Genomic DNA, 72,089 nt, shown 5'->3' on the forward strand with positions numbered 1-72,089 from the left:
GGTGCTGTAAGTGATTTTTGCCGTTTTACTTCCACGAGTTTGAGCCACAGGATTAGTCACGCCCCCTATTTCCAAAACTTTATTGAGACCGACATCATTCAGAAATGGCTGTTAAAAACAACAGCAGCACAATAGCCCCCTCAACTGACAAATGTTAAGAACAACGTGGCTTAAAAATGGCAGTAAGTCACAATAATTCGCTGCAACTACAATACTTGAGAACGTGCAAAATGATTGACAGGTCAAAGCGCCATTGTCCCCGACCCACGTAAAAAAAATGTTTTTCTGTTTACAGAGTCTAGAGCTTTAACTGGTGAGATATCTTACAACACTTATTTAAGTAATATATCTCAGGGAGTAGGAAAATGTTTTGCATACCTTTCTTCAATACTCCTCTAGCCTGTCAGGGCCAAACATCTTTACATTCACTTTGTGTTCACAATGCACGTTATTAGTGAATCGAACCACAGGCTGAGAATGGACAGAACTCAGACCACCTCCCAAGATGGTCTTGGTTCAGTTCACTTAAAAGGGGTCTGAGATCATTTGAAGTGTTTACATATGGGACAGAAATTGATTTATACCACCCATGAGAAATCTCAAAGTCTTATTAGAAAAATTGACAGTTACACTGTCATTTTCTCTCCAGGGTTTAGGAACAGATGAGGACCTACTTATCGAGATTTTGGCTTCCAGGACTAATAAAGAGATCAGGGATATGAAAGAGGCTTACAAACAAGGTAACATCAGTGCTCATTTTCTGCCACTTATCCTTTAGGTGCATTAGTATGTAAGTTTAGTTTAACTATGATATGAAAAATCATGTGCGGTTTACATTTATAGATTATAAAAAGGATCTAGAGGCGGACATCAAATCTGAGACAAGTGGAGACTTCAGGAATGCCCTTCTTTCTCTCTGCAAGGTTGGCTTTGCTCATATAGTTGATCCAACTTCACAGTGTTTCTCAACCAGGCTCCTCACATCCTTCAACACTGCATATTTTGGAAATCTTCCTTATCTAACACACTTAATTATACACAAGTAGAGTGCATGCATGACATGAATTGGGTGTGTCACATTTGTGAGACAAAAAATATGTGCAATAGTAGGGTGGGAGCCTGGGAGGGGAGGGAGGGCCTGACTGAGCAACACTGTTCTAGTACAACATTAATGAAAGTATTAACTTTTTACCTTTTTTTTTTCTCAGGCTGCCAGGAGTGAAGATCAAGTTGCGCAAGATGACATGGCTGACAAAGATGCCAGGGTAATTAAACGTGTTTTGCAAGTGAGTACGAGTTTTTTCATTTATTTACATGTTCTCTTGACATCTCATTCTTTCTTTAGGCCTTGTATGAGGCAGGAGAGAAAAGAAAAGGCACAGACAGCTCTGTGTTTATCGACATCCTCACTACAAGGAGTGCTCCTCAGCTGAGGAAAAGTATGGTTGACCTGCTAAGCCTCACTATTTTCACGATAGGTCTGCAGTTCTCTTCAGAGCCACTTTGCCGATAATACATGCCATAATTTGCTGTCTTGTTTTCATTATATTAAGTTTTCCAGCAGTACTCTAAGTACAGTAAGGTGGATGTCGCAAAAGCCATTGATCTGGAGATGAAAGGTGACGTTGAGAAGTGCTTGATTGCTGTTGGTAAGTCTAAAGTGTTTGCTACAGTACTACTACAATTTAAAACGCCATACCTCCCATTTTCTATGACCTGGCATGTATCACTTGAGAAGTGTGTACAGTATGGTCTAAGCTACTAGTGTCACTGAATTGCAAAAACAATGGTTTCCAGGCAAACAAATAGCCTTCCCCAAACTCATGCATTCAATTTCCAAATGAAATGCTTATTTCGCTGTGGCTGATATAATCCTTTTTTCAAACAGTGAAATGTGCTGGAAGCAAACCTGCATTCTTTGCTGAAAAACTAAATCTAGCAATGAAGGCAAGTGTAAAAGATGGTTCATCACATAACTTTTACCATTTACATCGCTGATGTCAAAGTTATTATAATAATCTAAAAAAAAAAAAAGCTGTAGCAAGGACCTGTAACAAGGACCACATTGTGTAATGTCTTGTGTTTTCACAGGGCTCTGGGTACAAAGGTAAGATCTTGACCAGAATATTGGTGAGCCGATCTGAGGTAGACCTGGACAAAATCAAGCAAGAGTATCAGAAGAAGTTCAACAAGAGCCTCTACCAGGACATCCTGGTAAATAAATTATCTAAAAAGGAAAAAAGATACAAATTGATTAAACTGACTGCTGTTAAAATATATTTAAATGGATATTCTTTATATTTTTACATAGTTTTCATCATTTAACTCTTTGTCCATTCTTGTTTTGTTTTCCTGTCATTGAAAAAGATCCTAATTTTAATGATTGAGTGTTTCATTTGTTTGTAGGATGACACAAAAGGAGATTACGAGAAGATCCTGCTAGCCTTGTGTGGCAATTAATTCATTATTGCCAGTAATAAGTTGAACACACGAAAAAAAAATGTATACATACCGAAGTTTAATTAACTTTAAATATAGAAAGTTAAAGTCGAATGTTATAGCTTGCTTACTGATTATGCAAGTGTGCTGATTTGTTTGGTTTCTGAGATGTTCTGTGTCCCTAGACAGAGTATACATGAATATTCATAATTTTCACGAACATGCATGTGAAACTGAAAATGTTAGTCCACCAGATCTCAAACATAATCACGTCCAATGGATTATTTTAAAAAGGCAATTAATTCCATCGTTGAACAAAGTTAAGCCTAAACTACAATTGGTTCCATATTTGCAACAGTTCATAGTTTGTAATATGCATTTTTGTATTATTTTGTGCAGTCTTGCCTGAATGAATAATACAGCAGAGCAAACTTCAACAATTCTACAGCTATTTCAGTTATTTCGTTGTGGTCTTCTTTTGTATAATGTGAGACTTTAAAACTGTTCTGTGACCACAGCTCTGCTGACAACAATTGAAATGAACCTGAACAAATGTATTGGCGGCCAAATAAAATTTTTGTAACCTAGCCTGATGTGATTTTACTGTGTCATACTTTCTGTAGTATACAGTAGGTATACAAGTAGATATACTCAGGGTTGGGAAGTATTCTGCTACAGGTTACAGAATGCATGCTGTGAAATTGTATTTGTAACATATACCGTTAGATTACTCGAGGTCAGTAACGTAATATAAATACTTTGGATTCTACTTTTGACAATAAAAAAACTAAATAAATAAAGAAAATACTATAAAGCCTATAGATATTATGCAGTTTTGTTACTTAAGTCAATTCGTAGTGCTGCTTACCCTGCTTTGATGGCGCATCCCTTTTTTATATACTGTATATCCAGGGTTTGGGGAAAGGAAATACATGTAAAGGGATTACGTATGTAAAATACTAAATAGTTTAACTGTATTCCACTGTAGTTACAATTTAAATTATTGACAATCAGAATAAAGTTAAATTCAAAAAGTATTTTGATAACTGAAGAGATTATTTTGTATGTTATTGTCATTTTTTAAAATGTAATATTTTGTCTATTCAGTTGAAAAACATGAATTCATATAAATTATGTGATCTGAGAAGCTTTTGAACAGCAGTGAAACACTTTGTGAAAGCACTCGTATGAGGAAACAAATCACACTGTTGTGACCTGTTTCTACAGCTTAAAAAAACCCAGTTAGAAACGCTTTGACAGATGAAACATAAATCCAATATAAAATATTTAAATACAATTGTTAATATAAACTACTGTTTTCATTCAAATTCGTCATCTTTTATCTCAGTTAAACATTGAATTAATTTGCTTTGGCGCCACCCTCAGGTATAAGCACTTTACGTCATGCTTTCTTAGATTCAAAGCATTGTTTACCACATTTTCATTATGTTCATTCAAACTGAATCACGCCCGCTACTACAAATGACCAAGGTAAGCATGCTTACCTAAATGAGTAAGCCAATCAGAAACTCCTTCCTTCAGTCATGCAATCTGATAGGCTGGATTTTTGTTTTGCATCAACACGTTCAAGTATTAGGCGCTAAAATGGATATAGTGTAAGCATTGACAACATACATGGATTTGGCAAAGTTAATTTCAATTAAAAATCGAGAAGAAGGGGCTATCAAAACATAAACAAGTGGGCGACTTTTACAACAAAGTGACGGAGATGTTAATTCACAAGGAGAGACGCATGGATTTTGTGTTCCAGTTAAGGTAAGTAAATATGTTTATTACAAATCTGTGTTATTGATACTAGGTCATTGTTTCTGGTTAGTCTGAGACTATGAAGTGATGATCTGGCAATCATGTCCTTCTTGTGTTGTATTCTGTCTGTTTTATACTTCTAATATTAGGGCACAGTGTCTGTATTAAAAATATATTAAGTGATGACTGCCGTGTTTATGTTACATTTGAATTGTGCATTCAGGTTAAGACTGTTGCCTTTGGTGGTCAGATTAGTTAATTGCTGCTTTCCATTCCAGTGTTTCTGAACTGTGGGAAGAGTGACAAAGTGAAACTAGTAACTTGCAATATTTTCTTTTTGTTGTACGTAAGGGTGTAGCCAGGAAATTACTTTTAGGTGGGCCAAGTTTTTGCCCAACTTTTATTTTTTACCAAATTTTCCTTAACAATCGAGAAGTGACACATTCAAACAGTTCTTCACACTTTCAGAAATCTGAATATATGTATTATTATTATAAAAACATTTTTTTTACTATTCTATAAATATATATTTGAAGTCAAAAAATATCTCTGATATCTCTGATATTCTGGGTGGGCATGGATCTACTTTGGGTGGGCTCAGGCACCACAATTGGGTGTATGTCAAAACATGTTCTTCTGGCACTATGGTTCATTGTATGATTTAATGGATATAAACGTTCGGATCAATTAGACAATCTTTTATTTGTGTGATATGAGCAATATTACTGTCCTGAATTTAAAACAATTTAGTCATGAAGTTTGCCACTGTGACATAATTGTTTCCATTGATTGGTGGGTTCTAAGGCAACAATGTAGGTCTATAACATTTCCGCTGCATTACACTCACGCGTATAACGCGTTTTGGGCACAGTGTTTAATCATGTGAAAAAAAATCGTTGATGCTTGCCCAGTCTCCATACCTACGGCATGTGCCTGATTTAAAATCACCCATTGCACATACTTCTGTTGCAATAATTCTTATAATCTGTATTGTATGTTATCCAAATATGAATTACAAGAAATAAAATGTTACCATAACAATTGAGTAAGCAGTCACTCTATGATTGTAGATCATATTGACAGTATTTGCTTTCTTAGTTCATGTCCTGTCAGCTGATCAAGTTCCGTTTCTCTGGAACACAGACAAATGTATAAAAATTGTTTAAGCCTTAAACAATGTTTACTCTACTGGTGGATCATACATTTGAAGGTGTGGTTGCCAAGGTGGGCCCCTGTGGAGCTGGGCCCAACAGGTGTGGCCACTGGCCAACCACAGATAAAAATCTCAGAATAAGACGGCCTGACAATATATTTATTTATTTATTTAGGAATTTACATGCAATCTTTGCAAATATACAATTGGACTGCAGTAGGCCTACCGTTGTTATGACGGGGAGCGCTGTTGAATAGCTGTGAGCGAGTTGGTGAAAGTAATTAATAATCATAAGGAAAGTAAATTCTGATTGGCCAGCCCAATCCTAACCTTACCCCTAACATATCAAGTAGTGCTTTACTCATAAATATGAAAGACTCTTACATTGCCACCCTACGTTTTGGAACTAGCGGAGTGGCCCGCAGAGATCTTTTACACTTTAAGCAACAATCACGTTTTTTACCATAGGAGAGAGCGTAACTGTCAACTTGCGTATTAAGACAGTAAGTCACCGTTTGCGGATACTATAGGCCTACAAATGAATGAAGAGTGCCGTAAACTGACACCAACCTATCGTAAAGTTGTCCCACAAACAGTTCATTCCATAAGGATGTTTTAGTGTAAAGAATTTTGAGGATTAACGGACAGGCTTTCAATTCATTCAATGATGAGCTGTTTCCTCACAAAAGCAGTTTATTCAACACACTAAAACATCTCCTCTATAGACATCCATTAAAAAACGGCTCCTGGTCTCCTTGTTAGGGTACTGCCCATAGAATGTATTTAGGATCGCCGCGTTATGCATTGTTTCGCTACAAATATCGCACGCTTTGGTAGAAGGGCTCTGGCGGCCGTCAAAGTGGTGGACGCTGATTGGTTGAAATGGTGTGTTGCGTTACCAGCTCCCGCGGAAGTGCTGAGGATTGGAAAATAGAGGTTATGCTGCATCGGGCAGCACAACGCGTGAAGGAGACGTTTACCTGTAAATACATTTAGGTCTTTGCAATACTAAACTGTGGTATGTCATTTCTGTTGTTTTTGTTATTATTGCTAATTGAAAATCTCCCTCAAGTAGAGCACATGTTTATGTTTAGGCAGTCAAGGGCTATTTCTCTAACTGTTAACGAAATCGTTATTGCGCTTGAAGATGACAGTGTCTACCATTGCGCAGAATCCTTTGTTTATGAAATATGTCTAACGGCACACAGTAAAGTTTCGTTGCGTCGGTTAAACCCAGAATTTTTTGGCTGCGATGCTATGATAATGACCTGCATGAATGAATGAATGAATGAATGAATTACATGTGCAGTAAATAAATTTACTCTGCTGGTAAGGTACGGCCGTTCTGGCTTTTTGTTCAATAGAAAAATGTTTAGTCCTGATATAAAGCTAATTAGTCCTAAAAAGTACATTAACTCAATATGCAAACCAATCACTCTGCTCTGTGTTATTTCAGAGTACAGCCATGAGCTGAGGCTCTCCAGACCTGCTTTTCTCCATGATGAACGACAAGCTGGTGTTCCTGGGTCTCCTTTACTTCATCCAGGGTATTCCCTATGGGCTGCAGTCATCCCTGCTCCCAGTGTACCTACGAGGTGCTGGCCACTCCCTCACTCGCATCAGCCTTACCAAAGTCCTCTATTTCCCCTGGGTGCTTAAGGTCCTCTGGGCTCCTCTGGTGGACCATACAGGCACCAAGCGCTGCTGGTTGGTAGGCACGGTGGCTGGTCTGGCCCTCACCTGTCTGCTCAGCGCCACTATATCACCTGATGTTCAATACATGGGTATAGCGGGCTCCCTTCTGGCCATGAACATGCTGGCATCGGTGCAGGACATTGCAGTAGATGGGGCAGCCGTGCGTCTGCTGAGAGGGCAGGGAGAGCTGGGCCTTGGGAACACAGTGCAGGTGGTAGGATACAAGGCTGGGTCTGTGTTTGCAGGAGGGGGGCTTCTGGCTGTAATCGATGTGGCAGGCTGGGGATGGATGTTTGCCCTGTTGGCCTGTGTGTATGGTGGTGTAGCTCTGTTTGTGTGGGGTGCCCCGGTGTTGGATGGAGAGTCAGTGCGGGGACAAGTAGAGGGACGGAGAGGGACGAGGGATGCGATGAAGCCATGGAAGGTGTGGAGGAAGCTGTTGTCTGTGTCAGGAACACCATGGATGGTGTTCTACGTCCTTACTTACAAGCTAGGTAAGATATTTGATATAGTCATAATTTAGCATCAACTCTTTTTTTTTTTTTAAATGTAGTATCAATTTTTTTTGGATAACATTGTGTGGGGGGGTTTGGGGGGGGGTAGCAGACCTTTTGAAGCTCAAAAAAATCACATAAAGGCTGCATAAAAGTAATCCATATGAATCCAGTTATAACAAATCCAACTTTAACTTTCACATCCACATTTCACTTTCACATTTTGAAAGAGGACATTTATGCAGAAAAAAAGGAGTAAATGATGAGAGAATTTTCATTTTTGGGTGAACTATCCCTTTAATACATTTACACCCCCCCCTCCCCTCCAAAATAATTGTGTTAACGCCTGTCAGAAAAGCTTGTGCTTTTTTTTTCATCTCCCATTGCAATAATAACTTGACATGGTGTTAAGCTTTTCAGTGCATTAATTCTATTAATAGAGTTAATAATTAAAGGTGAAGAGTTTAATTTCTGTGCCAACAAACAGTTTCTGCCTCTTCCACCCCATTGTTCTGCCATTGTTTTGACAAACTAGTCAATTCCGTTCTAATCAGCTTATTACATGTTGCTCTTCCCCAAATTCACACCATTTGTAGAGCCAGAAGTTGGCATGTTGGACGGTTCAAACAACAAGAGTAATGTATTGAACACTATAGCACCACATTGTTTACACTTTTTGAAAATTCAACCTACAAATGGCTTACTTATAATTGTCTTTGCATATTAATCTGGGATAGGAGATTTTACACTGCTTAAAAATTATTTACTTCTCTTTTAATAAGGCTTATGCTCAGTTTCCTTCAATCAATCAATCAATCAATCAATCAATGTGTTTTGCCACTAGATGGCAGTCTTATCCTCTTCCATTCTTGTTATCACATTATCCAATGACTACGAAACCACAAAACATCAGAAAACCACAGTGGATTCATCCAGTGGTTCATAATGGCTTCACTGAAATCAATATACAAATATTTCCAAAGGAATGCATCTTGGAGCGCTACTTGCTGGAAGGACCTTGTGAAGTAATACCAGAAGGTGCTCTTTGGTTGGGTTTCAATATATATATATATATATATATATATATATATATATATATATATATATATATATTTCAATCAAGTTTATACTTGTGCTTAATCACTAGCTTAACTTTTGTGTCATGATCTGAATCAAGAATACAGGCATAAATGCCAAGCTAATGAGTCACTTTCAATGAGCTGAATTTGGTTTTTGGCACCAGAAGGGGATTATGTTAGGATTAGAGTCTCTTTGTGTCTGTGGCATTTTCCTAAAAGCTGAAGTGACAAAAATGTGCAGCAGTGTTTATGAATTTATTTAGCTTGTGTCGCTTAATTTGTATGTAATATTTTGTGTAATATTTAAGCAATATCATCTTTGTGATGTGTGTGTTTGTGTATTAACTTGTGTATAACTCTAACTGAGAGAAAGAGAGGTGGCACGTAATCGGATGAACTCCAGCAGACGAAAAACAGACAGGACAAGTGACAGCACCCCCCTAATCTCAGTTATAAGGGTTCTCCCCCTGATCATCATCATAATCGCTATTAAACCGTACTACAGATGATGTTTATTTTACTGATGCAATAACATAATTCCATTTCAAGTGTGATATTATTTCCCTAAAATATCAATAAAAGACATTAAAAGCACTTTAAAACCCATCTACAACAAAAGTACTATCATAGGGATGGTGAGGATATAAAATTTAATCTCTGGTTTAGAGTCATTGCACAATACTTTCATATGGTTCAAGTGTCAGTTATTTTTTTATTTTTTTACCTTTTATTTGGTCAGTGAAGTATAAATGTTATAGGAAACGAAGAAAGGAGTGGTGGGATTGGGAAATGTCTCGAGCTGGATTTGAACTCTGGTAGCCCAAAAGCACAACTTGCCAGAGAACATGAACTACTCATTGGTCCATGATACCAAAATTTTTTACTTAATGGAGTAGTTTACCATCAAATGAAAATTCTGTCATAATTTACTAACCCTTGTGGAACAAAACAGATAACAAACGTCATACAATGAAGCCAAACAACAGGTCAACATAGCGGAAATGATTCAACTTCTGGGTCTACAGTGGTAAGAGCACATACACTATAAACGATTCCCATGTTTATACACACAATTGTAAAATATCACCCCTCCCTTACATTCATATATGTGCACATACATTGGGGGAATCCCAGAGTTTTAAATAAGAGGCAAACCCCACTATTGCAGTGCCATTCTGCTGCTATGTATATGGAGTAAATACAGTGCATGTAAACCAGAACGCCTGTTTCTGGCAATAACACGCTTTCTGGTGTCCATGTAAAGGTAGTCAATGAAAATGAATGGTTACTGAAGCTAGCATCTCCTTTTCTGTGCCATGGAAGAAAATTCTGGACCAACATTAATGGTTACAAATGGCTTACTTATAATTGTCCTCACATATTAATCTGGGATAGGAGAAAATACTTTAACACTGCTTAAAGATTATTTACTTCACTTTTAATATTTTAATAATTTCACTTCAATTCATATATGTGCACATACATTGGGGGAATCCCAGAGTTGTTTTGGGTGAACTATTTCTTTAACTTTTGTTTTTTCAAAAACGGTATATAATCAGACATCAGATAGAAATACCTTCTTGAATTCACAAACTAAAATTTGTGATTTGAAAAAGAATGTTTAATGGATTTAAGAAGGATAGAAGTGAATTATTAAGACAACAAATCAACCACACTTTTCATCATTGTGTACCGTTCAAAAGCCCTATTGCATCACAAGTTGTTACCAAAGTGTGTTGTATGTAGCTTCTCTCAGTCCAAGCGTACATAAAAGGGGGGGTCATAGAACAGAGTCTGCGCTGGCATTGGAGTATGGTGGTGGGATAGAGGGGTCTGGGATGGGACCAGAAGTGGAGATTCCCTGGGAAGAGTCCAGGTGGAGGCGGGAGTTACGGAGTGTATATGTGGGGGGTTCAAGTCATAGGTCATCTGTCTATCTCTCTCGTGCCCCCACACACACAAACACACACACTCTTTCCCTACATTTATACATAACATGCATTCATACACACACTTACATTTGCGGTATATACATTGTATTATACAGATATATTTAGCCTGCTGCTGCCCTCGCTCCATCCTGAACAGCAGGGACCAGGGAAAGGAAGGGCTTATGGGGCAATTGATGGGTAATGTGAGCTGGAGGAAAATATTTTTCAGAGGGAATGCAGAGGACTGCAGGGGGGTGAAATAATGAACACCCACCACATGGTCAGCTATGAGAGAGTGAAGGAGAGAGGGAGGCAGACAGAGAGATTGTGGGGTGCAGGGGGCATCGGGTATGATGAGAGAGCAAGAGTAGAGAGAGATGGAAAAAAATACAAACTGGAGAAATAAATAACTTTTAGTTGACCTACATTTTTCCCCCCATTGTCTGGTCCATTGTATAACTCTGGTGTGAACATTAAAAAGGCCCTGCATTCTGTTTAGTTATGCAAGCTTACATACTTAGAAAAGGATGCTTCTCTGGTTCCTATCCATACCACCATATCTTCTCTCACTCGCATAACTAATGGTGGAATTGATAGTTCTGCTTGGATGCTTTTGTTTCGTCCAAACAATTATGTTATTGTGTTCTGGAACGTAAAGATTATAACCTAGACCTTTGCATTTTCTCACCTCAGAGGTCCGTAGAGACTTGGTACGGTGCTTGTTGTTGGCCGAGGAGCTTTTACAATGGAGTTGTGTGACCAGCTCAAGTATACGCAGATGCAGGTACACACGGCACAGTGACCTACATGCACTAGGAGGGGCAGAGGCTTCTTCTATTTGCCTGTAGCTTAAGGCAGAGATAACTCAGGCTGTTCCCATACAGAATAGTCTGGGGAGTTTAAGATGTGTATCATAGTGATGGTTTTAGTTAGCGCCTCACACTACTCTGCTTTTACACACTTTTGTGATTGTCAGTGAGTGTGCGTGTGCCTTTTTATTAGGTTTGGTGGTCTTCTTGAGGGTGAATGCTGATATCATGAAGTGTTCTGTCTGTGTAGTTCTTCAGCTACTGTGAGGAGTGGAAGGGCCCCAGTGCTCCAACAGGAAGTCATTGAACCCTGCAAGATTTACAAATTCTGATAACAAAATTTGTGCAAGTTCTCTGATTATTTCTTTTGTACCATGGTTTTACTACAAATATCATAGTTCATCTATGGTTACTGCAGTAAAAACATGGTTATGGTGCACTATTTTTTTTACTCCTAATTTAAAAAGTTTTACATGAGATGAAGACTCCAGTCATACCGGTAACCTTATAAATGCTCAGTAAACAGCCTGTTATTGGACCCTTTACTAATGTATTAAGTAGGTGTAGGTGTACGTCCAAGATGACAAATTTAAATAATTACTGAGTGCACCTTTAATTTATTACATTAGGACACAAAGCATATTGCCTGAGAACACAAATGTTTTGCAAGGGAACGCAAAAAATATGGTGACGGAAGCATGCAAAACTTTTTCAGAAAAAAAAAATCCCTTCTTGTCCTCTTAAGGGGCTCCGTATAATCCTTACTTGAAATTACTGTTATCATTTACTCACTCTATTGTCATTTGAAACCTGATGGGGTTTTTATTTTTCATTCACGTTTAGGCTAGTTCTTAATCACTAAGGAAAGATTTTCATGTAAAGATATTTCAGCAATAACTTAATCTTCTGTTGTTATTTTTTTCTCAAAAATCTAGTGAATGGATTTAGAAGACTTGGAATATAGCACAAATCAATAAATTATTTTTGTTCTTAATTTATTGATTTGTACTTCCATTTTATTGAAAATGGCGACCAGGACATTCTGATTAATTGCCTTGTATGTTCCACATAACAAAATAAATCATACGTGTTTCAAAAGACTTGAGTAAATGATGACAAATCCATTTGATGGATTTCCATGGATGTGTGCCGTGTTTTAAGAGTGGTACAAGCTCAACTTTTAAAAAAAAGCGTCTGTTCTGCTCCATTCCATTGTTGTAACTGACTGTATGAGAGAACCGCTTCTCCTCCAGAGTAAAAAGACGATGGAAGATGTGAGATGTTAAGACCAGCGTCTCTATTTTAGCCTCTGAAGCATCCCAACATCGGGATATAGTGACTGAAGTTTAACAAAGTTCCAGATCGCATCAGTGCAAGATGATATGTGTGTGCGTCATGTCTCACCGTAAATTTTATTATGTGTGTTCGGCACATTTCAGCATGGATTGTATGTTTTTTTTGGCTCATTTCAGCCTTGTATTATATTTGCTTGGGCTCATATCAGTGTGAATTAGTTTTGAACCAGTCACAATATGAATCAAGCTTTGCAAAGGATCTGTTATTGAAAGATGAGGTAATTAAAAACAATATTGGACCCAACCGTAAGTGTCCAATTTCATTCATGAATGTTTCATGTCATGAATGTTTGAAATTGATATTTCATGGAAGCAATGTGTTGGATTTGTATGTGTACACCCTGAAATGTAGTTTTTCATTGTTGTGGAGCTGGTTCATTCTCTTCCGACTGATTTTCAAATATGGCTGTATTCGAGGGGCGGTACAATGTTAGCCAGTCTTAACAGTGGGTGTTTACATTGAAGTTTAAAGGAGACACTGAGGCCAAAACAGATCATTTTAGACAGAACGCCAAAGACCGGCTGGAAAACAATTAAATATGATCAATGAAAAAAATATATTTTTTAAAACTTACGTTATAAGTGGACATCAGGAAAAATGATACAATTATTTTTATAAAAGCATGTCATGTCACCTTGAAGTCATTTTCCCTTTAATGAAACATTCATTTCTTTTCAGGTTCACTGTTCAATGATTACCACGTGACTGTGGTGCCCTCTTTGCTGTTTTAGTCTTTCCATCTCTTTCTGTATCTGATGTCAGTTTTTTGTCTCATCTCAGTTCCCTATTAGCTATCATCTGTACTGTAGTTGAACTGCAACATCTCTCTCCAGCTCTCTCTTCCCATGTGCCTCCCCTCTTTTGCTTCTCTCTACTTTGTGTTTTTGTAGAGGTCTAATGAAATCCCATGTGAAATGGACAATTGTTGCTCTGAGATTATTTATAGACATAAATAAACAGCCTTGTTGTTTGTTTTCAATCAGAAATGTTTCTGCTGAAAAAAGAATGAGTTGAAGTAGCATAGGAAATAAAGACAGAACGCTGAAGCACATGTCCAGACTCCACACACAGTGTGAGAGGATTTACAGCACCTCTGAACAGTTCAATGATCATCCGATGGTGTCTCTGGTGTTCTGTATACATTATACATTCACTACAGGATTCACCATATTTACACTATGAACATTTATTCTACATGGTTCCCTTGAATAAATTTACCATGCTTTTAATATACTAATAACAGTATTATCAAATCTTTTTTTTATTATTTATTTATTATAATTTTTTTAATGTTGTAGATTTATACTAAATAATCATTTTAGGGAAGTGAAAAATTGTATCCCTAATCCTAGCAATGATTTTTCATAGCTAAGAACATAGTGCAGCTAAGAAACCATATCACCATGCAAAGCCAAAACACAGTAACTACACATTTTTAAAAAATTGTGTTATGAACAAAATTGTGTCTCAATATATCTGTCCTGTTAAGGATGTTTTTTTCTTAAACTATGCTCTAATTCAGATAAAACGGAGTGTGACTATATTATAATCAACATTTGTGGAGTCCCCCGGGCATTTATTTTATTGTCTATGTATGCTCCCCCTTAATTTGATTTTTTTTTAAAAAAAAAAAAGGATTTTACCTAGTTAAAAAGTATTTTTTTTATACCATTTTTATGCCAATTACACAGATTTACCTTCCTCTGAAATCTTCTTAACGTTTGGAGGAGGTTAAAAGTTGGATGGCACAAAAATGTCTCGTTAAATGACAAAAAGACATCGAGCATTATTTTTGGTCCTACAGGTTGTGGTGGGGATATAATAAGTGGCTTAGGTCCATGGGCTGCTAATCTACAAGCGTAAGTAAAGAATTTGGGTGTAGTTTTCAATTCAGCATTTAAATATGACAAGCAGATAAAGGCTGTCGTGTAAAGCTACTTTTATCAACTTGGAGCCATTGCCAAAATTAAATCGATTCTTTCAGTTAATGACCTGGAGAAGGTGATACATTCTTTTATTTCCTCCCACCTGGACTACTGTAATGCCCTCTACTTGGGGACTAGTCAGGCATCTATGTCATGTATGACATGACAGTTAGTCCAGAATGCGGCAGTCAGGCTTCTCACAAATGCCAAGAAGAGGGACCATATTTCACCTGTTTTCGCCTGTCTACATTGGTTACCGGTTCAATACAGAATTCAATATAAGGTCCTGCTATATGTTTTTAAAGAGGTTCAAGGTATGGCTCCTGGTTATGTTATGGATTTTGTTCATCTTTATTACTCATGTAGATCGCTAAGATCAGTTAACCAACTTCTTACGGTCCGTCGGTCGTGCTTAAAGGTGATCGTACATTTTCTGTTGCTGGTCCGAGGTTGTAGAATGGTCTTCCACTCGATTTTAGGTTTTCCTCTACTATCTCCACTTTTAAAGCTTGTTTAAAAACCTATCCGTTTCTCTGGCTTTCAACACTTGATGGACACTGTGCGTTGTGATTTTATGGTCGTAAAATTTGTTTATGTTGAATATTTATTTGATTGTTACACTGTGTGATGTGGTTTTAATGTTTGAATTATGTTTTGTTTTTCTCATGTTCACACTTTGGTCTACAGTGTAGTTATACATGGATTTATAAATAGAAAAGACATGAAATGAGATTTGGCTGGACAATGAAAAAACTTCTCAAGTTCTACTACATTTTTTGGGCAGCATAGTTAAAATGACAATGATAATGAGCCATCCATCGTTGTTCAAATAACACAGTTAAACTATAGCTCTGCAGTAAATATGGTTATTTTTCATAAGGGTGAGGCTACAGCTGTTGTTTTATTCCAGCCATATACAGTACATTTTCATAAGAGATAGGCTACTTCTGATTTTTATTTTGTAAGTCTGAGTGTATTTCAGAATATAAGCAAAGTAACATCAGCAGTTTCTATTGCTCACATAGAATGTGACATGCTTGTATGCATTCATTATTTTGTAAAAGTAAGCCTAGACAATGAACCTGGCTGATTCTGTCTTAAAAGAAGCAAAGATAGATATGCTGAATGTGGGAAAATGAGTCCAAATGTTCTTAGTTTCCACCACATTACAGACTTTACAACATCTTTTACAAATGTAGTTCTTCTGTCAGGCTCGGTCTCCCACAAAGAAAGCGATATCAAAGCATTAACGTGGTGCTGTCAGCGACCGTCGCAGAACAATGGCAGAAGCGTCTGATTTTTGATTTGATTTTCTGTTTTTTGTTTCTCACCGGTTTTATCCCGGGGACCCCGGAAGAGCAGTGTCTGTTTGACGGCGGTCTCAGAGCTGTCAATCAGTGGGCTGTCGAACTGAAGGCAGACTCCATAAATAATGACAATGGCGTTAAATAATACACGGCGGCGGTTTACCGAGGCCTCCACGCACCCTGCTATCATGCAGTGACACAGGAGTCAGCGCAGTAAGAGCAATGCTTTCTCTTGCAGCTTCTGTCACTTTTGTCTAAATGTAAGTGACAAACTCTCTGAAACAAGAATGACTGGAAAGCAATCCAGGCACAAATACTTTTAAGATGTAAAGTGTGAAAAATGTGACCTGTGCTCGGCTCTATTTCCCCTGTTCTCAGATAACAAGTGATTTAGTTTTTGGTAAGTTTGTGTTGTGATCTCTGAAATCAGTATCAGGAGTTTTAACCCAGCAGCCAAGTTTTGAGAAGGGTCTGATGCAACATGATATGATTCCAGCACATTTGAAATAGTCTGGTAAATCTTTCTGGCTTTCAGCTTGTTCTTTGTTTCCACACTGTGAAGTTTTCAGAAAAAGCACAAGTCTTCTTAGGAATGAGCGTTTATAGTAGTTGATCTGTGAGTGTGCTGATGAAATCCTATATTTTCTGTACAGGTGAACAAGGGGCTATCACCATGTTTCCACTCTTCCTTTTGGACCACCACATGACGGCCAGAGAGCTGGGGGTCTGGAACGGCATGGTTGCCATGGCATTCTCCATCTGTGGTTCTTCAATCGGGGGCTTCTTACTCTCTCAGTACAGGTAGGTAGTGTTTTGTTTATTTATAATAAAACGATTGGTCCACCAACTCAATTCTAAATGCAACACCCTTTCCAGGCAAGTCACGCTTTGCCATTAATGTTGCAGAATGTGGTTGAAGAATTTCTTCTTCTCACCTTTTTCAAATCTGCATCGCCCCTCTTGCTTTATCAGTTTCTCTGGTCCTTCATCTCTCTGTGAAACAAAAACGCCCCTTTCATTTCTATGTGTTTTCTCACTATGTCTCTCCACCCATCTCAGCCCCAGGCGTTAAAGTAAGAGAGAGAAAGAGATGGAGAGAGTGTCTCTGAGAGAGAGAGACATAACAATGGAAGTAAACAGAGCCTTTTATGGGAGCAGAGTAAAGTAGGCTCAGGTGAGAGCTGAAAGGCCTCCAGTATACATAAGGTTGGCTGTGTATAGATGTATACACATTTCACTGACATGTAGCCATTGTCTGCTGATCTGAGACCAGCTTTACACATATATCATGTGTAATAGTTATGATACGAATTGTTGCCTAAAATGTTCCAGGAGCAGTTTAAGTCACACATATTCCTGGAGCTGTATTGATGGAGTATGGATGCTTAATGAACAGCAAGGAAGGAGGAAAATTAGGTACAATAAAAAGTCCTGCATACAGTCAGGCTTCAGGGCTGACATCCAGTCATGTGTCAGAGTTTAAGATTAAAGTCTATACTTCATATTTGACATGTGACATTGTCACCAGGCTGGTTTACTTTACATAATGGATCTGTGTATTTGTTCTGTTTTGCACACCATTGGAATGAATCCCACAAACATTTGCATTTGACACTTATCAAGGCATTGATATGTACATTAGTTAAAATTATGTAATCCTGGTCTATTATTACCTCAGAAATGTGATGCACCAAAATGAACATTTTTGGCAGAAACCAAAAATTATTATTTTAAATAAGACTTTGTTTGGTATAATTAATTTCTAAATGTTATTATTAGGGATGCACCAACATTTTCAAAAAACAATTTCATTTTATGTAAAATGGAGTAGACAGAAAATAATTACATAAAAAAATGTGAAGCCTGTTAAGACAACATATTGTTAACCACTCTGCTGGAAATACAGCAACAAAATTAAGAGTAACTCCAGTGAAAATCTCTAGTGAACGTGAAGCCAGTTCTATTGGCACATTAAAAACAATTAAAATTATTTCACATTGTATGTGAACGTGGAATGGATTTTTTTTAATGGATGTCCTTTGTTTACTTTAGTTATGAAAATATATCACATTACTTAGTCAATAATAATAATAATAATAATATTATTATAGTATAAATGGTAACATTTCAGTAGTAATTTCTTAATGTCAAGTCAATTTTATTTGTATAGCGCCTTTCACAACACACATCGTTTCAAAGCAGATTTACAGAAGATTAATACGATTGTTAATCGGGTTTAAAAATAAGTAATTAAATAATAATTGTATTAATAACCCCAGTGAGCAAGCTGAAGGCGAGCTTGAAAGCAAGCTTTAAGTCTGCATAAAATCAAAATTGTTTGACCCCATTTATTTTATTAAAGGAATATTCCAGGTTCAATACAAGTTAAACTCAATCAACAGCCTTTGTGGCATAACACTGATTACTACATAAGTTAATTTTGACTTGCCCCTCCTTTATTAATAAAAAAAAGAAATCTACAATGGAAGTGAATGGGGCCAATCCATAAATGTTAAATGACTCTCTCTTTCAAAAGTAAAGAAACAAGACGTAAACGATATGCATGTTAAAATTATTTTTGTGTGATAAAATCACTTTCTAACCGTGACATAATATCAAACTCTAAAACGACTATAAAAATGACGATTTAAACAACTTTACTGCTCAAATAACACATGCATTTTAACAGAAGAATGAATGTAAGTGCTTTTAAATTATAAGCTTCACATTTCTACCTTTAAACCCTGCAAATGGTCTTTGTGCTAATCAACATTAGGCCACAAATTCTATTGATTGAGCTTAACTTGTATTGAACCAGGAATATTACTTAAATCATTCACAATAAGACCAGTAACATGCATTAATACATGCATATTTGCTATTTTCTCAACAAAAAAAAATTGTTGACAATTCAAGCTAAGGTATGTGGTCAATTTGTGGTTATCAACAGCATGCCACAGATGCTCTTAATAAAGCTCAAGTTATCCTGGAATATTCCTTCAAGTTTCCAAAATCTGAAATGAACTGATCTCATTTTGTGTGTAAATTAATATTTATGCAAATTACTTTACACTTTCTGTTGGGATGTTTGTGTTTAAAAGTGCACAGTCAGAGTTTAATGTGTGCGCGTTCTCGTTTTAATTTTCTCACATCTCTCTCTCTCTCTCTTGCTTTCACCTCTTCCTCTATCCATCCTTTCTTCTGTCTCTTCTGTTTTACCTCTTCTCCTCTCACTCTCTCTCCCTCTCTATGCTAAAGGCAGTGTTAGTGAATGGGGAGGAATGTAAAGTTTCACACGCAGGTGGTTTGTTCGTTCGACACAGTCGAGCATTCAGGCCTTGCTTCCCACAGATTGGGTTTCTGGCGTTGTCTGTTCAGGGCCACTAAAAGCTAATTTGGACACTTATCCTGGCCCCATCTGAAATGCTTGAGTGGCCAAAAACTTACCCCATACATTGATTGCCATCTTATCGGGCCTAGCTGCTTGTGTGATATCCCTGTTTTAGACAATGCTCTCGCACCCTTCTCTCTCTAACTGTCCTTCTCTCTCTAACTTTCTCACTTTCTCCCTTCCTCTCCAAGTCTCCCTGTTTCTCTTACAACTCTCTCTCTCTGTCTCCTCATTAGAGAAAAATATGAAAGCGTATTATTGAGTGGATGTAGGGAGGCTGTTTGCATGAGAATGATGACAGATTGTCTTTCTGTCTGACCCGATGCTGTGTGCTGCAGTTGTTGGCTGGGTTCATCAAGATCTAAAAGGCTGGTTTAATATGACAGACGAGTCGTCACTCTTCACTTAACGTCCAGTTGACCTTTACCCACATCTCCTTTTCTCTTTCTCTACTCTCTTTCTTTGTTAGGGGCCGTAGAGTCTGTTCATACGGAAAGGACATACTTGTTTTATCCTTAAAGGAATGTTTCGGGCTCACCCATAAATGAAAAATCTGTCATTATTTATCCACTCTGTCACTCCAAACCCCTATGACTTTCTTTCTTCCATGGAACACAAAAGGTAAATGTTTTAAATGCTGCATGGTTTATTTGCCATAATGTAAATAAGCCATGTGAAGCTAAAAGAAAAGCCCTACCATAAAACCAACGCAAAAGTAATCAGTTCAACTCGTGCACTACACTCACCTAAAGGATTATTAGGAACACCATACTAATACTGTGTTTGACCCCCTTTCGCCTTCAGAACTGCCTTAATTCTATGTGGCATTGATTCAACAAGGTGCTGAAAGCATTCTTTAGAAATGTTGGCCCATATTGATAGGATAGCATCTTGCAGTTGATGGAGATTGGCACGAAGCTCCCGTTCCACCACATCCCAAAGATGCTCTATTGGGTTGAGATCTGGTGACTGTGGGGGCCATTTTAGTACAGTGAACTCATTGTCATGTTCAAGAAACCAATTTGAAATGATTCAAGCTTTGTGACATGGTGCATTATCCTGCTGGAAGTAGCCATCAGAGGATGGGTACATGGTGGCCATAAAGGGATGGACATGGTCAGAAACAATGCTCAGGTAGGCCGTGGGATTTAAACGATGCCCAATTGGCACTAAGGGGCCTAAAGTGTGCCAAGAAAACATCCCCCACACCATTACACCACCACCACCAGCCTGCACAGTGGTAACAAGGCATGATGGATCCATGTTCTCATTCTGTTTATGCCAAATTCTGACTCTACCATCTGAATGTCTCAACAGAAATCGAGACTCATCAGACCAGGCAATATTTTTCCAGTCTTCAACTGTCCAATTTTGGTGAGCTCTTGCAAATTGTAGCCTCTTTTTCCTATTTGTAGTGGAGATGAGTGGTACCCGGTGGGGTCTTCTGCTGTTGTAGCCCATCCGCCTCAAGGTTGTGCGTGTTGTGGCTTCACAAATGCTTTGCTGCATACCTCGGTTGTAACGAGTGGTTATTTCAGGCAAAGTTGCTCTTCTATCAGCTTGAATCAGTCAGCCCATTCTCTGATCTCATCCTCTGACCTCTAGCATCAACAAGGCATTTTCGCCCACAGGACTGCCGCATACTGGATGTTTTTCCCTTTTCACACCATTCTTTGTAAACCCTAGAAATGGTTGTGCATGAAAATCCCAGTAACTGAGCAGATTGTGAAATACTCAGACCGGCCCGTCTGGCACAACAACCATGCCACGCTCAAAATTGCTTAAATCACCTTTCTGTCCCATTCTGACATTCAGTTTGGAGTTCAGGAGATTGTCTTGACCAGGACCACACCCCTAAATGCATTGAAGTAACTGCCATGTGATTGGTTGATTAGATAATTGCATTAATGAGAAATTGAACAGGTGTTCCTAATAATCCTTTAGGTGAGTGTATATTCCAAGTCTTTTGAATTGATATGACCACTTTGTGTGATGGAAATTCAAATCGTTATTCACTCTCACATGAAATAAAATCATTAATAAAGTGCTTTATTAAGCTCTATTGACAGCATATAATGCACTGAAATCATAAATTGATCATAAATCAAATCTAAATTGATAACATCTCTCTCATCATATCTTTTGACCAAATGAGTGACATGAAGTTTGGAGTCGAGGTGTGATGAGAACCAGTGTGGTTTAATGTTATTGACTTGGATGCCATATTTGATTTAAGCACTTTATATGCTATCAGTAGAGCTTAATTTGAATGCAGAATATGTCATTAAATTGTCAAAGCATTAAGCATGCTCTCTGATTGATTTAAGCATTAATACATGTCATTTGAGGCTATAGAAACCATGATTTCCCTCTTCGATCCAAATTCTGTGTGTGATTGACAGGGCTCTCCGGGTGTTCTAATAGAAGCTATGAAAAAATATAATGTTTGTGTTTCTAATAGAGGTGTGTGATGGTCACTAATTAGCAGGAGGTTAATCAGCCCAGACTGTGGATCTTGTTGCGTTATTGAATATGTCGTGAAGGAAGTTCACTGGGGGATCCTTAACTGCTAATAGAAGAATCAATTAGAGTGTGTAAGCAAACCCACTGGATGTAAGCATGTGTACGATTAGTGTTTCTCTACCCTTCATTAAATTCCTGCAAGGATTGATCTTTAAGTTTGTAGTTTGTTGTGGTAACTATTTTGTTTATCATTTGTCATTGCATATATCATAAAGTATTAGTGGTGTCTGAGCCAATATGAACTTTCTCTCTTTTATGTTTTCAGTATTGGTCTGCTGATGAGACGTGTGTTTATGATGCGGACTCTTAGTATGGTCCTCCAGAGCTCGTTGCTTGTTGTGCTGGAACCATCACCCTTGATGAAAGGTGAGAAATTCACAAACACACACACCTCTTCTGGCTCAGAGATGTAGAGTTGTTTACATTGATGTTAAAGGAATAGTTTAAATTTCTCCAATACGCTGACATTTGTTCTGCTGCAGGTGTTGCAACATTTATGCAATTTACACACACTGCATCACCTTTAGTCCACTGATTAATAAATAAAAGGAAAGTAAAACAGTACACTGTACACTTCAGTACATAGACAGCATTCTGTGCTTTCAAAGCATGATCAGTTCTACCTTGTAATTCTTGTTGTACAATGTGCTCTTAAAGAGTCAAATAGGTCACCTGTATGTATATATATAGAAGTGAAATAGGGCTCCTCTTTGTTGAGCTTTCTACTGATCCCCTACATTCAAGCATCCACAGAACCGTCTCCGGTTTCCAACATTTTCCACAGAACAGTCTCCGGTTTCCAACATTTTCCACTGATGGACCAAAGTGTCCATTTCACCACATTGCACAGAGTAAACAGGTGTTAAGGCAACATGTGTCTGAATAAAACTCCCAGTTCTGCATTAAACAACAGAATGTGATAAGAATGTGTATACGATCAAATACTGTATGTGTTTTTAATATAGATTTAAATGTCACCAAGGTAAAAATGTCTAACTGGCTGACACTAGGTTTCCATCTAAGGATTTTTTGCATAAAAAGTTTTAGCACTTCAAAATAAAGCTGATGGAAACGCAAATTATTGCTAAAATTTCTCAAGCGTTGAAATAATCTTTAATAACTCTGTCGATACTTCAAATGTCGTGAAAAACTGGTTTGGAAACACTTTTTGTTGAGAAAATTGGCATTTACGCAAAAATATGGTGTCACAAAATTTACCCTAAACGTTATGTTAATCATGATGACAAGGTGTACATCCTTGGAAGCCAATTTATTGTACGTGATTATGGATTGATCTTAACAGCATAGCACAGATCCGATGCTGCAAACATGACTCTTCCAGGAGTGCCAACACAAATATCTCGTATCATGCGCATCGACAAGTGCACAGAGAACAATTTAATGGTCACTTTTTGCAGTTAATTTGATTCCTCCGTTTATTTATTAAAGTTTTTTTCCACATGCTTTAGATTAGATCAGTGTTCAAAATAGCCTATTGAATATCAGTAATGTGTCATATGTAAACCCTGATATTACACCGCATACATTTTTCTTTAATAGCTGTGCACACAGCATATGCACATTGGTTGATGGTCCTTATACTAAGAATGTTTCCTCAACTACTTGGTGCAGTTGCCAGCATGAACAGGGCCATGATGATTCGCTTTTGCGTCGGAACCGGTGGCAACCTACGATAGACATAAAACATCAGGACCAATATCAGAAGGGCAACAGCTCCCTTTTGATTACAATTCCGTCTTCTGATCGCTTTTATTTATGAAATTAAAATGACACTAAGCTGTCTAATTTCAATGAATTGTCCCAATACTCTCCCTATTTTGTCAAAACTTCGGAGGAAAAAAATTAGGGACATCTGGGAGGCAAAAGGTACACGAGAAACACATTTCTGTATGGAAACGGCTTAAGGGCAGATTTCTTTTGCGATAAACCAAACCTTATTACACTTCACAAAGTTTTTTTTTTAGATATAACATCATCACGCACACCATTTTTATCAATAAAAGGTCATTTGAATGCAAACAGGCAGAAGACGGCAAATTTCCCATACTTTTTTTTTTTTTTACGCATTTTCACTTTGTCGATAACAAAATAGCCTAGTTTCCATCCACTTTTCGCCCTAATGATATCATAATTGTGAAAATAATTTGTGAAGTTCTAATAATAATAATTATTTGTAATAAATTCTAATATGCCATAGATTTTCAGCAAAAGTTAGTGAATTTATTGCTGTCATGGAGTAACTTTATTGCTGTATAATTAGGGCCCAAGCACTGAAAGTGTGGAGGTCCTATTGTTCTTCTAAAGATTATAATTATTATTAGGGCCCAAGCACTGAAAGTGCTAAGGACCTATTGTTCTTCTAAGAATTATTATTATTATTATTAGGGCCCAAGCACTGAAAGTGCAGAGTGTAGAGCCCCCTTGAAAATGGGCATGTAAGGGGGGCTCTGTAGCACCCCCATTTTCACCTACATCACCAAAATTGGTACATGTATAGTTCTCATAAATCCAAAAAACTTTCATACAGTAATTAGCTCTGCCTAACAGGAAGTCGGAATTTTGGATTTTCTGAAAATTGCAGGTTCTGAATAGAGGTCGACCGATATTGTTTTTTTCAGGCCGATGCCGATGGCGATCTTTTGAAATCCGGGTCGGCCGATGGCCGATTAATGCTGCCGATTTATTTTGGCCGATATTTGGCCGATATGTGCTTGTTTTTGACCTCTTATTTGAACCTTTTATTTGAAAGATAAAATGTAACACACATAATTACTTAAGATAGACAACATTTCTCAACAAATACATTTATTGAACACTTGACCAATCTGCACTTGTACACTTAAATTAAAAATGTATAATGTAAAAACATATTGTATAAATAATGTATAACAAATATATTAAATAAACAAAGCAGGTGTTACGAACTGCTCCGAGACACGAAGGTTGAGATCCAAATGCATCTTTAATTAAGGGGCAATCCAGACACGTAATCCAATATTCAGAGCATCCAAGAGAAGCACAGGCATAACTAGGGATGGTATCGTTAAGGTTTTAATGGTATTACTATCTTACCGATACTGCTTATCGATCCGGTACTTTAACGGTATTCTTAACGGTTCTTTTTGTTTTATATATATATATAAAATTTTATTTCAGGAAGGTCTACTAACATTACCGTTCAGGTGTGGTCTAAAAAGAAATCTAATAAAGTAATCAACTGTAAAATAAAACTGCATAGTTTATCATAGATAGATTAATGCTTATTAATGCAGAAGTTATTCATTTAAGAGCTGTAAGTGATTTTCTCTTTGCCTTTTGTTGTTTGATTCGCAGTAATGGCTCAATCGTCACATGTTTAATAGACAGCTTCCCCTTTAAGACCGAGTTCAGATATAATAGGCTCCTGATGCAGCATATTTTCTCCCCAACTATTTCCATAACTACGTCCATTTAAGACATAAACTGTGTTTAAGGGGGCTTTTACACTAGCACTTTTGGTGCGCACCCCGGTTCGAATGACGTCAGAGTTCGGTTCGTTTGGATGATGTGAACGCTGTCTTCCGAACTCGGGTGCGCACCCGCGAACCGTACTCGGGTCCGCTTAAAAAGGTGGTCTGGGGTACGGTTCATGTGAACTCCAGTACAGTTCGCTGCTGATATGAACGCAATTGAACCAAACCGCGGAAGTGAACCGTTATTGATGACGTACAATGTGGTCGTCAGTCTCACACGCGTCACTTTCAAAATGAGCGGAAAGGGTTTACTTTCGTGCGTGCGTGCGTGTGTGTGTGTGTGTGTGTATACACTTACCTTGACGAAAAGCGGGCTTGACGCACACGCACACGCACTGCAAGCAGAGAGATGATTTCTGCTTGCCTTCGCAAAAATTGTCTTCTGCGGACAGCCCGCTGTCTTTTGAACGATTTCAGTATTTTTGCGGCAGACAGACGTGTTTCTGTATCTTGATGTTGAAAACAAACATCGAACCAAACCGCGGAAGTGAACCGCTATTGATGACGTATAATGTGGTCGTCAGTCTCACACGCGTCACTTTCAAAATGAGCAGAAAGGGTTTATTTTAACAAAGGTTAAAAAAAGAAGAACAAATGTGAACCGAGCAAGTCTATTCATTGAATTTTGACGCCTTTTCATTTCGCGGTTATCAAGCAACACGATTACGCACCAGCTGCAGCTTGATGACGCAAGCGTACCGCGGTTCGGATACAAATATATAATGTGAACACAGTCCATCGGGGGCAGGGGGGAGGGGGGAGCAATCGAACTCTGGTTCGGAACAGGCAATCGAACCAAGTGTGAAAGCCCCCTAAGTGAATCTCCAAGCCGGTCGTTTTGACATATTTTTGCGTATAGTTGATCGTTTAGACGCATGAAACCCAAAGTAGCCTATACTTTGCTTGTCTCTTTGCGGTGTGTTTCGGAGCACGCGCCGCCTTGGGAACGGTATCTCTTGCGCTCTTTTTATTATTATGCGCGTCCCGCAATTTAGCAACAGTAGCTAGACTGCATTTTACAACAATCACCGATCGTGCTGATTCTGACGTTAAGTTTGAGTTTTAGGGAGAAATGCCAGTGCACCGCTGTGAAGGGAAGGAAGTTGTGCTAGACAGAATGCGGCTTATGTTTAAATATTCTTTTTATAATCTTTGGAAGGAGAAATCTAAAATAAAATCAGACTAATAATCACATATCTAAACCAGGCTATGTTTGAATGTTTAGTTCTGTCACTCATTATGCTGGGCTCGTGTTGGGCTCGTTTTGTGCTCGCTGTGGCACCGCGTGAGCGAGTTCTCTCTCTCTCTCGCTCTCTGACTGCGAATAGCTAAATTGCATCACAGACAAATGGTTTCATATTATTATACATAGAAATGGCTGGCGATATAAAATAACTTTCTCTTTATAGCAATAAAGAATGTATTTTCTTAATTTCTCCAGTACCGACAGCAGAACCAGTAACGTCCGAGCTTACCAAAGCCAGTCCTTCAATAGCATATACTGCGTTGGTATCTTTTTTATTACTTATTTCTCTGCATTGAGTGACAACCCTCTCAAATATAAGTCACACAAACAGAACAAATAAAAGTCTCAGATTCACTGTCTGTAATTGCAAATTTCTTGCTTCCTTATTGTGACACGATAGCAACCCTTCTGCTGTGATAATGCAACTTTAACTACGCTATCAATATCCAAAGTAGCCGAACGTCATGTCAACTATCGCGTTTGTCACGTTTTTTCTTGAAGTTGGCAGTAACGTATCAAAAGTTTTTAATTAAATCTAAAGAAGGTATACAAATTTAACCCTTACTGTTTTCTCCGAGGAACTTAGCTCCTTCCTTAGGCACTGGATGAGGTCTGCTCACTCTGCTGGAAAATGACTCTAGGGGCAGTGTGCGTCGAACACGTGTTCCACAACAACATTAGGCTGCCCACAGATGCGCCTGCCTAATAATCGGCTTGATATGCGTGGATATTGGCCGATGCCGATTATGTAAAAAATGCAAAAAATCGGCCGATTAATCGGTCGACCTCTAGTTCTGAACCTTTAAATTCTCCTCCTAGGGTATTCATGTGACTGCCACCAAATTTGTGCAACATTATACCAAGACATTGTAGATGCTAAATTGTGAGTTTTTATATTTTGAGCTGTGTAGCCATGGCAAAGCAATACATTTTTTGCCAAAATGGAAACAGGAAGTGCCTTATATCTTCTGTGTGCATTGTGTGATTGTTATGAAAATTCAGCTGTATGTTTGGTAATGAGGGCTGATCACATTGATGCAGCTATTATGGGTTACGGTCATAGCACCACCAACTTGCAGCAGGAAGTATGGCACTTTTAACAGACTTTGATTTAGCCCTCTTGTGTTTACATTAATTACTTCAAAATTCTTTAGAATAATGTCAAGATACTGCTGATGTAAAATTGTCAAGGGATATTTGAGATCTTAAATAGTGTTGCCATGGCAACAAATTAATTGTTATTCCTTTATTCCTATATTTGGGTGTTTTTGAGGCACTTGGAATGCTTAAAATTTCATGACATTTGCACACACATCAGAGTAGTTGACCATTAGGACTGGGCAAAAGTTCACGCATGGCCATGTAAGAGCATCTGTAGCCCCCCCCCATTTTCACTTACAGTCACCAAAATTGGTACATATATATAGTTCTCTTTAAGCCACACAATTAAAGCCCAACAGGAAGACGACCATTTTAGATTTTTTTGAATATTGCTGTCTCTGAACTTTCAAATACTCCTAGGTGATTCATGAGACATTGAAGATGCTAAATTGTGAAAATATTGTTTTTACATATCGAATGGTGTTGCTATGGTGAGGCATTAAATTAATGGTGAAAAATGGGAAACGGGAACGGTCTCATATTTTCTGTGTGTGCAATGTGTGATTTATATCAAAATTGAAATGTATGTTTAGTCTTGGGGCTAATCACATGGATGTGACTGTTTTGGGTCATGGTCATAGCACCACCACCTGGCAGCAGGAAGTGTGGCCCCTATAACAGAATTTAAAATGGTCCTGTTTAGAATATTGTCAAATGCCAAATGTGAAATACATGTGTTCACCTTGCATTGTTTTCCAAAAGCCCATCTGGCAATTATTTTTCAATTATTTTAATAATAAAAAGTCCACTGGAAAACAGCTGAAGATTTTGCCCAAATTTTATTTACAGAATGTCCACTGATTTTATAGCATTTATACACACCGATCAGCCACAATATTAAAACCACCTGCCTAATATTGTGTAGGTCCCCCTCGTGCTGGCAAAACAGCAACATCTCTCTCTCTCTCTCTCTCTCTCTCTCTCTCTCTCTATACTATATATATATTGCTATTTGCAGTTCTGGTTAGATGCTAACTGCATTTCATTGTCTCTGTACTTGTATTTTGCACAATGACAATAAAGTTTAATCTAATCTAAAAAAAAGAATCTAAAATGTTATACTCAAACCAGCCTGTCTGGCACCAACAATCATCCATGTGATTATCTAATCACCCGATCGTGTGGCAGCAGTGCATAAATCATGCAGATATGGGTCAGTAGCTATGTTAATGTTCACATCAACAATCAGAATGGGGGAAAAAAATTATCTCAGTGATTTGGAGCATGCCAGGTGGGCTAGTTTGAGTATTTCTGTAACCGCTGATCTCTTGGGATTTTCACGCACTAATTTACTCCGAATGGTTTCAAAAACAAAAAAAACATCCAGTGAGTGGCAGTTCTGTGGACATAAATGCCTTGTTGATGAGAGAGGTCAACAGAGAATGGCCAGGCTGGTTCAAACTGACAAAGTCTACGGTAACTCCAATAACCTGCTATTCTGAGATGTGTGTTGTCTCTGTTTTGCTGGCACGACGGGGACCTACACAATATTATGCAGGTGGTTTTAATGTTTTGGCAGATCTGTGTATTATTGAATCAGAGATTGCTATATGTAGAAATTAGTCTAATTACCGGTGATACTAACCGAAATTTCTTGCACGTTTTTGAGACTGTGTAAAAATGAATATATGTATTTACAATTATATTTATTGTTTGTTTTAACATTTACCATGATTAATCGCGATAAATCACAAAAAACTTTGTGATTAATTAGGCAAATTTGAATCAGTTCGCAGCCCTAATTAATATATTATATCATTATATATTATTAGATTATTAAATATAAATTAAAGTACTGGCCTAACCAGGCCAGCAGAAATATTTTTTTTTTATCTATTTTCTAAGGAATTGTTCCTTTTGTCCATTGATCTTCCATTCTGTAAGTCTCCTGTGCTGCTCCGATAACCATTTTCACCATGCCAATGCTTGGATTCAGCACATTGCAAGCACAATGTCTATGCATAAGCAGTATAGATGTGATCATACAGAACTTATGTCAAACATGCAGCCTCCCAATTTGACTTGCTTAAGTGGATTTGGGCTTCAGTCTCCGTATGTGGAAGCTAACACTTTTTTACATGGAATATTCTCACTGCTCACTTTGATAAATGAATAAACCCATATTCAAACCCTCTCTGTCTCTCTTTCCCAAGCTGTCTCTTTCTCTCACAGGTGCTTTGAATGTTTATTTAATGAAAATGAAGAAGGAAATAGGGAAACTCTTGTATTTTAGCTCTTTTACTCAATTTTTTTCTGCCACTGTATTCCTTCTGCTCCTGGAAGTCGCTGCTTTTTAGTGGAGATGTTTTTGTCAGCGAGCTTCTGTTTGACAACTCCCTCATCTCTCCGTCTCTTATTCTCTCTCTCCCTCTCTCTTTCTGCCGCTCTCCCAGACGAAACAGAACAAAGCTACTCTACACCCCACCTAACCCCCCCCCAAAAAAAAAAAAAAGTTCTGCCGATTTATTTTCATTTTTTTTTTTTTTTCAATATTGTATGAGACTGGTTGCCTCAGAAGAGCTGATTTTCCTTCCTGTGGTTCCTGGATAAGTAATGGAGAAGTCTTGTTAGGCAGAACTAAACATTTCCAGTAAATAATTCAGACAGAGCTGGATGTAAAAGCTCCATGATTTTTTTGCAGATAGGCTTCTGGTAATGATTGATTTTAGATTCATGCTTTTGAGTGGCTTTAACTCTACCACTGTATTTCATGAGCTGTGTGGACATTAAAGAAGTAAAATAAATAATTAAATTTTAAATGGGACTGTTCACACTGAACATCTTTTTGCATCTGTCGAAGCTGCTTTTTAATTGTTTTTCTATCTATATATGGGCTATACGTATTTAACCGTTACGTCATGTCATGCTGTGTTTTTCAGCGTCTCACACAGGAGATCCATATACTGTATGTCTTCGATGCCTTCACGTTAAAAGAACTTCAACCTTTAAAAAACACATCTCGAGACACCTGCAGTTTGTTTTATTTGTTGTGCTGTGTAAAACAGTTAAACGATGGGCAAGGAGGAGGCGAGAACCAGCTTGACAATATAAATCATAGTTTAATAGAAAACTTAAAAGACAACACAAACACACACATGACGGACATGTCCGCTAACGATCTCTCTCTCCCGCATGGCCCTCTGCAGTCAGCCTTTAAACCTCACGGAGGCATAATTAGCCTAATACGGGACCGGGTGTGTAGGATCACGACCCGGCCCCGCCCTCCGCCCTGCCACATTCCTCCCTCGTTCTGTCAGGCTGGGGAGCCCCCGGCCTGACGTACATCCCCCCCCCTCTTTCCCTGGGGGAGGGCGCGCCTTCCGCGCTGACTGCCGGCAGGTCATCCCCATCTACCTGGACGAGGGAGGGGACAAGGGGAGAGAAACAGAAATGATTAAAATGGGAGGGTACTCCTGTAACAGTGTAGTACCCCCCCAAAAACTGTAAAATGTAAAAGAGGATAAAGGCCAACACAGAGTGACAGTGAGAGAGAGAGAGGAGAGAGAGATGGAAAAAAAAACTTACTCGCCAGTTGTCCGATACGCCGCAGCTTGTTCCTCGGCCACTCCTCCACCCTTTATCGGACGACAGCCGTGCCTCTCCGGGCGGATCCGAGGCAGTCCTCCAGCCCCTGGCGGACGGAACACCCCGCCGCGTTCTCGGGGACTAGAAGGGGTCTCCCCCACCCCTGGCAGCGGTTCTCTCGCTCCAGGCGGTCGGCTAGGAGCCCCTCCTCCCCTCGCGGTCGGCGGCCATCGTCCTCGCTCAGGTGGCTGGGCTCCTCGTTCCCCGGCAGATGGCCGCGGCTGCTCCGTTGGGGTGGATGGTGGTGGCGAGAACTCTACTACGCTGTATCCCTCCTCCTTCCCGGGCCTCGGCACCAATGTAAAGTGATCAATGGAAAGGAGGAGGCGAGAACCGGCTTGATAATATAAATTATAGTTTAATGGTAAACTTAAAACAAAGACACAAACACATATGACGGACATGTCCGCTAACGATCTCTCTCTCCCGCATGGCCCTCTGCAGTCAGCCTTTAAACCTCACGGAGGCATAATTAGCCTAATACGGGACCGGGTGTGTAGGATCACGACCCGGCCCCGCCCTCCGCCCTGCCACATGCTGCATCTAGCTTTTTTGTAAACAAGGACATGTCTGGTCTGAAAGGCCCCTAACTGGTGGTCAAAGCCTGCAAAACCAAGGGAAATTGTATTGTTCTGAGTGCATGAATAAAAGTCTGGGAGAGCTCTGTGCAGTATTATAATAAGCACATTCTGTTTCTTCATCTAAACCAGTTTTGACAGTTTTGAGCCTGAGTGAGTTTGAGTAGATGCATTTTATTGGGCAGTATATTGTGTATAAATATATTTGTGTATATTGTTTCCTCTCTCTTAGGTATGGCAATATTGAGTCTGAGTTTGCAGCATTTCATCGCAGGTCTCATAACCACTCTCACCTTCACCGCAATGATGAACTGCACGCAGAGAGCTGAGGAGAGCATACAGGTATCAAACCCCACCCTCTTCAGTTAACTGCACCTCATTGTTTCCTGTCTGCTATTTTGCTGAATCTCAAGTGACACAAGAGTTATGCAGTCTGAATTAAATGTGAAGAGTTAAAACAATTTAGTACTGAAACATATGACTTAATTGGCTCATAAACAAACTTATACATCAGAGTCATGGTGCAGTAGGTAGTGCTTGTGACATCTAAGAGCTGTTTAACCTGTTAACCTTTGCCAGAGCGCCAGCGCACGGAAGAGTTTTTTCCCCCCACAAGTTTAATGTTTATGAGTAGATTTAACGTGAAAGAACATCATTAATCTTGGCAAACTATATATCATTTTAAAGGTGTAAGCCTCAAGCATCGATGATAGAGCTCTGTTTTTCGATGAAAAGCTTATAACGAATGTATTTCTTGCATTTATGTAAGCAGTACAGATCAAAACACACGTAATCAAAAACGGAGTATATACCAGTAGTGTCGTAATAACGAGCCACACACGCATCCACTGCTAAAAGTTCCAGATTGAATGGAAAGGTGAGGGTCCACTGAATAACATCCCATAGAGCATTTTTAGTCCAAAGAAACAATAACGTTATAACATCGATGGTTATTCCTTTGTTTACATCGAAGTTTCTTCAGGGTGAAGTATCATACTTGTCGGTTATGCAATAAAATTATCCATAAAAACAGACTCCGGTAGCCGAACGTTATATGGGTGTGTTGCTTAGAGTGTAATGAACAAATTAAGACCGCACACACACACACAAATACAAAGATAGGCAATATATAGGTCAAAATATCCAAACACTGCGGTCAGTTTTTTTGACGTCATGATATGCTGATCCTATTATTTTGTCTTTACAACGAAAGCCAATGAAAGAATTGAAATTATATGACTGATAGAAAATGTAGCCAAGCAGTGCACGATTCCAACGATACCCGGGAAGTCTAAATTCCTCGTGAACAAGATGTTTTTATATTTATTTGAATCAGCCACTCTCTATTGAGGAGCTAACCTGCGACGTAGGCTGTGACCACACCCCGCCATTTGACAACAAACAAGCCATAGTAAAAAGACGGTTCCCCAGTCAACATCTGTTTTCGCGTCTTACTTACTGGACGGATTATCTCATCAAATGGATCGTCAAAAGAAGTTTTTTTCTGCTGAAGATGTTTTATTTGCGATCACTCGAAGCAGCGATTGAGGGTGATATGCTTGAGGACGGAAAAGATGGTCCAATTTTACATCGGTGAGTTGCTATGTAACATGCACACATTATACGTGTCTAAACGACTGCCCATCAGTTTGATTGTTGATTTATGAATGCTGTCTAAACGACTGCCCATCAGTTTGATTGTTGATTGAATGGCCAGCCACATAAAAACTATACAGAATTATTTACTTGACATGCGGTGCTAATTATCTTTCCATTCTTTCCCATGAAACAGCTGTGTGGATTATTTTATAATTGAAAAAGCATGGAACAGTGTATATGATGACTAAAATAGCTTGCAGTACCCTTCATAACATTTGGTCATTAGGTTGCTTTTTGAGGTATCCAAGGAGGCTTCTTGGTACCTGGACATAGTCTTGGAAAAATATTGCAGAAATCTCATTTTTCATAATATCTTCCTCAAATGTGAAATATAAACTGATGAGACTTGTGGCTTTCAATCGATTACCTAACTGGATTCCTCCAGGTTTGTTTTCATTTATTTTTTCATAAAATAATGCAATGTTACTTGCAGTACAAATTATCTTCAAGACACTTTAAATTCTATAAATGTTTGTCTGTGTAAGTTTTTTCAACTTTTACATTTGGGTAATAAACTCCAAAGTGTCTTCTTTTTAAATATGTCTAAATTGTGCATGTAGAGCAAATTGTTCAGTAACTACAATTATTTTAGTTTGGGGATGTCATTTCTGGGGATGTGCCTCGCGCAGGGGAAGGGAGAAAGGGAACCGACATAGTCTTGGAAAAAAGCTTGCAGGAACCCCATTTTTCATTATATCTTCATCAAATTTGAAATATAAACTGAGAGACTTGTGGCTTTCAATCCTTTACCTAATTGGATTCCTCCAGGTCTATTTTTATATATTTGTACATGAAATAATAAAAAAAATTTTTGAAGTTCACATTATTTATGATGCACTTCAACTTTTATAACTTTTTATTTGTTTGAGCATTATCAACTCTGATTTATTGTTAGTAGAGTGCCAAGTGTCTTCTTTCCAAAGAGACCTTAATTGTGCCTGTGGTACACTGTTCTCAGGAGCTATATTTATTTTAATTCAGGTATGTCATTTTCAGCTGTGAGCCCCTGAGTGGGGGTGCAGGTTAACAGGTTAATCACGGGGACCAGGGTTCGAGTCTGCACTGGGTCATGCTGACATTCCATACAACTATGGTAGTCTAAATCTCAAACAAATGATCCTTATGAGCTGATCTTCAGTGATAATCAATTACTCAAAGACAAAAAAAACTTACGGGATCACTTACAGGAGATCATGCAGGTACATTCACCTGAAATCTCATCATCACCAGTGTAAAGGTATGTTACTAACTGTATTCACACAGTGTGTTATTATTTTACTTAATTTCAAATAAAGAAGTAAGGTCTGAATTATCCCTCGACTTATATTAACAGTAAATTAAACAATTTAAAAATTCGTAATAAACACCAATAAAATATATATAAAATTTGTATAGCGCCTTTCACAACACACATCGTTTCAAAGCAGCTTTAAAGAAGATCAGGCATTTACAGAAGATAAAACTGTAATGTCTATAATGTCGATGAATCATCATTGTGTAATTAGATAACATACAATTGTTAATCGTGTTTAAATATAAGTAATTAAATAATAATTGTATTAATTACCCCAGTGAGCAAGCTGAAGGCGACTGTGGCAAGGAACACAAAACTCCATAAGATGTTGGTTAATGGAGCAAAATATCCTTGGGTGAAACCAGACTCACTGTGGGCGCCAGTTCCCCTCTGGCTAAACAGCATGAATATAATGTAAAAATTACTTATGTATAGTTAAAGTCATGGTTTAAAATTATTAAACTAAATAAGTTTTAAGGGTCAGTGTTTAAACATTGATTTTGTTTGAACTGAAAGATTAATGACCAATGTCTTTGAAGTCCAGCCTGTATTAACTGCAGAAGTTCACATAGATGCAATTGTCCTTGTTAATTGGCTGATGAAGGCTTTTGTTGGCAATTGATAGATTCAATTTCAAGATCGTAGTCCATCAATAGACCGAGGTGATGCAGGCAGAGATCAGTGAGGCGCATCGCAGTTCAACCTGGCCGGTAATATCGGTGAGGTTCGGTGTGGTCCATCCTAAATCCAAGGTTCAGACAATGGCATATGAAGTATCCCATGTCTTATGGTTGGAGTTTGCATCAGTTCATCCTCTGAAGTCTGAAGTGATGTTTGACTGGCACCAGCTGCTATTAGTCATCCTCATTCAGCGACACGTAGCAGTGGAGTCTAACACAAAGCAGGACTGGAGCTGGATCCAGCTGGTTCTGGTTACCTCAGGATAGGAGTCCCGAGGTTGAGACAGGGAAACAAATAAAATAATATAAGCATAGATGCCATTAAATTTATTGCAGAGTTATAAATTACGATCAATGTTTCTGGTTTCTGGTTCCGGCTGACTAAACTAAAGCAGCCTAATTGTGGGTTTGAGGATAAATTAGGTGCCTGGCTAAATAGATGAGTCTTTAGTCTAGACTTAAACTGAGGGAGTGTGTCTGCATCTCGAAAAGTGTTAGTGAGACTATTCCATAGTTTAGGAGCCAATCTTTGTGGATTTTGATATTCTAGGAACTATTAACAGGCCAGAATTTTGCGATCGTAATGAACGTGATATAGTGGAATATAGCGTGGTAGAAGGTAACTTAAGTACTTGCTGAGCTAGACCATTTAAAGCTTTGTACGTAGTTAACAGAATTTTTAAATGAATACGGAAAAAGATAAATCAATCTTTGGTGTGACCACCTTTGCCTTCAAAATAGCACCAATTCTCCTAGGTACACCTGGACACTGTTTTTCTTGGTTGTTGGCAAATAACTGTAGGAAGTTTCTTGGAGAATTCGCCACAGTGATTCTATATATTTATGCTGTCTCAGTTGCTTCTGTCTCTTCTTGTAATCTCAGACTGACTCTATGTTCAGTGTTGTTCACCATTTGTTGCAGGGCTCCCTGTTCTTCTTCATATTCTATTTGCAAAAGTAATGTTTGGGAGTCAAAATTTAAAATTTCCTATTGACACTAAAGCTGAAGTATAAATAACCATCTTAAGACAAATGTTTTTGTGAAAAATCGTATGTACCTAAGTCTTTTGCATTAGTTCCGTCAGTCAATATCGTGATTAATCGCATGATTTTTCATATTTGCGATTAATCGTAGATTTTGAATGTGCTATGTTGGGCCTCATGTATTCAGATATAAGACAAAGGCTGTCTGAGGCCCACACACACACAGTCATAAATCTTACTGATAAAAACCACGCCACAAATCAAACAAAGTGAGTCCAAAACAGACTACAAATCCCATGAATGATCAATAAGTTAATGTTAATTCTAATCAATGTTCCATGGATTATCTTTGATAATAATTCATCTGTTGTATTTGATAATTGTTTGTTATTTTAGATGATTGTTGATTTAAAGGATTAAAAAGCTAACATTGATTATAATCAATGTTCTATTGATTTTAATAATTGATCATTACCTTTGATAATTATTAATTATTACTAATAACCAAACCCGATCCTGAATGTAGCGCACAACAGCTGAAAATGTACTCTATACTAGAGGTCGACCGATTAATCGGCCGGCCGATTTTTAGCATTTTTTACATAATCGGCATCGGCCAATATCCAAGTATATCAAGCCGATTATTAGGCAGGCGCATCTGTGGGCAGCCTAGTGTTGTTGTGGAACACGTGTTTGACGCACGCTGCCCCTAGAGTCATTTTCCAGCAGAGTGAGCAGACCTCATCCAGTGCCTAAGGAAGGAGCTAAGTTCCTTGGAGAAAACAGTAAGGATTAAATTTGTATAACTTCTTTATATTTAATTAAAAACTTTTGATATTTTACTGCCAACTTCGAGAAAAAAACGCGACATGACATTCGGCTACTTTGGATATTGATAGCGTAGTTGAAGTTGCATTATCACAGCAGAAGGGTTGTCACAGTAAGTAAGCAAGAATTTTGCAATTACAGACAGTGAATCTGAGACTTTTATTTGTTCTGTTTGTGTGACTTATATTTGAGAGGGTTGTCACTCAATGCAGAGAAATAAGTAATAAAAAAGATACCAACGCGCTATATGCTATTGAAGGACTGGCTTTGGTAAGCTCGGACGTTATCGCTTCTGCTGTCGGTACTGGAGAAATTAAGAAAATACATTCTTTATTGCTATAAAGAGAAAGTTATTTTATCTCGCCAGCCATTTCTATGTATAATAATTCTATGAAACCATTTATCTGTGATGCAATTTAGCTATTCGCAGTCAGAGAGAGAGAGTGAGAGAGAGAGAGATCTCGCGCACAGCGAGCACAACACAGCCCAGCTAAATGAGTGACAGAACTAAACATTCAAACGTAGCCTGGTTTAGATCTGTGATTATTAGTCTGATTTTATTTTATATTTCGCCTTCCAAAGATTATAAAAAGAATATTTATACATAAGCCGCATTCTGTCTAGCACAACTCCCTTCCCTTCACAGCGGTGCACTGACATTTCTCCCTAAAACTCAAACTTAACGTCAGAATCAGCACGATCGGTGATTGTTGTAAAATGCAGTCTAGCTACTGTTGCTAAATTGCGGGACGCGTTTAATAATAAAAAGAGCGCAAGAGATTCCGTTCCCAAGGCGGCGCGTGCTCCGAAACACACCGCAAAGAGACAAGCAAAGTATAGGCTACTTTGGGTTTCATGCGTCTAAACGATCAACTATACACAAAAATATGTCTAAACGACCGACTTGGAGATTCACTTAAACACAGTTTATGTCTTAAATGGACGTAGTTATGGAAATAGTTGGGAGAAAATATGCTGCATCAGGAGTCTATTATATCTGAACTCGGTCTTAAAGGGGAAGCTGTCTATTAAACATGTGACGATTGAGCCATTACTGCGAATCAAACAACAAAAGGCAAAGAGAAAATCACTTACAGCTCTTAAATGAATAACTTCTGCATTAATAAGCATTAATCTATCTATGATAAATTATGCAGTGTTATTTTACAATTGATTACTAGATTATTAGATTTCTTTTTAGACCACACCTGAACAGTAATGTTAGTAGACCTTCCTGAAATTAAATCACTGTGCCTATATAACGTTTATCTTTGTTTAATATATATATATATATATATATATATATATATATATATATATATATATATATATATATATATATTATAACATAAAGAACCGTTAAGAATACAGTTGAAGTACCGGATCGATAAGCAGTATCGGTAAGAGTAGTAATACCATTAAAACGTTAACGATACCATCCCTAGTTATGCCTGTGCTTCTCTTGGATGCTCTGAATATTGGATTACGTGTCTGGATTGCCCCTTAATTAAAGATGCATTTGGATCTCAACCTTCGTGTCTCGGAGCAGTTCGTAACACCTGCTTTGCTTATTTAATATATTTGTTATACATTATTTATACAATATGTTTTTACGTTATACATTTTTAATTTAAGTGTCAAGTGTTCAATAAATGTATTTGTTGAGAAATGTTGTCTATCTTAAGTAATTATTTGTGTTACATTTTATCTTACAAATAAAAGGTTCAAATAAGAGGTTAAAAACAAGCACATATCGGCCAAAATAAATCGGCTGCATTAATCGGCCATCGGCCGACCCGGTTTTCAAAAGATCGGCATCGGCCTGAAAAAACCAATATCAGTCGACCTCTACTCTATACCTTTTTTTTTTTTTTTTTCCTGTTAAAGTGCATTTATTTCCTTCTTTGGACAGATATAAAGGTAGAAATGCATTACAATAGCAACAATTTAAGTAACACTAAATGTTTCCCTATTAATTATGAAAAAGTCCAAATTAGAGGTTGATTTAATTAAATAACTATTCCCCATACGTTGAGTATTTGTTGCAATGGGAATGATATCTCTTAAACCCAGAGAATGGGTGAGTTCTAAATGGCATACTACTCTAACTGGTTCTGTCAGACATTATCTATGTGTGGTAGAAATAGTAAGAGTAGTATGGTAGTGTGCCAATCCAAACATGTCCAACCTATTGTTCTGCTTTTAGCACTGGTACTGCCCATGTAATCATACTTCATCCGAATTTTCTGGTAATCATTAGCTGATGCTTCAAAAGACTTTATTCCAACCAGTGTTCAAAAAGGAGCTGAATAAAATGTCAGTATCTAATGTGAAAATTGGAAAAAGTGTGTCAAACATTTTTAATTAATTGTATGCATTAAAATGTTAATTTGGACAGCTCTTATACACTCACCTAAAGGATTATTAGGAACACCATACTAATACTGTGTTTGATCCCCTTTCGCCTTCAGAACTGCCTTAATTCTACGTGGCATTGATTCAACAAGGTGCTGAAAGCATTCTTTAGAAATGTTGGCCCATATTGATAGGATAGCATCTTGCAGTTGATGGAGATTTGTGGGATGCACATCCAGGGCACGAAGCTCCCGTTCCACCACATCCCAAAGATGCTCTATTGGGTTGAGATCTGGTGACTGTGGGGGCCATTTTAGTACAGTGAACTCATTGTCATGTTCAAGAAACCAATTTGAAATGATTCGAGCTTTGTGACATGGTGCATTATCCTGCTGGAAGTAGCCATCAGAGGATGGGTACATGGTGGCCATAAAGGGATGGACATGGTCAGAAACAATGCTCAGGTAGGCCGTGGCATTTAAACGATGCCCAATTGGCACTAAGGGGCCTAAAGTGTGCCAAGAAAACATCCCCCACACCATTACACCACCACCACCAGCCTGCACAGTGGTAACAAGGCATGATGGATCCATTTTCCTATTCTGTTTACGCCAAATTCTGACTCTACCATCTCAATATCTCAACAGAAATCGAGACTCATCAGACCAGGCAACATTTTTCCAGTCTTCAACTGTCCAATTTTGGTGAGCTCTTGCAAATTGTAACCTCTTTTTCCTATTTGTAGTGGAGATGAGTGGTACCTGGTGGGGTCTTCTGCTGTTGTAGCCCATCCGCCTCAAGGTTGTGCGTGTTGTGGCTTCACAAATGCTTTGCTGCATAACTCGGTTGTAACGAGTGCTTATTTCAGGCAAAGTTGCTCTTCTATCAGCTTGAATCAGTCGACCCATTCTCCTCTGACCTCTAGCATCAACAAGGCATTTTCGCCCACAGTACTGCCGCATACTGGATGTTTTTCCCTTTTCACACCATTCTTTGTAAACCCTAGAAATGGTTGTGCATGAAAATCCCAGTAACTGAGCAGATTGTGAAATACTCAGACCGGCCCGTCTGGCACCAACAACCATTCAGTTTGGAGTTCAGGAGATTGTCTTGACCAGGACCACACCCCTAAATGCATTGAAGCAACTGCCATGTGATTGGTTGATTAGATAATTGCATTAATGAGAAATTGAACAGGTGTTCCTAATAATCCTTTAGGTGAGTGTATATCTATATATGGTATTAAAAAAAACTGAATTCTGTAGGAAACACTGCCTCACCTCTTTACACTCCATGAAATATAAAAGCAAACTTCTTAACACCATCACACGTGTTCACCTGAGGTCAACAACATTTGGGAGACAAAAGTCTATTGCTTTCTCTACAGTTCGCCAGCCGAGCTCAGAAAAAACACAAAATACATCTTACAGTTTTTGATAGTTGTTGACAGGTAGAGACTCACAACAGGCCGCAAGCAGCAGAAAGCCTCAGAGTGTATCGTGCCTGCCACATACATGAGGACATCACAGCAGTCAAGAGCTCATTCAGCTGTCAGTCAACAGTTCCACTCTGAGAACTGAGCACATCTCAAACTCTTTTTTTAGCTCCGCACGGCAACAGATTTCAAACACAACTCATCAATCACCTACAAAGCATACGGATTATAAAGTATATCCACATTTATGCTAATGGACCTCTAGATTTGACATTTGATTACTTTTTTATTTGTCAAGACTACATCTCTGGTTGGAGTCATGGCTTAACAGATGAATGAGCCATGGTGCTCATGCAGGCATCACTAGTTCAAGTCTGGCTCAACCCGGTTCCTTCACTTCTAGAATGGAGATCTCGAGTACTTTCACCAGACATTCATGTGTCTATCAAAATGATATACAGGGTTCCCACGGTCATGGGAAACATGGAAATCTCAGGGAATTTTAAAATTGTGTTTTCTAGGTCTAGAAAAGTTAAGTAAATAAGTAATATCACAGAGATTCAAAAGAAATATCATAAGAAATGTATTGCTCTTCTGAAGAGTAAAACTTAATTGCAAGCCATAGTGATACCCGATATGTCAGTGAATTGTTCTTTGAGACAGTTCTTTTTAATGAAATGTTTTATATAGTTCACAAATTAGTCAAGTGATTCATTAGCAAATCGGTCTGAATCAAAAATTATTATTATTATTATTATTATTATTATTATTGAAATCTGCATCCATTAATCACAAGGTCATGGAAATGTATTGTGCAAAAATCTGTACCGATTCTATTCTTCACAATAATCAGCTCTCCCAACTTTATCGCCCTAATCTTGTATTGTCTAATTTACCTCCTTTTTTTATTTCATTTATTTGTTATTTTTCTCTATTTGTTCATTTATGTGTCTACTAAATGATAAAAGGTAGTTCTCACTGTCCATATACATTATTTCTCTCCCCTCCCATGTTCTCTTATTTCATTCCCTTGTTCGTCTTTGACACAACTGTATTGTCCTTTCTAAATGGGCCTGCACTGCTTGCATGTAATCTTTTACTACTCTCCAAGCTATTTGTCACTCCATCAACTCAGGACGTGCTGAATTGATGGCACTTGCCAAACTCATTAAACAATAAATAATGCTGGTATGTTTTCCCTTGGTCTCCAAGCAATTAAAAACTTCAGATTCACATTCAGATTAACATAACCAAGAGGATTATTGTTAACTGTAGGTTAATTTGAAATGTTCTTATGACATACATACTGTAGTGAGTTTTTGTTTTAAGGTGGTTTTAGATAACCGAAAACTGATACTGTTAATGTTTATGAAAAGGCCCTGGAGGGAGAAACAGAACACCTTAAACAAGTTTGTAGGAGTAAAGGTTCTTCACTTAACTTGGCCTTGTGAAGGAATGAACTTTGCTTTGCTTTCCCATCCCATATGCTTGCTTTTAGGAGAAGAGTATGGAGCCTGTCTGTTCAGACTGCTCCTGTCTATATGATCCACCTACTGAAATGTTTTTTGTGAAGTTGAAGCAAAGGCCTTAAATAAATGGAACTCAAATAGTCAGTTATATTATGTAATATGAAGTACAGTGGCTATAAAATGTCTACACACCCCTGTTAAAATTGCAGATTTTTGAGATGTAAAAGATGAATCCAAGATAAATCATGTCAAATCTTTTTCCACCTTCAATGTGATAATGCAGTCAACCAAACTGAAGTGATCAACAAATGGAAACTATTTTTAGGAAAATAAACAAATAAAAGACTTAAAATAACCTAGTTGCACACCCCTCAACAAATACTTGGTTGAAGCAACTTTTGCTGTTAATAAAGCAGCCAGTCTTTATGAATAAGAGTCTATCAATTTAGCACATCTTGATTGCGAGGGGATCTCTTGTGCACAGCCCTCTTAAAGTTATTCCATGAGTTTTCGACTGGATTTAGGACTGGGATCTGCCTGGGCCATTCCAAAACCTTGATCATCTTCTTCTGAAGCCATTCCTTTTTTGACTTAAAATTAAAAAAAGTTAATTATTGGGTCATTATCGTGCTAATGGAGGTCTGCAGGTTTTGTGCCAAAAGTGACTGGTATTTGGGACTATTTGTGATTCCTTCTATATTGACAAGTGAACCAGTCCAAGCTGAAAAGAAGCAGCCTGTAGAATGATGCTTCCACCACCATGCTTCACCCTGGGTATGGTGGTGTTTGGGTAATGAGCAATCTACACTGCAGGCTGTTTGAGCTGTGGTGCAATAGAAAGTGTTTGTGCTCATCACATGTTAAAGCTGTGATGCTTGCTTAATCATTCAAAGCAAGACAAAAGGTAATGCTCAACCTCTCTCTTTCTCTCTGTCCTTAATTATCTTCAGGCCACGCACTACAGTTTTTTGGCCACTCTGGAGGTCCTGGGGAAATTGAGTTTTAGTGCCCTTGCTGGGGGCATGGTGGACACTGTGGGCTTTCCCATAGCCTTCATCATCTTCCTCTTCCTCACCTCCAGCAGTGCCCTGCATGTGTGGAGAGCCACAGAGACAGGCATCCTTAAGGAGCAGCTCAAAGGACAGCCGCAGTGACCTGCATTAGCCTATAAGAGGGCTGAGTGAGTGAATGAATCATATGCAGTGTAAGATACTGGTGAACAAATAACCAGTGGAGCAAATATATGTTATATTTTGCATTTATGATATAACCAGCATTGAAATTGACAAGAGGAACACAAAGCACTCTCACGGAAAGCCAATACCTCTCAGTAGAACACTGCAAAAGTTTAACAGATTGAGTTATGGCAACACCACACAATTGTCTGTTTGCTGCAACTGAGAATGGCTAAATGTATTATTTATTATATTACTTTATTTGCTTCATATATTTACTAAGTAAAAGATTCAAAGCTTATTAGTGGTCCGGTCTAGTTTGGTTTAATTATACACACCCTAGTGATTTACACATTCTATCAAATACAACATTTATTCATCTTAGAAATGAAACCCAAACAAGATTTTTTTTTTAACGCACCCAGAAACAGTAGAGATGGAGGAGACATGTGACTCATAGAAGAATTAATTCCTTTCATCCTTTCACTTTATAGGGCCTTTTTGATAGCATTTATTTACTCTAGATCGTAAAGCAGAACATGCATGCACATTAAGTGGGACAGCCTGAAAAAATACAGTTTATAAGAAGCTACATTTATGATGTGTTATTTTATTGCTGGTTTGAAAAAAGTTCTTAAAATGTAATCTTGACAAACAGTTTTGGAAATGTCAGTCTTTCCCCATTCAAGTAAATTGGAGCTTTAGTTTTATGCTCATTACCTGTATAGAGAATAGATGCCCAGAGACATTACCAAGATACCAGTAAATGGACAGCCTTGCCTTTAAAGGTTTTTGTCAACTCATCTGATTCCCTCTGTCATTGTCACTCATTTAACAAAACATCAAAGTGATATTACACTTGCAGCAAATTCCATTAGTTTATTGACCAATCACCAGTATGCTGCATTTAGAGGAACTATTGGCTAAAACCTTTGTTGCAAATCCGAGTCAATTATGAGCATAAACTGTGGTATTTACACTGGTGGCCAAAAGTTTGGAATAATGTACAGATTTTGCTGTTTCAGAAGGAAATTGGTACTTTAATTCACCAAAGTGGCATTCAGCTGATCATAAAATGTAGTCAGGACGTTACTGATGTAATAAACAGCACCATCACTATTTGAAAAAACCTAGACAGGCCCCATTTCCAGCAGCCGTCACTCCAACACCTTATCCTTGAGAAGTCAAGATAAATTGCTAATTTGGCACTAGAAAATCACTGGCCATTATATCAAACACAGTTGAAAGCTATTTGGTTTGTTAAATGAAGCTTAACATTATATTTGTGTTAGTTGCCACATTATGGAATAGACTGGCATGTCTTAAGGTCAATATTAGGTCAAAAATCGCAAAAAATAAATAAAATAAACCGTTTTCTCTAGAAACTCATCAGTCAATCATAGTTTTGATGAATGAAGGCTATACAATGCCGAAATTGCCATTTTTTTTTTTTTGAAGATTTCATACAAAGTTGTACACTACATTCTTCAAAGACAAAGGACAACTGGCTCTAACAAGGACAGAAAGAGATGTGGAAGGTACAACTAAACAAGAGGATAAGTACATTCGAGTCTCTAGCTTTAGAAATAGATGCCTCACATGTCCTCAGCTGACAGCTTCATTGAATTCTACCTGCTCAACACCAGTTTCATGTCCAACAGTAAAGAGAAGTCTCTGGGTTGCAGGCCTTATGGGAAGAATTTTTTTTTTTTTTTTTTTTTTCAAATTGTAATTGTACATTTTCATGTTATTAATGTACTGACTATACATTGAGGTCAGCTGAATTCCATTTTGGTGAATAAAAGTACAAATTTCTTTCCATAAGAGCAAAATCTCTACATTATTCCAAACTTTTAGCCACCAGCTTTGTGGAGTTATTTTATATATTCTCAATGCAATACTGTACATGTTTTAAAGGGGTCATATCATGAGAAATGGAATTACCCTTGATATTTAAAAAAAATAAGCATTCAATGTGCTTCCTCAGTACAAAAACACCTTAACAATTTAAGCGGCACATTTAAGCACAGATTTTTCTTGAAACAGCCTGCTTGTAAGCGGAGTGCTGTTTCTCATTTCACTCACAAAGAAGGCATTTACATGAAAGTCTTAAAGGCACAGCAGGACTTTTTTTTTTTTTAAAAAAATTAAATGATAAAAATATATGACATGACCCCTTAAAGGAATAGTTCACCCAAAAATGACAATTGTCATTTACTCATCATCAAGCGATTTCTGATGTGTATGACTTCCTTTATTCTGCTGAACACAAACAAATATTTTTATAAGAATATTACAGCTCTGTCGGTCTATACAATATAATGACATGAGGGTGAGTAAATGATGAGAGAATGTTCAATTATGGGTGAACTATGCCTTTAAATGTTTGTAAAATACTGTACACTGAATCTGTTAAATTCATCATGTTTTTGAGCCAATATTGCATAATTTCAGTACTTTTTCAGTTGTATGCATTTCCTATGCAATAACATAAAATGTAATTCATGGTTAGTACAGTATATATAAATAACTGCTTCAAATTTTATTGAAAACAATAATTTTGTTTAAGGTTCTTAAAGTGGTGGTATATCATATAATAACGCAAATATAGTCTGGCATCATGAATTTATATACACACCTAAAGCCTGTAATGGTGGGAATGTGTATAATTGTGGTGGATTGTGTATAATTCTCCATCTTTCTAATGCACTTCTTTTATTTAATTTGTACTGCTCATGTGTTTGAATTGCCTTATTTTTTTTTATATAATTTACTACGGAGCCAACATTTTTTATATATTGTTTAGACTATATATGTGTGAGATTCACAGTACCTAATGTGTTAAAGAGGCCTTGAAGCTGTAATGTGCTATTATTTTTCATAAAACTTATTTTAGAGTTTTGTAAGGTAATTTTAGATTCATAAAATGTGCACAAATGTACATGTACATAGTGCAGTTACTGTATTCATGTAAGGCACAATGCAAATTTCAATGCTAGTTAAAATTAGAGAAGTGGAATTAAACATTTTAATAAGTTAATGCAAATAAACGCATTGGCACATGTATATATAGCACTTTTTATTTTAATTCTTAGAATTTAGAGTAGAATAATGTATTGTTTTAAAACTGAAAATGAGAGCTGGATCTGGGCCAGTCATTTGGTGATTTTTTTTTCATTACACCCCCTTAAAGAAAAAGGAGTCTTTGCCATATGAGCAGTGACCATAACAGGATAAAAAATAAAAGCTTTTACTGAAACCTGTATGTGTATGCTTTTGTGAGCTTATCAGTTCAGTGGAGAATTGAAAGCCATGAGTCAATGTTTTAAAGAGGGCCTATACAATACTGCTTAACCTTAGACTTCAGAAAATCCAATCATAGTATCATGTGCATTTGTGGTTTATACACTACTCTGATCTGTAACAGTGAAACACAAACAACTCTGAAGCATTTTCCCAGATAAACCTTGGAGACCTTTCTCTGAGATGACATAACCATATGCCATTGAAGGGACTCAACAAGCTTTTCCTGACATCCTTGGCTTTTACCATGACACTGTATGCTCTAACTCACTATAACAGAGAGATGATTACAACCAGCCTGTTAGAGGGATTAGGAGTCCTTATGTGAACCATGAATAGACCTCCACTACACCCTTTCACAGTGTCATTATTTCTTTGGTGTTTAGCCAGAGAGGACAGGGATGAAAAGAAGGGAGACTCAGAACTACAATGTTATGTGTGCATACATCCTACCTCTAGACATATAGAGCCAGACTTTTGGCACTTTTTGGCATAGACTTCCACTTTCTACCTTATTCTGGACAATAACTGCCATATTACACAGGAAAGGGTCATCACATGTAAAACAACCAAACGTGACATTTGGAAAAGAGATGATACCAGAATAATAGGCTGGTCTGCCAAGAAGTAGTAGCTAATTTAAATAATAAGACAGTAGTCTCTGTGAACCAATGTGCAGACAACACTGAAGAAATTTGTAGAAAATTGTGTTCATCATTCACAAATGTATATACATCATCTGCCCCTTGCTTGTTTTGGTTTTTTTATTACATATTTAGGGAAAAATGCATTCAGTTACCAGTAAGAGTGTATTCTAAGCTCAGTTTAACATGTTTTATCACATTTTTAAGTTGTAACTGGACAAAGGATGTTGTTTTCTTTAGAGTCCATTGATGTAGGTTTTTTTCTTAGCCGCCAATTAGCTTTTAGCATGAATCGTGGTCAGGAGTCCCATCTAATGTACAGATGGCTTAACTTGCCCACTAACCATTTTACGGGAGCAAAACTGCAGTAAATTGACTTAATAGCAACAAACAATAGGTATGACATGAAACAGACGTCAAGTTGTTTTTTGCGCTTTTCCCAGGCATTCAGTTTCCATTTTTTTGGGAGTAGAAACAAGTAGTACTGCCTCAGATCTTTGGGAAATGATCTGAGATGAGAAAAATGGACACAGTTTAGAGTGAGAAGTAAAGGGACAGTTTGTCTTGTGATGTCGATTGGAGAGAAATTGGGAGGAGCTAAGTGAGAGAGTCCAGAGACTACAGTCACCAAAGCTTCTTTCAGCTTGTCTTTGCATGTATCACCCAAAACCTTGCTGGCCATCTACATGCTTTAACTTGAAGCTGGACTGTTCTAAATGCCTTGAGACTTAAGAAATCTTATCAGTAGTTAAATATTTCCTTCTTGTCTAAATAACATATCATATATATATGGGCATAGCATTCAGAGATGCACTGTTTTGTGTTAACTGTCACACTACACCTTAATGGCACCTACTGTAGGTACCAGAAACCAGTCTAATCATTGAACGTCTGCCAAGTTAACTTTAACTAACAATACTGTCACAAATTCAACCAACCCTACACCCCAACAACAAAACAATCTGAAGCCCTCTACTTTTATTATGTGTTTAATACATCTATGTTAAAAGAAAAGAAAAAAAAAAGCCAACTAACTTCCTCATCAAGTGTGAAAAAAAGTTTTGTTTGTGAGACAAAGGGAGATATTGCAACATGTTTTAATATGGGCTAACAAAAGTGTTTTATGGAGCCCCCGAAGGGAAGAGGTGTTGGCTTGTTCAGTGCAGCTTTTGTAGGCAGGCCGGCAGAATGCGCTGGTGGCTCTTTGTCTGCAAGGGAAACCCTAGCCGGGAGGCGCGGGCTGAGCACAGAGCAGTGGCATCGGATGACTGTGCATTTCCTTTCTCGCTACTTACCTGCCTTTTGTTTATTTGCCGAATACGAAATATATTCATTCCACCTGATCAGATCAGCTTTCCACACATTCCACTCATTGTTTCTTGTTTTATTCATCCTCCTTCTCTCCTCCTCCTCTTTTTCCTATGCCTTTGCACCCGCTTTATGTGCTGTCAAAAGTCTATGCATCTGTTTGAATCTCTTGGAATGTTTCTGACTGAATTCAAAAACCCTCTTAAAATTGTTCAGATATCATTTACATAATGCCGGGTATTACTTAGTAGTGTCAACATTTTTTCAAAAATTGTTTTCATTATTTGTTCGTATTAAAGAGAAGTAGACCTGAGATGACCTTAAGGTTCAACATCACACAGCAAAATCAATGTGTTGAACAATAGCATTTTTTTTAGATGAGCTGTCATGAATTCCCCAAATATTAGCTCCCTTCTAACTGAACTGTAACATCATGGTTCTCAACTGGTTTTGTTTCGGTACCCAGATTTTGTATTGGACATCAAGTTGGGACACAACACAAAACCAACCTGTAATCCGTATTTAATGTAGTCTGGATTGTATTTTCCTTCATCTGGCATTGTTTGTTCATGATTTTCAAGGATGAGGGCATGTCATGCAACCTGCTCATGTTGGAATCTGCCCAAGTTTTGCTCCAAAATACCATAGATTTTGATTGGACTCATGTCCTTTGATGTCAATAACAACCTCCCTTGTTAACTTGCTATCCTAAATGAAAGATTATATGATGAGTTGCATTGTTTTATTTGTTGAATTTATGATTCATCTTTCAGAACAGTCCATATCAGAAAAGACTCACAACCAGGTTTTGGGTTGCGATCCATCAGTAGAGAACCACTACTTTAGGTTGCTGTGGTGCACTAAATAAATCCCAATCAGTTTTCAATAGCATTGAAATTGTTCAGTTTACAAGAGAGCAATTCAGTGACTCAGTTTTTACATAGATGCTCTTGTTCACCAATAAAAATACATTTCAATCTCAAATTTGATGTTAGCTTGAACCAGTGCGGCATCTATAGAGTATACAATGATGAGCCAAAACATTATGACCACCTGCCTAATATGCTGTCGGTCCTCAGCATGCTGTCGACCCGGCAAGGCATGGGCTCCACAAGACCCCTGAAGTTGTGCTGTGGTATCTGGCACCAAGACATTAGCAGCAGATCATTCCAGTCCTGTAAATTGCATGGTGGAGCTGCTGTGGATCGGACTTGTTGATCCAGCACATTCCACAGATGCTGAATTGGATTAAGATCTGAGGAATTTGGAGGCTGGGTAAACCATTCCCAAACAATGTGTGCAGTGTGGCAGAGTGCATTATGAAATAGACCACTGCCATCAGGGAATACCATTGCCATGAAGGGGTGTACCTGGTCTGCAACAATGTTTAGGTAGGTGGCATGTGTCAAATTGACATCCACATGAATGGCTGGACCCAGGGTTTCCTAGAGCATCACACTCCCTCCACCGGCTTGTCTTTCCACAAAGCATCCTGGTGCCATCACTTCCCCAGGAAAACAGTGCACATGTACCCATGTCACTTGGTCACATGGGACCAAATTAACTTTTTCCACTGCTCCAAGGTCCAGTTCCGACACTCGCTTTCCCTCTGTAGGCACTTTCATCGGTGGACATGGATCATCATGGCACTCTGTCTCATGGCAATGCAGCCCCATGTGTGTGATGCACTGTGTGTTGTGACACATTCCTCCCGTAACCATCATTATAAGTTTCTGTGACTTGTACCACAGTAGACCTTCAATCGGTTCGGACCAGACAGAATAGCCTTCGCTGCCCTCGTGCATCGAATATCGCCTTGGGCACCCAACACCCTGTCGCTGCTTTGTGGTTTGTCCCTCCTCAGGCCAGTCGGTACTCACCACTGCTGACCGGGAGCATCTCAAAAGCCTTGCTGTTTCAGAGATGCTCTGACCCAGTTGTCTGGCCAGAACAATTTGACCCTTGTCAAAGTCGCTCAGGTCTTTACTCCTGCCCATTTCTCCTGCATTCAACATGTTGACTACACAAACTGATTGTTCGCTTACCATCAAATCTAACCAAACCTTGACATGTGGCCTTGTTAGGAGATGATCAACATTATTCACTTCACCTGTGAGTGATCAAAATATTTTGGCTCATCAGTGTATGTCCAATATTTCAAATTATTCTTCAATTGTGCTTGCAATATGGGTGCACTTGATGGAGTGATCACTTTAGATTCATCTTATATTCCTGGTAAAATGAGAGAATTAGTTATTCTCTCCTTAAACGTGTCCACACAATAATCACATTCAGCTATTTTTATCAACCTGACTTCAATCTGCATAAATATTCATAAGAAAGACAACAGCAGAATATGTTTGTGTTTTCATATTTATGTGATAGAAGCTGGCTGCTCAGTAGTCTCTCAGCACTGTAGTATGCTAGATGTTTGTGTCAATCATCAAGGCCCTTGGGATGGTTAACAAAACTTCAGGAGGCTTCATTGATTATAAGGCCTGAAACATATCTTTGTGCAAATATGTTAACGTAGATGCTTATGCAATTTCTTTTGTTATTGCAATCCAAAATGGGTTAGACCACAATTCATAATGTGACGCAAGAAAGTGTTGCATTTTTAGCATTTCTGCAAGGTTCGCCATAATGAATGTTAGTGTAAATTGATTTTTTGCGCAATTTTGTCTTTCTGGTCAATTACAGTCATGCCGGAGCAAAAGTTTGAAAACAATCTTGATGAGCAAGTCCCATGTCCAAATATGTATTCTTCCCTACTATATAGTATGCTAAAAGCAGTATGTCAATGGTTTTTAAACTGGGGGTGTGGAGAGTTTAAAAGGGGGCGTAAACACACATATGTGATACGCACCATCAAAATGAATCATAAGCCACAATGAGCCGTTATGGAGAATAAAAAAAGAATTTATGTCTAAAACATGATTTTTACAGATTTTGGTCTTCAAAAACCGATCAGCTTTCCTCTGTAATGCAAAAATTATAGGAAAAAAAAACACATGAATTAACATCAGATGGGAAGTTGAAAGACAAAATGTCATGCTGAAATGATCATATCTCATGAAATTAGCAAATCAGTGTTTCAACCATGGGAAGATTCAATGACATCAACGACCTCCGCTTAAAGGAATAGTTCACTGAAAAATGAAAATTATCTTATCATTTGCTCACCCTCATGCCATCCCAGATGTGTATGACTTTCTTTCTTCTGCTGGACACAAATTAAGATTTTAGAAGAATATCTCAGCTCTGTTGGTCCATACCATGCAAGTGAATGGTGACCAAAATTGTATAGCTCCAAAAGCACATAAAGGCAGCATAAAAGTAATCCATAAAACTCCAGTGGTAAAATTCTTCATAAGCTATATAAGTGTGGGTCAGAAACAGGTCTATATTTAAGTCGTTTTTTACTATCAATCTCCACTTTCCCATTCTTATTTCATTTTTGGCGATTTTAATTCTCTGTGCATATCGCCACCTACTTGGCAGGGAGGAGAATTTATATTAAAAAAGGACTTACATATGAAGGTTTTTACTCTGACCATGCGCTTTTGCTATTGTGCACTGTCTTTGTTTATATCACTGTCTCCCTCTGAACACGTTTACAAGCATGTCCTCCCACGAATGTCAATGGGGCGAATAGGGTGGTAGATGCCACAACTGGGCCCCTCTCCCCTGGGAATTGGGATCCCCCCTGTAGCCACAGGCCCCAGGGCTTAAGCCCAGGTAAGCCCTTGTGTTAATGCTACCCTGAAAACTTCAAGGAAACGGTGTTGTTTCAGAAAAGCAAGTAGGACACTCCAAATGCAGACTTCGAATGCAACCTTTCACAGGAATGGGAATGGGAATGGGAATGGGAATGTGTCTGTGTCTGCGTGCATGTGATGGGTTGAGTTGTGACAAGCTGCCAGCTCATATGGCGTTGAAGCAGAGTCACCACCGTCTCACCCCTGGCTTCACTTCACTGCTCTCCCCTCCAACTCGTTTGGGCCATTATGGCAGTGGCAGCAGAAGCCTGCAGAACTCTTTCATTCCTATCTCATCCCCTCTCTTTCCCCCTCACTGCTCCCACTATTCATCCCTCCCTCCTCCGTATCCTGTCCCTAAATCACAGTATTTCTCACTTACCCCTGCCTCTGTTCGCTTCGTCGGGCCGGCCATTGTGGTGTGGGCAGCTCGGGAAATGACAGGCCAAAGGGTGCTTTTCAATGCCATGTTCATTTAATGTGACTGCGACAAACTAGATGTGACATTTCACAGAAATGTTTGAGTTTTAAATGCGTTCTGTTAGGTATTAAGTCTAGACGAGTACCTGATTAGTCACAATAATATATTTTAGCAAGGAGAATAGATTTATTGTCTGCCCCATATTACGGTGTGTAATTATTCAATGTTACAATACTTTTTTCTATCCCAGTTTGATATGTAAAGACAACTATGAGTAAGCCATTTGTAGGATGATTTCACCTATAAGTGTAACACTGTGACTGTGTGGCACTATCGGCCCAACCAGCCCGACCAGCCTGACGCTGCAACATTGGCTCAACCAATGGCGTGTGTTTGGGGCCAGGGAATCTGTTTGTCGGCCAACGGTAGATGGGGGAAGTGTTCGAGAAACCTCTTTTAAAACAATCAATACTTTTGCAGTTCTGTTTGGTGTTACTAAAGGCCCATAAATAATAATTAAAAAATATCCTTTTTAAATTACATTTTGAGATTAAATAAGATCTACACTCACCGACCACTTTGTTAGGAACACCTGCTTGTTCATGTGATTATCTAATCAGCAAATTGTGTGGCAGCAGTGCAATCCATAAAAATCAAGCAGATACGGGTCAGGACCTTCAGTCAAAGTTTCACATCAACCATCAGAATGAGGAAAAAAAAATATCTCAGTAATTTCGACCAGGGCATGATTTTTGGTGCCAGATGGGTTGGTTTGAGTATTTCTGTAACCGCTGATCTCCTGGGATTTTCATGCACATCATTCCATTTTACTCAGAATGGTGCCAAAAACATAAAACATTCAGTGAGTGGTAGTTCTGCGAACGGAAACACCTTGTTGATGAGAGAGGTCAACAGAGAATGGCCAAACTGGTTCGAGCTGACAGAAAGGCTACTGTAACTCAGAAAACCACCTTGTACAATTGTAGTGAGCAGAATAGCATCTTAGAATGCACAACACGTTGAACCTTGAGTTGAATGGGCTACAATAGCAGATGATCATGTCAGGTTCCACTTCTGTCAGCCTAGAACAGAAAACTGAGGCTGCAATGGGCACAGGCACACCAAATCTGGACAGTTAAAGATTGGATAAACATACCCTGGTCTGATTAATCTTGATTTATACTGAGGTACCGCTGTTATCTGAGTTACCGTAGCCTTTCTGTCAGCTCATACCAGTTTGGCATTTCTCAGTTGACCTCTCAACAAGGCATTTCCATCCGCAAATGTGCCGCTCATTGGATGTTTATTGTTTTTGGCACCATTCTATGAAGATCACAGGAGATCAGCAGTTACAGAAATACTCAAACCAGTCTGTCTGGCACCAAATATCATGCCACGGTCAAAATCACTGATGTCAATTTTTTTTCCCCATTATGATGGTTGATGTGGTCACAAGATGCCCATTTGTTTGTTATAGATTTTTTAATTATAGTAATTTACTAGTAATCCACAAATTTATTTTGGGGTATGTTTGCCTTATTTGCATGCTGAGTAACTGTGTGAGAGGTTCTTGTTCCAGTTGAGCAAAGCCAAGTACCATAGTAATAGAAAATGAATTTGACCATATTATTAATCTGATGGCCCTCTTAAGTGTGACAATAGCAGTAAATGGGGCTGGTACTGCAGATTTATGCTGCTCAATCAAACTGATTTGGACATTAGTAGTCCTCAATGATGGGAAGGAGTCTTAATTGAGCTAATCAGAGGGCTTTCATTGACCTGCTCGTTAAGAGAGGGTGTCCTCCTGCTCTTGATGCCAGTTAATAGCCTGCCAAATCCATAAGCATGAATCACTCAACTGCTTCATTGGAGCCAAGAGGAAAAAGCCAGTCATGAAATTCAAACACTAGACTGTGTTCAGTCCTCTGACTTTGGTCATTTGTGATCTCTTCATATGAGGAGTGTGTGAGGTTTGGATAGTGTTATGGGTTGGCTGTAGGCCTACATAGTGTCTGCGTCCATCAGAAAGCTTCACAGATTCCCTCAGAGTAGGAATGTTTGTCATTCACAACGTTCTATACATCCCTGGTGCGTTTGCTTGTTCTTTTAATAAATATTTTGGCTAATTTTATTTTCCTTTAACTACCAAAAAGAGTGTATCAGCTCTGTTTAACAAATTTGATCATGCTCAAACCAATTCTGCAGAATTCCACATATTTTCCCCCGAAGTCAACACGGAAAATACAAAAAAGATTGCAGATTCCATGTGATGCCATCTCTCCATTACCGCTAGGGCTATATCGATACAATCCAATATCGATATATCATGATAATTTAACTCATGGTATTGTATTGATACTTTAGATCCATGTACCGATATTTATATTCAGCTTTTTAATAAAGATGCTGGTTGTCAAAATAAGTGCAAACTCTGAAAGCGGTGTTCCTCAGTGCAGTCAGAGACAATTCTATGTGGTGCGAGAGAGATTGACACTGAGCCTGTTGCTCTCGCAGACACGCTGGGACTCTCTCATGCATTTGGAACGAGGGCCGTGCAAACATATTGATTTTCCGCTTAATTGTGATCTTTATTTTAATGATCCTGATGTCGATTCTTAAAATCCCAAGATCGCTCTTTTATTCTATGCGCAACCCTCTACAATGCGTTAATCACTCGCATATGCATCTAAAATGTCTTTGATTAGCCACTGGCTGGTCATTTTTCAGATTTCACTGAGATGTTTTCACTGCGTGTTGAGATTAAAAGTTTGGTTTAACTCTTTCCATGTAATGTGCATCCAAAGACAAGATCCACATAATCCATTTGTAGTTGAAGATAAAATTATTAGCCCCCCTATGAAATGTAAATTATTATTCAAATATTTCCCAAGTGATGTTTAACAGAGCAAGGGGATTTTAACACAGTATTTCTTGTTATATTTTTCCTCTGGAGAAAGCCTTATATATTTAAATTTTTCTGGAATAAAATTATTATTTAAAAAAAAATATAAAAAAACTGCCAAGTTCAATATTATTAGCCCCCTTAAGAAATTATCTGTTTGATTGGCTATGGAACCAACCACTGTTATCCAATGACTTGCCTAATTAACCTAATTAATCCCCCAAGCCTTTAAATTGCACTTCAAACTGAGGATTAGTATCTTGCAAAACAACTAGTGAAGTAATATAAAACTGTTATCATGGCAAAGACAAAAGGAATTTGTTTAGAATTAAAATATTTGTTAATGCTCACAAAGCAGGAGAAGGATATACACGTTTATCAAAGCGTTTTCAGGTGTCAAGAACTGCCGTGAGAAGTATTATAAAGAAGTTTGAAGAGACCCACACAGTGGAGAACAAGACTGGCAGAGACAGGAAGCAAAAGATTTCAAAAACCTTGGATAGAAAACTCTAGTTTCTAACGACCCAAGAACAACTGCCAAGACACTAGTGAATGATTTAGCCAAGTCTGGGATTGATGTCTCAACGAAGACAGTCATTAGATCCCTGCAAAGGAATGTACTGTGAGGTTGAAGACCAAGAAAAACTCCACTTCTGAAGAAGAAACACTTCCAAGCTAGACTGAAGTTTGCCAAGGACAACCTAGAGAAAAATTATGCATAATGGAAACGTGTCCTTTGGTCAGATGAGGCAAAACTAGAGCTCATTGGCCATAGAGATGTTGCCTATGTTTGGAGAAAGAAGGGAGAGGCGCTCAACCCAAAGAACACCGTTCCCACAGTGAAACATGGCAGTGGGAGTATAATGCTGTGGGGATGTTTCAGTGCGTGTGGAACTGGGAATCTCAACAGGGTCGAAGGAATCATGAAAAAGGAAGACTACGAGAAGATTTTGAAAGACAACCTCAGGCAATCTGCAACAAAACTTGGTTTGGGTTGACATTTCATCTTCCAGCATGATAACGACTCAAAACATACCTCACTTCTGGTGAAGTACAATCTCCAAATGAGCAAATTGAACATCCTTGACTGGCCTGCACAAAGCCCAGACTTAAATCCCATAGAAAATCTGTGGGCCACACTGAAGACTGGAGTCCATGCCAGGAGACCAACAAATCTGGAGGAGCTTGAAAGATTTGCTTAGGAGGAATGGATTGCGACTCCTCAGAAGAAATGCCTAAAACGATGAGATGTTGAAAACTACAATAAATGACTAAAGGCTGTTAGCAAGCAAAAGGGATACACTACTGACTAGTAACATCAGAGGGCTTATAATTTTGACCTGTAGATTTTTTTACTCTTGGTTATAATTTTGTTTATAATTGTATTATAAACACTCTAAGTTGCTTAAATAAACTATTATGTTTAGAAATGCTATGTTGAATAAAATCTTTGTTCCATTAAACAGCACTTGGGAATTATTTGAAAAATAACTAAATATTTCATAGAGGGGCTAATAATTTTGTCTTCAACTGTATATATATATAGGGTTGGGAGGGTTACTTTTAAAAAGTATTCCACTACAGATTACAGAATGCATTGTATAAAATGTAATTTGTAATATATTCTGTTAGATTACTCAAGGTCAGTAACGTAATCTAAATACTCTGGATTAATTCTTCAGCACTGGTAGATTTTTGCCCTAATATCAAAGGTCTTATTAGAGAATAACGAATTAATGTTCTAATGTGGATTGTCGTAATAAAAATATATGATAGTGTCTGGTATCGGGTTATGTAAAATGGCTAGAAATAGCATTTTTGCTTAGCATAAAGCTAAATATTCACATGGCAATTTACACAATGTTTGTTTTTATTTCTGCTGCTCCAAACATACTTAAGAATTCTCTGTCTACTCATGTGAATGTACAACAACTTAAGAAAGTGTTTCACCACTGTTCAAAGGCTCTTTGAATCACATCATATATTTGGATAAAAGTTTTCTGACTGAATAGACCATTAAATAAAACAAATGACAATAAAATGCAAAGTAATCTCTTCCAATCAAAATACTTTTTGAATGCAAATGTATTCTGAATACCAACTATTTAAATTGTAACTGTAGTGGAATACAGTTACGAATATTTTGTATTTTAAATATGTAATCCCGTTACATGCATTCCGTTACTCCTCAACCCTGTATATATAGCAATATAATACTGTATATGCAAATTACTTAAATGATGAAGAACTAATTATAAAATACAATTTTGAAAAATGTATATTTCCTTAATTTACCAAATTAGAAGTGCTGTATAATTATTAACAGCATTAGCTGAAAGAGATTTTCTTTCATACTGTACATCAGAAAAATGGCAATTTTGACTGAAATACACCAAAATGAATTGGAACTGAAAGCTTGTAAATCGGAATCGAATTATGATATATCTAATCATGATATAGGTCTCTTTATGTATCGCGATATATGGAATTGTGACGTGTGTATCGCATTGTGAGGTGGCTGATGATACCCAGCCCTAATTACCACTTACTTAGGAAAATGATGTCATAAGGAAACAGAAAACACAAGTCATTAAATAATGTGTTTTGCTCTTACAATTCAATGCTTACCTGAGTGCATAAAAAATCTCTACAGTGCTTTTATTTAAAGGTGTTATATGTAATATTTTTTTCTGTACTAAATCATAAAATGACCATAATATGTCATTAGAGAATTAGGAAATATGCTAAGTTGAAATATTGGCTTCTACAATAACAATGCTACAGCCAGTATGTCTACTTTGAATTTTCCATTCTGCTCTGGAATTTCTGTTTATGTTTTGTCTGTGTGATCCCGCCCAATGGCCACTCACCAAAAGTATTTCAACACTGCCGGGTTGCCAGATTTGAACAAAAACACTGCTTGCTGCAGCCATGGAAGCCAGCAACAAACTGGATCAGAGATAACACATAACAGAACATCCGTCTAAAAACCACCATGACCAGAGGAGTAGTAAAACAACGATAAATATTGGAGATGCCTTTGGAAGATGGAGACAGCATAAGCCCAAAAAACATTTAAAATGATGCTGAGTTGGCTAATTTGTGTGTCAACATTCTGGCAACCCGCATGACCTTCGAGTCTGGGTGGGGCAGACAACTCTCCAATATTTTGAATTTAGACTGCAGTACCCATTCAATCTTATATATAGCACATAAGGTGCACTCCGTAATGTTTCAGTTTGTGTTAGATAACACCTAGCAGCATAGTTGCAGCTTCACACAAGAGCAAACATTTTCCGTTACAGATGACATTGTATAAATTTGCCATTCACATTCAGCTATGATTAAGTTAAAGCGTCCAATAAAGAGAATAATTCGACTGGTCATATGATCTCAACATGGCGGCAATCATGAATTTAGAGTTGTCATCTTATGTGATTTTACAGAATTTTAAAGATAAAAGTTTAGCAATTAGCAACTACAACAACAAACTAACAAATCACTGTACACCTTTAAGTTTACCAGTGACTTGTAGTGTGCATCATCATGATGACAACAGGTGTTATTTGTATTGAATAAAACATCTGTTTTTTTCTGGTAATTGGACATAAAGTGCAACTACAAATTTCTGTGTCTCTCTGTCCTCACTTTACCTCCTTCCCCTCTTACACCCCTGATCATCCCCCTCCACCAACCCTCATTAGGGCCTTAATTGGTCTGTAATTTTGTAAAGTGCTGAGTTTAAAGTGCACTAACTGTAGCAGGGGCTGTTGGCTGAAGAGATGCCAAGTGAACAATGCTTGTGGCAATGCTTGGACGGATCCCCTCGTCTGTTAAAATTCATTCATGCAATTTAACAAACTTAAGCCTCATCATGAATAATGAAAATATATGTATAGAGTAGGATATGTTTAAATATAATTTAAATGTGCAGTAAGCACATGTGGTGTTCTTTCTTTGGAGTCTCCTCTGACCACACCCCTTCACTGACATCTTTAGACAGCTTGTTGATTTTGCTGGTCAAAGCAGCAGTCACAATGGACAGCAACCTTCCCTTACCATCCACATGTTAGCCCCATATTAAACTGTGCTGTAATTGCTACTAAAATCATGCTGACATAATCTTATCTTTGCCTTAATTTTTGTTGTGGGTAGTCATTTTACCAAAGTGACTTGTATTACACTTATTACAGGCATAGTCCCCAATGGAGTAACCTGGTATTAAAGGAAAATTTCACCCAAAAATTGTAATCTTCATTATTAACCACGGTTCGTATGAAAAATTGGTAATGTGAAAACTATCATGCGGACCGGGGTGAGCGCCATGGTACCGAACCCAAGACTACCTGTAGGAGGTGGTCTGAGTTCGGTTGAAATAGAACTATAGCGCGATTCGCGTGAATGTGAAAGCAACTCGGACTCAGGTGGGCACTCGTTCAGGAAGTAAAGTAACTTGACGACATCATTCGTTTCGACAACACACAAGAATCCACACATTCCTGAAAGTCCCAAAAATAATGCCACCACAATGACAGTACAATCAACACTACAAATACTGTCTGTCTGTCTATCTATCTCTACACCTTATGAATACTATATATAAATACTATTATAGATTATAAATATAGGGTATAATAGGAGATGACAGTGGTGATAACTTCACCTTGGACACGAGTGTGAGTAAGCGTGCAGTGTAAACAAAGATGCAAATGAATTCCTTCCAATCAGCTGTCTCCTAAAAAAAAAAAAAACACCATTTTTTGCAGCAGCAAGCCGCCTTCCCCTGGACATCACGCCATGAAGCGCACATATACACAGTTGTAGTTCACTCTGCTGTGCATAATGGCACCAAAATAAAAAATAAATAAATAAAAGTATGATGAGTCGCGTTGTGTTCACCATGCGTGTTTGTGATGAAGTAAGATAAATGCAAATGGACCGGGATTCGATAGAATCAAGTGAGTGTGAAACCAGACCAATGCTGCGTGGAGCACTGGGAACAATCGCACTCGGAATCAGACTGCAGCAAACGTGCCCAGTGTGAAAGCCCCCTAAGACTTCAATGTATGACTTCATTGACTTCACTGTTGTGATTGGCTAACATCATGCAGCCCTTCCAATACAGCCATATTTGAAACGTAATCTGAAGAAAATGAACAAACTCCACACAATATTATAAAACTACATTTCAGGGTTAACACATAACGTTATCAAACTGTTCACTCAAGCACAGCATAAACTATTAAATAGTCATGACATATGAAATGTATTTATGAATTAAATTAGCTACATATGGTTTTTCACATCAATATGATCAAAGAACATGTAGTGCATGTTTACAAAAGACCAACAATTAAAAATTGCACAGATGGGTGCAAAAACTGTAGAGATGCCTTCAAATCAGCACAACAGCAAGACAGCGCAGCTAAATGAAACACAATGGGGTGATGATAATGGTCAAAGCCGTGCACTTTTATGTAGGAAAACATTTAAATCCAGACAGGCACATGAAGGTGTCCTGTGTAAGTCCACTTTGGATGAATTTCCCATGACAGACCAGTCTCTCACCTCTTCACCTGTGTGATTGACTGAGCACCAGTGGGCAGGGCCAAAGGTGAATTGACGAAAAATAGGCGTTGATGTCTTGCTGAAGAGGCAGTCAAATGCAGATGTATTTGGTCCTTGTGACGTCACAAGTTCCACAAATTCTAACAAGCAGTTTTTGCATCTTGGTTTAAATAAATACTCTTTTTCTATTAAGGAGGACATTTTCAGTTCTGAAACTTACAGTATGTTTTTATATTAAAATGGAATCTTATATGTCAAAAGATCAAGGAAAATGCGATTCCTCATATCATGACCCCTTTAAATTCACAATTTACAATTTATGTTTCTCTGAAGAATTGTGAGTTTTTATGTGGGTTTGGAGTAAATAAAGACAGAATTAACATTTTTGGGTGAACTATTCCTTCAAGAATCTTGCTCAAGGACACAATGATGGTGACTCACCTCCTTTCTCACCTTGAATTTTGTGGGTGCAAATGTGAAGCTTGTGCCCAAGACTTCTCAGCAGAGGAACACAGAGGAAACTGTTTTCTGAATTCATGTGTTATTTTCCCCAAGACAAAAGAGTGTTTTATGTTCTTGCACTGTAGTTAGTTATGTTACCCCTGCTGATACTGGGTCAGTACATTGTTTAGGTAAAACAAAAGGATAAATGTGATGTCACGTCTAGACAAAATGCAAATTAATGTTGATAAACCTTTGTTTGCTAGCGTGTTTTCTGAAGACACGCAAATATACTGCATACAAACAATATAAAAACTCTTTAAAATAAACCAGAAAACTATGTAGCACTTTTTAGCGTATTATTGTAATTATCAGTTCTACTAAAGAGCCATTAGGATAAATAAGCTTGGATCCACAAACTTGGATGCCTTGAAAATATAACCTGTTAAATCTATTAGCCAAGAAAACGTATCTGGTTACATATGTAAGCTCGGTTCCCTGAAATGTAGTCAACGAGACATTGCGTCTCTGACGCTTATGGGAAAAACTCCTTTTCTCCGATTTCTGAACTCCTATTGGATCAGGCCAATTCAGATGCAACTGAATTAAGCCAATGGCGTTCGCACCCGCATGGCCAGTGGCACTCATGCCCTCTCAGCCAATGACATTGAGCGTGCGGCACTCAGCTCTCAATATAAGCGGGCATCATAGCGCCATCAGTCCCCCCCGTAGTGAAGTCCAGTTGCACGGCTAGCTACACGATGTCTCGTTCCCTACATCTCAGGGAACTGAGGTTACATACATAACCGGAGACATTCCCTATCGATTTTGGTCACTTACATCATGTCACTGAGGCTTATGGGAATGTGTACTGGACAAAGGACACATAACACATAACAGTAAAGAACGAACCTCGTTGTAACCACTATAGTCTATAGAAGGGGCAGGACATGAAATTCTGTCATACAGATACAAAGTTTAGCTTATAGGAAGCATATAAAGAAATCATCCTTGCCCTGACAGTTCTGAGGGGGTGAGGTAACAAGCACATTCACATTGCTCTGTAGCGGGATGCTTTGCATTTAAGAGGGCCCCAAGCGGACCTAGTAGAGCACAGCCAGGTTCACGGTAGTGAAACAGTTAGCTGAATTCCACTAAGGGAAACACAGCACATATCTATCTTTTAACCAGAGAATGATTGTATAAGGCGGGGCCAAGACACAAGTATATTAACGTATGTGTGTGGAAAACACAGAAAATATATATTCAAGCGGTATGGCCGAGTGTGGCACTGCTTTACATTCGAATGTCTAAAGCAAAGCTGAGACATAAGAGATATTGCATGTAGTGTAATTAGGCAGTATAAACAAAGTATGACGGCGCATAACATGAAGGGCCGTGGATTGCATTGTTGAATAGAAAACGCTAAGCAGACCTAGGAGTGCACAGGCGTGTGCCGTCCGGGAGTGAAGTGAATTCATTGAGTTTTCGAAGCAGACCTTAGAACACAATGAATTAATGCTGCTGCACAGACAATATCTGTGAAGCCACCAAATGCACGTCAAGGTTGTAAAATCGTGCAAAGGTGCTAGGCAAAGCCCAACCTGCTGCCAGGCAGATTTCTTGTATGGAAACACCATTTTCCCACACCCAAGTGGTGGCCATACCTCTCTTTGAGTGGGCCTTAATTCCAAAAAGGCATTGGGTTCCCTGAGATTTGTACACCAGTGTTAGAGCGTTGACAATCTAATGTGACAGTCTTTGCTTTGACAAAATTACAGAAATAAGCAATTAACAGGATCATCACGTCGTGTTTTGCACCATTTAAAAAACACATCCCATTTGTAGGCATAGAGCCGTCTCATAGATGGGGCTCTAGCATGCAAACTTTTATTCTTTATCACCTGTGAGAGGTCTTCATCATCCAACGTGACCCGCTCAATGGCCACACATGTAGAGTCCGTAACACCGGCCATGGGTGCCAAATCGAGCCACTAGCCTGAGAAAGAAGGTCCCATCTCAATTGGTATTTCCCACAGGTGCACATATACAAGCTCCACTATTTCTGGAAACCTCGGTTGATTCAGCCACCTAGGTGTGATCAGTAGTTCTGTTTACATTTCCTCACATGGGCACATGGGTTGCTCGTAATGACAAGATACACTCGCCGCTCCACTTGAAGAGCTGCCGCACGAGGGTCATCATTGCTAGGGGTTCGCACACCATCTTGGTGATTGATGTATGCTACTACCGAATTGTTGTCAGTGCGAATCAGAATATGATGCCCCATCAATTCTGACTTTAATGTTTTTAGGGCTATAATAACCAGCAACATCTCCAAGCGGTTGATGTGCCAGGTATGTTTCAAGAAGTGTTAATGGTCATGTAGGAATTAAGATGTATGTTTGGATCCCCACACATACTTGTCACTTAAACGCTCAAGAAATGAACCAATAATCAGAATCAGAATGAGCATTTTTGATCATGTCATTTTTGATAAAATCTAGACAGGCCCCATTTCCCTCAGCCATCACTCCAACACCTTATTCTTGAGTAATCATGCTGAATTGCTAATTTGGTACAAGAAAATCACTTATTGGACACTGGACATGTGAGGTGACTATTTCTCAAAATAGATGTACTTATCCTCTTGTTTAATTGTACATCTGGCCTTCCACATCTCTTTATGTCCTTGTTTTAGAGAGTTGTCCTTTGTCTTTGAGGACTGTAGTGTACTGTACACCTTTGTATGAAATTTTCAGTTTTTTGACCATTTCAAGCATTGTATTACCTTCATTCCTCAAAACAATGATTGACTAAATATTGACCTTAAGACATGCCAGTCTATTACATACTGTGGCAACTCAAAAGCAAATACAATGTTAACATTTAAAAAAATTAGGAAAAGCTGAGTACGGTCATAAAAAGGCATTTGTGCATGTAAATACTTTATTACACAACCCATCAGAATTTGCCATTGCTGGTTCAAAACAAAAGATGCATCCAAGCCTCTGTTAGTAATTCAAAAAGTTCACTTCAGAAATAGTGTCATGGCTTGTGCTGTTTGTAACAAGTCATTGGATAAACAAGGATAGATGGATGGATGTGTGTGTGTGTGTGCAGTGTGTGTAGAGAGAGAGAGAGAGACAGAGCATGTGCGATCACATATTGCCACACCCAATCAGAGATACTGTCAGCTATCTGAAGGTCAGCTTTCTCGGTGGAAAATAGACGTCCAAGCGGGGGTATTCCTCTCTATTTCACGGTAGAAACAGCGATGTCCTCTGCCATTTTAAACAGTATGTATCCAATGTGGAAACTCCAATAAAAGGTAAGCACCTTGAGTTCTGTAATAAAACAGTCTGTTGTGTCTCTCAGCTGTGATGAGCCTTAATCCTGAAGTTGTCCGTTTAAAGCCGTTTAAAGCTATTTCCTAGCTTTGGTAATGTATTAGTAATACGAGCGATCACGGAGCGCTGTTCTATGTAAACAATGACTAACGGATTCACTTTACATCACCAACTGGCTCATATTACACACAAAAATGATCTTTTGCCACCACCTGCTGGTTAACATATGTAATTTCAAAAATAAAGACAGTAACTCCCAACAGATATGCACTACTATTACACTTTAGTGCATGAACACAAGCTGAGTGATACACACACAGTGAAGCGTCCAAGTGCTGCTCATGGAACGTCTCACGTCCAATCAGATTTGAGGATCAAAACTAACTGTGGTATATATATATATATATATATATATATATATATATATATATATATATATATATATATACATTTATTTTATTTATTAGAGCTGTCTGAATAAATGCGTTAACGCATGCAAAAAATTTAAAACGTTTAATTTGTATTAATTAATCGTGATTAATACATGATTAATACGTTAATACAGAATAAACACCGGTGTGAAGGACAAAACCTTTGTAATTTGTCCACTCTGAGTCATTACAATAACACACATGCCACAAACAGATACACAACAGCACCAGAGCCTTTCTACCAAGATAAAATAAAATATCTTAACGCGGCGGTCCCATTGGCATTCTATGGGTGCTGTTGTAATCTTAGCGCTATAAAATACCGCAACAAGCTAGTTGACTGTTAAGCTCTCTCCTATGATAGAGCCATGGAGGTTGTTATCTTTTAGCTTTTAGTCCTTTTTGATGAACAAAACAAGCCTAGATGGGTCTTTTAATAGAAATCAAGTATTTTCAGCCTATGTAAGATGCATGGTGAGTTCAAACCAGCCCTCGACGCTGGCGTTGACGCCCTGATGTGAATTGTGAAAGCAGCTTCACTATTGCTGTTGGAAAGCACATTCTATTGGTAGAGTAAATCTGCACTATGTAAGATTTTTTGGTTAAAAATGAACAAATTGCCATTATAGATTGAGTACATAAACAACCTGTTTTCAAGACTATGTTCTTACCTTACCCACGGCAAGCCTATAAACATTATTTGTATTTTGAGCTTTCGGGTCCGATTTGCCATGAAATTGCTGGCTTATGATGTACATACATCCTTGCGTTATTACGTCATGTCCTTAAACATAGGAAAGAAGAAAGGGCTGTCTTGTTCCAATGTAAACAGTTTTATTTTGTGAGTTGCCATTAAATTCAAGAATACAAGGTCATTTCCAAGTCACTGCCCATGTTCATGACCACGGAGGTCGTTTCCAAGTCTCTGCCCATGTTCATGACCACGGAGGTCGTTTCCAAGTCTCTGCCCATGTTCATGACCACGGAGGTCATCTCAGAGTCTCTGCCCATGTATACGACCACGGAGGTCGTTTCCAAGTCTCTGTCCATGTTCACGACCGCAGAGGTTATCTCCAAGTCTCTATCTATGCCAACGACAACAGAGGTCGTTCCCAAGACTCTGCCCATGTTCACGACCACTGAGGTCTTTTCCCAGTCATCTAAAACACTAAGTTTCAAGCCTCCCACAGCTCCGCCTTCCACGACTTGGCCCCACGTCATGGCCGCCAAGCCCGAGTTCCATGTCATGGCCGCCAGCTCCAGGCCATGTCACAGCCACGCCAGAGTCAGCTCCAGGCCATGTCACTGCCAAGTACCAGACTGCTCCATGCCATGTCGTAAATCTGCCTCTGCTCCACGGTCCAGGCCCGCCTCTGCTCCACGGTCCAGGCCCACCTCTGCTCCATGGTCCAGTGCTCACGCCTGCTACACCAAGTCACCCCCCCCCCAGCCCCCTTCCCAGCTCCCTCTTGAACACTGTGTTTTTGTTTTGGGGCATTTGTAGCCAGCCCTAGAGGGGGGGGATATGTCATATCTACATGTGTTTTTGTTCATGTTTTTTTTCCATGTCTTTTATTTTTGAATAATTCCTGTTCAAAAAGAACATGAGAATAATTCCTCATGTTCATTGTTTTCACTAATCTCATGGTAACTAATGTCATATTTATGACTTTTCAGATAGTACAGAGACAGGCTGGTGACAGGTGATTTCCAGCTTGCACCGCACAATGGGTCAATGAACTATTAACTATTAGCAGCAGTTACGTAAATGTAAAATTTAGTGAAATGAAGCTTATTGTTTACAATTCTTACAATTCTATATATAGTAATAGAATTATTTATGTATTATAAATATTATATATCTAATGTATAATTCTTACAATACTTATTCATACACAATATATTCAGCTTTAAAACAACTTAAGTATACTCGTATATAAACTGCCGTTCAAAAGTAATGAGGCTGAAAATTTAGCTTGGCATCACAGGAGTAAATTACATTTTAAAATACATTAAAATAGAAAACAGTTATTTTAAATTGTAATAATATATTACGATATTACTTTTTTTTTTTTAAACGATGGATGAAACTGAATCAAGAGAACAGATTTTACAATTAATAGGGTGTTCGTTACTAACTTTATCCAGCTCCAATCCTTGCCTAATCTGTTAGTTATCCGATAACATCCCTTATCTCCTAATTTTATGAGTAATACTCAACTATAAGGTTTTAATTTACACTTTATTTTTATTTAGATGTACTGATAATATACAGAATAAGATAATATTATTCTTTAAACGTCTCACCTTTTAAAAGTGCGTCACAAACGGTTTGTTCTGCTGCATCTCTACGGCGCGGCATGTGTTTGCTGCTACTTCCGGGAACTATTGAGAGGCTCCACGAGCCGCCATTGCTGCAAAAAAAAAACATTCCATTGGAGTCAATGGAGTTGTCGCAACTCTCTCTCTATATGGCTCTGCACCCGGTCCCCAATCCTCCTGATGGGGCATGCAAGGGATAAAGGATGCCGGTGACGATAGTTCGAGAAAGAGAGAGAATTACTGGCAGCTACCCTGTGTGTGTGTGTGTGTGTGTGTGTGTGTGTGTGTGTGTGTGTGTGTGTGTGTGTGTGTGTGTGTGTGTGTGTGTGTGTGTGTGTGTGTGTGTGTGTGTGAGCGTGTATTTATCACTTTGTGGGGACCAAATGTCCCCATAAGGATAGTAAAACCCGAAATTTTTTACCTTGTGGGGACATTTTGTCGGTCCCCATGAGGAAAACAGCTTATAAATCATACTAAATTATGTTTTTTGAAAATGTAAAAATGCAGAAAGTTTTCTGTGAGGGTTAGGTTTAGGGGTAGGGTTAGGTTTAGGGGATAGAATATAAAGTTTGTACAGTATAAAAACCATTATGTCTATGGAAAGTCCCCATAAAACATGGAAACACAACGTGTGTGTGTGTGTGTGTGTGTGTGTGTGTGTGTGTGTGTGTGTGTGTGTGTGTGTGTGTGTGTGTGTGTGTGTGTGTGTCTTTTTATTTAATTAAATATGATTTATATTGTTAAGATGGTTCTCGCCTCCCATCTAAACCCCCTTACAACATTGTTTTGTTTTTTTCCTAAAATGAAAATAAATACATTTTGACAAGAAGATAAGTATTTATATAATGTCAAATTTCAGCACTTTCATAATTTATATATATATATATATATATATATATATATATATATATATATATATATATATATATATATATATATATATATATTTTAACAACATTATTTTAACTGCTCTGGCTAACATACATGAACAGATGATTAAGGTGCTGTTCACATTAAAAGTGTTTTTCAATTGACTGGAAACGAACATTTAGTGATTTCAGTCTCTTGGGTACGGGCCAGTTTCGGGCTTCAACTTAATGCCTGTGCAGACCTCTGTCTCTCAGTATCATAAATGAAAGCCAGACTGTCAAAAAAAACATGAAGAATCATCTTGATTTAGTTCCTAATATATTTGTTTTGATGGCTTAATGTGTGTAATATTCCACAGACTGTATGTGTCACAACATGGAATTCTACAGAAACAAAATCTTTAGGCATCATATATAGTTGAGACAAAAGTTATTAGAAAATGCACAAATTGCCAAAAACGTTCTGTTGTAGACGGTTTGTATTTGTTTGAGTTGCTTACATCACTTACATCAGTGGCGGTCACACTTTCATTCTAATAATTTGACTTGAGTCCTGTAATACGTATGTTGCAAAACACTTATTTTCCACTGGCATTATTTACTCGCCAAACCCATTTTTAATCGCATTTGGCTCTTGGTGAGGGTTAATTTTGGACCCCGAACATAACCTTATGTACTGTCTGCGTAAGGCAATTTTTTTTAAATATGTCTGAACAAGTATGACTGTGAACTTGTAAAACAACAATTTTAGATGTAATTCTGAGTGCGTGTTGAGAGATTTGACTTGTAGGCCTTTTTTAATGAAACATCTGTGCTCATATTTCTGCTGATTGAGAGCTCTGTTATCATCTGGCCTCACAATTACTTAACACCGTTACTGAAAATTGGCTGGTCAACCTTTAACACCCTGAAGGTGATCCAATCAAAATTTTGTTGGTGCACCATTTCAATCACATCTTACATTATCTTGCATAATTATGATTATTCTGTCTGTCCAACATTTGCTTCATATCTGCTCACATGTGAAAGTCATCAGTTGAATGCATGATCGATCAAGACATCTTTATGTTTTATTGGTTAGTTTAACACATTATTGTATTATTGATCTATTTAAGGGGAGATGGTTACAGTGACTGACCGTCTCTTGTCATCTGAAAGCAAAAACAGACAGTTGGCTGTCACTGTGTTAGAGCTGCTTTGCACATTCTCATAATGGCGGGAATTAAACGTTCCAAACATATGCACTGCCCAGCAGGACTCAGTCACTGTAAGTAATGTCCATACATCTGAACCCCCAGCACACTTAACAAATTAGAGGGCCTCTTGGGACCAGAGGATGCGTTTTGAATCTGTCCTTCTGTGAGGATTTGATTCTGATTGGGTGTATGTCCTTTTATAAGTGAACAAAGCTAGCCTTCACTTATACAGTTAAGAACATCATATGCCCGTAACAGACAGTTTTTGCTTTGTTTAAAGCTGAAGTGTGTAATTTCTGCGCCACTAGCATCACCAAAAGGAATAGCAAAATAATTAATTTTAAAGCTAATTTTCCAAAAACTCTACCATCTACCATCTACCAATAGTCAGACAAACAGATACGGATCAGGAGCTTCATATAATGTTCACATCAACCATCAGAATGGAGAGCATACGTGATCTCAGTGATTTTGAACGTGGCATGATTGTTGGTGCCAGATTGCAAGTATTGACACGGACTACCACCCCTGGAGTTGCAAGTTTGAATCCAGGGTATGCTGAGTGACTCCAGCCAGGTCTCCTAAGCTGCCAAAATGGCCCGGTTGCCCGGAGTCTTGTCCTCCACCACCCGGATTGAGTAACCGCACCACTACGCGGACCTGACAGGTGAAGTGAATAACATTTATTATCTCATTACAATGGCACATGTCAAGGGGTGGGATATAGTAGGCAGCAAGTGAACAGTCAGTTCTTAAATTTCATGTGTTGGAAGCAGGAAAAATGGGCAAGCGTAAGGATCTGAGCAACTTTGAAAAGGGCCAAATTTGATGGCTAGATGACTGGGTCAGAGCATCTCCAAAACAGCAGGTCTTGTGGGGTGTTCCCGGTATGCATTGGTTAGTACCTACAAAAAGTGGTCCAAGGAAAGACAACCAGTGATCCTGCAACAGGGTCATGGGTGCCCAAGGCTCATTGATGCGCATGGGGAGTGAAGGCTAGCCTGTCTGGTCTGATCCCACAGAAGAGCTAATGTAGCACAATTTGCTGAAAAACATAATGCTGCTATGATAGAAAGGTGTTAGAACACACAGTGCATCGCAGCTTGCTGTGTATGGGACTATTTCGCTGCAGACTGGTCAGAGTGCCCATCCTGACCCCTGTCCACCACCGAAAGCATATAGAATTGGCATGTGAGTGTCAGAACTGGACCATGGAGCAATGGAAGAAGGTGGCCTGGTCTGATGAGCATGTGCGCCGTTTACCTGGGGAAGAGATGGCAGCAGGATGCACCATGGGAAGAAGGCAGGCCAGTGGAGGTAGTGTTATGCTCTAGGAAATGTTCTGCTGGGAAACCTTGGGTCCTGGCATTCATGTGGATGTTACTTAAACACATACCACCTACCTAAAAATTATTACAGACCACGTACACCCCTTCATGGCAACGGTATTCCTTGATGGCAGTAGCCTCTTTCAGCAGGATAATGTGCCCTGCCAAACTGCAAAAATTGTTCAGGAATGGTTTAAGGAACATGACAAAGAGTACAAGGTGTTGACTTGGCCTCCATATTCCCCAGATCTCAATCCGATTGAGCATCTATGAGATGTGCTTGACAAACAAGTTTGATCCATGGAGGCCCCACCTCACAAGTTACAGGACTTGAAGGATCTGCTACTAATGTCTTGGTGCCAGGTACCACAGGACACCTTCAGAGGTCTTGTGGAGT

At 38.4% G+C, this 72,089-nt stretch overlaps 2 protein-coding genes across 2 annotated transcripts in view; both read left to right on the forward strand.

The window, feature by feature from the left end:
* Window positions 1-3,026, forward strand: part of anxa1a (annexin A1a) — a 5,262-nt gene extending 2,236 nt beyond the window's left edge. The window contains exons 6-13 of the mRNA XM_052103311.1: window positions 650-740; window positions 844-923; window positions 1,209-1,265; window positions 1,346-1,439; window positions 1,554-1,649; window positions 1,889-1,947; window positions 2,092-2,214; window positions 2,407-3,026. Of these exons, the coding sequence (XP_051959271.1) occupies window positions 650-740; window positions 844-923; window positions 1,209-1,265; window positions 1,346-1,439; window positions 1,554-1,649; window positions 1,889-1,947; window positions 2,092-2,214; window positions 2,407-2,460 (654 nt within the window). The 3' untranslated portion in view covers window positions 2,461-3,026. The remainder of the gene's footprint in view (window positions 1-649; window positions 741-843; window positions 924-1,208; window positions 1,266-1,345; window positions 1,440-1,553; window positions 1,650-1,888; window positions 1,948-2,091; window positions 2,215-2,406) is intronic.
* Window positions 3,027-6,266: 3,240 nt separating this feature from the next.
* mfsd3 (major facilitator superfamily domain containing 3) lies at window positions 6,267-47,099 on the forward strand. Its single transcript, XM_052103274.1, has 6 exons — window positions 6,267-6,377; window positions 6,816-7,548; window positions 16,609-16,756; window positions 22,135-22,235; window positions 32,205-32,314; window positions 43,627-47,099. The coding sequence occupies exons 2-6, from the start codon at window positions 6,858-6,860 to the stop codon at window positions 43,828-43,830; spliced, it is 1,254 nt and encodes a 417-aa protein (XP_051959234.1). The 5' UTR covers window positions 6,267-6,377; window positions 6,816-6,857; the 3' UTR covers window positions 43,831-47,099.
* Window positions 47,100-72,089: the final 24,990 nt, after the last annotated feature.

The sequence above is a fragment of the Xyrauchen texanus genome, chromosome 3 (assembly GCF_025860055.1).
Source record: "Xyrauchen texanus isolate HMW12.3.18 chromosome 3, RBS_HiC_50CHRs, whole genome shotgun sequence".
Lineage (NCBI taxonomy): Eukaryota > Metazoa > Chordata > Actinopteri > Cypriniformes > Catostomidae > Xyrauchen > Xyrauchen texanus.

What these genes read in the sequence shown, in the direction of transcription:
- mfsd3 (XM_052103274.1), top strand. Translation starts at nt 6,858, where the DNA reads ATGATGAACGACAAGCTGGTGTTCCTGGGTCTCCTTTACTTCATCCAG. An exon ending in CGTCCTTACTTACAAGCTAG is followed by an intron (nt 7,549 to 16,608) that starts GTAAGATATTTG and finishes TTTTCTGTACAG; the next exon opens with GTGAACAAGGGGCTATCACC. An exon ending in TTCTTACTCTCTCAGTACAG is followed by an intron (nt 16,757 to 22,134) that starts GTAGGTAGTGTT and finishes TTATGTTTTCAG; the next exon opens with TATTGGTCTGCTGATGAGAC.